The sequence below is a fragment of the Triturus cristatus genome, chromosome 2_1, assembly GCF_964204655.1.
Source record: "Triturus cristatus chromosome 2_1, aTriCri1.1, whole genome shotgun sequence".
In the NCBI taxonomy this organism is placed as follows: Eukaryota; Metazoa; Chordata; class Amphibia; order Caudata; family Salamandridae; genus Triturus; species Triturus cristatus.
The window spans coordinates 56588794-56660882 of NC_140581.1; the positions used below are offsets into that span (position 1 = coordinate 56588794).

General features: G+C 48.5%; 1 pseudogene; it reads right to left on the reverse strand.

Moving 5' to 3' along the window:
* Positions 1-22707: 22707 nt before the first annotated feature.
* On the reverse strand, positions 22708-23185 carry LOC146863720 (cold-inducible RNA-binding protein pseudogene; annotated as a pseudogene).
* Positions 23186-72089: the final 48904 nt, after the last annotated feature.

Sequence of the window (72089 nt, forward strand, 5' to 3'; positions counted from 1 at the left end):
TGCGGTCAGTGCAATTTCGAAATATCTGTCCGAACATTCATCTGTGTGATGCACAAGTACACATGCAAAATGACTCCTGTGCATTCACTGCAACCCCAAAGTTGTTGTGCTAAAGTTCCCCCATGCACTTTATCTACTCCGGAAACATTGCTTCACTATTGCACTAGTGCAACGGATGTAGTACAGAAGTGTCAGTGTGAAAATCACTACTGCCAATATAGCCTATGTAATCAAGAATGCCTTTCCTCATCCGGCTGTCAATAGGAGAGCCCTTCCGACACCAGCATATTTTTTACAACAGAAATTACCGCCCGTGATGCGATTGGGATGCGTGTTTTCCGGGGATGGGGGGAGGTGCAGAACCTTCCACAGCAGGCTCGCTCCGCTACGAGCATCAAGAGCAGGGGGGTCAGAGACTGCCCACACGGTGCTATTACAGCGCACTGAAGTGGAAAATGGACTTCCAGGCTTCTTTGTACTGAGGTGAAGGTACAGCCCTCCCTCCACAGGGTTAAGCAAAAAATCAACTTTTGGACACTGGTCTTTTACCCCAAAATGGAGATGGGGGAGGGAGGTCAAAAAGCAGGACTGGACCCTCCCCCAACCCCAGCACTGGTGCTCTCTCCATCTCACACCAGCCCCATCTGGGCCCCCAGCACTGGCCTCTCACACCAGCCCCCACCGGACTGGCCCCCAAGCACTGGCCTCTCTCACTAGCCCCTTGGGACCGGGCCACCAGCACTGGCCTCTTACACTAGACCCCCCCAGAGCGTGCCCCAGCATTGGCCTCTCACACCAGAACCCCTGGACTAGGCCCCCAGCACTGGCCTCTTACAGCAGCCCCCCCACACCTGGACCGGGCCACCAGCACTGGCATCTCACACCAGCCCCCTCCGGACCAGCCCCCCAGCACTGGCCTCTCTCACTAGCCCCTTCAGACAGGGTTCCCAGCACTGGCCTCTTACACCAGACCCCCCGGACCAGGGCCCAGCACTGGCCTCTCACACCAGCTCCCCCCTGACCCACAGCACTGGACTCTTACACCAGATCCCCCCCAGACTGGATCCTAGCACTGGCCACTTACTGCAGCCCCCGCCTGTGCATTCACTGCAACCCCAAAGTTGTTGTGCTAAAGTTCCCCCATGCACTTTATCTACTCCGGAAACAGTGCTTCACTATTGCACTAGTGCAACGGATGTAGTACAGAAGTGTCAGTGTGAAAATCACTACTGCCAATATAGCCTATGTAATCAAGAATGCCTTTCCTCATCCGGCTGTCAATAGGAGAGCCCTTCCGACACTAGCATATTTTTTACAACAGAAATTACCGCCCGTGATGCGATTGGGATGCGTGTTTTCCGGGGATGGGGGGAGGTGCAGAACCTTCCACAGCAGGCTCGCTCCGCTACGAGCATCAAGAGCAGGGGGGTCAGAGACTGCCCACACGGTGCTATTACAGCGCACTGAAGTGGAAAATGGACTTCCAGGCTTCTTTGTACTGAGGTGAAGGAACAGCCCTCCCTCCACAGGGTTAAGCAAAAAATCAACTTTTGGACACTGGTCTTTTACCCCAAAATGGAGATGGGGGAGGGAGGTCAAAAAGCAGGACTGGACCCTCCCCCAACCCCAGCACTGGTGCTCTCTCCATCTCACACCAGCCCCATCTGGGACCACCATTTGTCTTGGAGGGCACAGGGGTCGACGGGCGACATGACCCAGACCTGCTGGCCCGGCTCGAACTCGATGGAGGAGGCGTTCTGGTCGTACCAGCGTTTCATTTCCTCCTGGCTGGCCTCGAGGTTGGCTTCGGCCAGTTCCCTGAATTTCCGGGTTTGGTTTCGCAGGGTCAGGAGGTATCGGTAGACGTCGGGGGGAGCATCTTGGACGGTGGTCTTCCAGCCTTCTTCGACCAGGCTGAGGGGGCCTCGGACAGGGTGTCCATACAAGACTTCGAAGGGGCTGAACCCCAGAGACTTTTGCGGGACCTCTCGATAGGCAAACAGGAGGCAGGGCAGCAGGACGTCCCATTTGCGTCTCTGGGGCTCCTCCAGGCCTTTGATCATTCCTTTCAATGTCCGGTTGAATCGTTCGACTAGTCCGTTCCCCTGGGGGTGGTACGGGGTGGTGAACTTGTAGGTGACCCCGCATTGTTGCCACAGGGACCGCATATACTTGGAGATAAAGTTTGTGCCTCGGTCGCTCACAACCTCCCGGGGGAAACCCACTCGGGAGAAGATTCCCATCAAGGCCCGGCCCACCACGGTGGCCGTCACTGTTCAGAGAGGGATGGCCTTGGGGTATCGGGTGGCATGATCGACCAGGACGAGGATGAAGCGATGTCCTTGGGAGGTTCGGGGGTCCAGGGGCCCCACGATGTCGATCACCACTCGCTCGAACGGGGTGTTTACTATCGGAAAGGGCTGGAGAGGGGCTTTGACCCGTCCCCCACTCTTCCCGCTGGCTTGGCAGGTAGGGCAGGTTCGGCAATGATTGTCCACGTCCTTCCGCATTCGGGGCCAGTAGAAGTGAGTCACCAGGCGGCTGTATGTTTTGTCTTGCCCCAGTTGCCCGGCGAGGGGCACATCATGCGCCAGATTGAGGAGGAAGTCCCGGAATCGGAGGGGGACCACCAGCACTCGGCTGGCCCCCAATTCTGCGGTCTTCTGCTCGCTGTAGAGGAGGTCATTGTCCCAATAGACCCAGTGGGTCCCCGTCGGATCTCCGGTGGCCTGGGCGGCTGCTTGCTGTTGGGTCCCTTCGAGGGAGGGCAGGTCTTCTGTTCCTGGCGGAACTGCTCCCTTGTGGGGCCACCTTCTTGGCGCCATTGGGCGAGTTCGGGGAGGTCGCCGAGCGCGGTGACCTCGTCCAGGGCGAGTTCTGGCGGCCCGGACTCGGCGTCAGCTTCTTCTTCGGTGGCGGGAGGTGGCGGCTCGGGCCACTCCAGCTCTTCGGGGGGAGCAGCTGCGCTCGGTCGGATGGCCCGGGCGGTCGTGGACCGGGTGGTTGCACAGACCCACTCGGGCAGTCCCAGCATCCCTAGATGCTCTCGGCACTCAACGCGGGCCCAGGGGGAACTTTCCAGGTCGTTCCCAAGGAGGCAGTCTACGGGGGCGTCGTCGCGGATGGTCACCTTCAGCATGCCCGACACTCCCCCCCACTCGAAGGGGATCCGGGCCATCTGGCACAAGCTCTCGGTGTTGTCTGCCGACCGGACGGGGCACAATACATTAGGCATGATCTGTTCGGGGGTCACCAAGTGGCAGTGGACGGCTGTCACGCTGGCTCCGGTGTCGCGGAGGGCTTCGGCCCGGTGTCCATTAATGGTGACCCACTGTTGGTACTTCTGGGTGTTGCTCGGGATGGGAGCCCGGGGCACCATTTCCCGGCTGCCAAGGCATACCAAGGTCATGGCGGCGGGTTCCCACTCGGTTGACCCGGCGTCGTAGTTCTCTTCCTCTTCTCCCCCTTCCCCCAGGGCAGCGGCTGCCAACTGGCGGGCGGGTGATCCGGTGGTTCCAGCTTGTCGGTTCACGGGGCAGGTTGGGTCACTGGCATAGTGCCCTGGCTGTTGGCAGTTGTAGCATGTTACTGTCGGTCGAGGTCCTGGTCGGGCTAGGGGGGCCCCTCTTCGGGCGCGGGACGGGGATGTGCGGTTCGAGGGCAGTCCCCGGGGAGGACTCCGGGGCGGCCCTGCTGGGAAGTCTCTGTTCCTGTTCGATCCTCCTCCTCCGCCACGCTGGCTGGGGGGCCCCGTGGTGTTCCGTTGGTACTCTCCCATCGAGTTCCGAGGGACCCGGGTGTTCACCCATCGATTGGCCTCGGCGGTGAACTTCCGCGGCTCGGTCAGCTTGCTGTCGAGGAGGTGCTGTCTCAGCTCAACGAAGCAGTTGTTGGAGAGGTGCTCCCATACAATGAGGTCGAACAGCTGTTCGTAGGAGGTGACCTTGCTGCCCTTGATCCAACCTTCCAGGGCTCTGCTGAAAAACTCTACGTGTTCCACCCAGGTGGTACCGGGAAGCTTCTTACAGTCCCGGAAGCGTTGGCGGTACATCTCTGAGGTGAGACCATAGCGGGTGAGCAGGGCCTCCTTCATATGGTCATAAGAGGTCATCACCTCGTCTGGGAGCTGTAGCAGGGTGTCTCTTCCTTCGTGAGGAACCGTCCCCATAGGCCGGCACCCCAATCTTTTCGGGGTACCCGATGGGCGGTCATGGCTACCTCGTAGGCCTTGAACCACTGTTGGATGTCGTCGTTCTTGTAGTACTCTTTGACGACATCCTTGGGGATATGTACTTTCGCCTCGGCCGGCGGGGGGGTGTCCCTGTTTCCGGGGGTGCCGGTCTCTCCGTTCTTGGACTTAAGTTCAAGTTCTTTAAGGCCCCGCTCATGCTCGAGGGTTAGCCTCCTCTCTTCCAGTTCTCGGTGCCGCCTTTTCTCCTCTATTTCTTCTTGCAGCCGCAGTTGCTCTAGGGCCAATTTCTTTTCGGCTAGTAGGAGTTCTCCGTCCAGGCGGAGTCGGGCGAGCTCCAACTCGTGGGTCCTGACCCTCTCCCGTTCTCGTATCTCTTCCGGGGAGAGGCCGGTCTCCATGCTGGGTCTTCTCCCATCCGCCGGGGCTGCGGTTGGTTGCCGGTGCCCGTTTGGCACCGGGTTTTCTTCGGTTTGGGGGGAGGCCGTTTCGGACTCTACCCAGGCCTTTAGGGCTTTTTGCAGGTCCTCTTTTGTGTTTAATCCGGTGGTCGCGATGCCTTTGTCTTTACAAAACTGTTTTAGCTCCTTATGGGTATATTCCTCCAACCGTTCTTGTTGGAACTCCGCGGTTGGGGTGGTCTCTTGGTTGCTCATGGTTACTCTGTGTCTGGGTAGGTAGTGGGTGAGTTACTCGCTGTACGATTTGCGTCGGGCTCGGATCGCACCGCTGGCCACCAATGTTAGAAGGGCGCTCTCCGGGGATTCAGATGGTGTCTGACTGGCTGCCCCGAGAGCCACCGTTCTGTAGGAAAGTAGCCGAGCGCCGCTGAGAAGCCTCCTGGGCGAGGTCCTTCTCCTATGATCGTACCAGCCAAGCAAACCCACCCCTACAGAGGGACACAACAAGGGTATCAATTCTCACAAGTCTTTATCGGTATTAAAAGGCAGGTTTCGGTGGCAATATTTACAGGCGGATCCCAAAGAGTCTCAGGGTCTTTCAGGGACGGGGTAGCGGGACAGTCTCAGTACCAGCCTGGTACGGGAATACCCTGCGCCCAGCTCTCAATCCTCGAGCTGGGGGGGTTTCCGGGATCCGGGACGTCGTCCGCAGGGCTCGGAGGGTTGCCTCGGTGAGGTCGAGCCACGACGAAGTCAGCAGGGCTCCGATAGTTACTTCTGCGAGGTCGAGCCGCGACGAGGTCAGCAGGGCTCCGATGGTTACTTCTGCGAGGTCGAGCCGCGACGAGGTCAGCAGGGCTCCGATGTTTCGTGAGGGTCTTCTTCTCAGAAAGGGGGAGCCGCGACGTAGTCAGCAGGGCTCGAGTTCCAAGTTCCAGGCAATGAGTCTCTCTCCGTAGTGTCAGCCGCGATTCGATCAGCAGGGCTCTCGACTCCAGGATACAACTCCCGTCCTGGTTTTGGGCTGCCCCAGATATAGGGCTGGAGCCCTTTGATGTCCAGACCCTCGTGCCTGGGGGAGTCGGAGGGGCCGGGATGAGAGAGTCAGACACCCAGCAGGGGGGGGAGCCAGCGCCTAGGGAGGCCGGAGGGCGATCGGAGCTAGGCGTCGGGGGACGGCTAGAGGCCCCATCGAAACTCTCCTCCTCCGGGATCTGTGGAGTGGCCACTCGACCCCCCTTGGTCGGATCTTGGCGCCTTGATGTCGGGGCTTCGCTGGGACGGAGGCCGGGGCGGGCCGCGTCGCGAAGGCTGGTGCGGGTAGTGGGGTACAATCCGAGGGGACCCCGAAGGGTTGGGGCTGCCCCAGTCGGGTCGGGTAGGAGGGTTCGGGACCATGCCACGAGGCTGGGTCCAACACCAGACCACCCACCAGCCCCCAGCTCTGGCCTCTCACACCAGCCCCCCACCCCCAGACTGGGCCCCCTGCACCGACCTCTCACACCAGCCCCCTCAAGACCCACAGCACTGGCCTCTTATAAAAGCTCCATCCGGACCCCCAGCATTGGCCTCTCACACCAGCCCCCTCCTGACCTGGCAACCAGCACTGATCTCTTACACCAGACCACCCACCAGCCCCCAGCACTGGCCTCTCACACCAGCCCCCCACCCCCAGACTGGGCCCCCTGCACTGACCTCTCACAACAGCTCCCCACCCCAAGGACTGGGCCCCCTGCACTGACCTCTCACACCAGCCCCCTCAAGACCCACAGCACTGGCCTCTTACACAAGCCCCCTCCGAACCACCAGCACTCTCCGGACCCCCAGCACTGGCCTCTTACACAATCCCCCTCCAGACCCCAGCACTGGCCTCTCACACCAGCCCCCCAGCCCCAGACTGGGTCCCCTGCACTGACCTCTCACACCAGCCCCCTCAAGACCCACAGCACTGGCCTCTTACAAAAGCTCCATCCGGACCCCCAGCATTGGCCTCTCACACCAGCCCCCTCCTGACCTGGCAACCAGCACTGATCTCTTACACCAGACCACCCACCAACCCCCAGCACTGGCCTCTCACACCAGCCCCAGACTGGGCCCTCTGCACTGACCTCTCACAACAGCTCCCTCCAGACCCACAGCACTGGCCTCCCACACCAGACCCCATCCCCAGACTGGGCCCCCTGCACTGACCTCTCACAACAGCCCCCTCCAGACCCACAGCACTGGTCTCTTACACAAGCCCCCTCCAGACCCACCGCACTGGCCTCTCACACCAGCTCCCCAGCCCCAGACTGGGCCCCCTGCACTGAACTCTCACAACAGCCCCCTCAAGACCCACAGCACTGGCCTCTTACAAAAGCTCCATCAAGACCCCCAGCATTGGCCTCTCACACCAGCCCACTCCTGACCTGGCAACCAGCACTGATCTCTTACACCAGACCACCCACCAGCCCCCAGCACTGGCCTCTCACACCAGCCCCCCACCCCCAGACTGGGCCCCCTGCACTGACCTCTCACAACAGCCCCCTCCAGACCCACAGCACTGGCCTCTTACAAAAGCTCCATCCAGACCACCAGCACTCTCCGGACCCCCAGCACTGGCCTCTTACTCAATCCCCCTCCAGACCCCCAGCACTGGCCTCTCACACCAGCCCCCCAGCCCCAGACTGGGCCCCCTCCACTGACCTCTCACAACAGCCCCCTCCAGACCCACAGCACTGGCCTCTTACAAAAGCCCCCTCTGGACCACCAGCACTCTCCGGACCCCCAGCACTGGCCTCCTACACAATACCCCTCCAGACCCCCAGCACTGGCCTCTCACACCAGCCCCCCAGCCCCAGACTGGGCCCCCTGCACTGACCTCTCACACAAGCCCCCTCAAGACCCACAGCACTGGCCTCTTACAAAAGCTCCATCCGGACCCCAAGCATTGGCCTCTCACACCAGCCGCCTCCTGACCTGGCAACCAGCACTGATCTCTTACACCAGACCACCCTCCAGCCCCCAGCACTGGCCTCTCACACCAGCCCCCCAGCCCAGACTGGGCCCCCTGCACTGACCTCTCACACCAGCCCCCTCAAGACCCACAGCACTGGCCTCTTACAAAAGCTCCATCCAGACCCCAAGCATTGGCCTCTCATACCAGCCCCCTCCTGACCTGGCAACCAGCACTGATCTCTTACACCAGACCACCCACCAGCCCCCAGCACTGGCCTCTCACACCAGCCCCCCACCCCCAGACTGGGCCCCCTGCACTGACCTCTCACAACTGCCCCCTCCAGATCCACAGCACTGGCCTCTTACACAAGCCCCCTCCGGACCACCAGCACTCTCCGGACCCCCAGCAGTGGCCTCTTACACAATCCCCCTCCAGACCCCCAGCACTGGCCTCTCACACCAGCCCCCCAGCCCCAGACTGGGCCCCCTGCACTGACCTCTCTCACCAGCCCCTCCAGACCCCCAGCACTGGCCTCTTACACAAGCCCTCTCCGGACCACCAGCACTCTCCGGACCCCCAGCACTGGCCTCTTACACAATCCCCCTCCAAACCCCCAGCACTGGCCTCTCACACCAGCCCCCCAGCCCCAGACTGGGCCCCCTGCACTGACCTCTCACACAAGCCCCCTCAAGACCCACAGCACTGGCCTCTTACACAAGCCCCATCTGACCACAATCCCCCTCCAGCCCCCAGCACTGGCCTCTCACACCAGCCCCCAAGCCCCAGACTGGGCCCCCTCCACTGACCTCTCACAACAGCCCCCTCCAGACCCACAGCACTGTCCTCTTACACTAGCCCCCTCTGGACCACCAGCACTCTCCGGACCCCCGGCACTGGCCTCTTACACAATCCCTCTCCAGACCCCCAGCACTGGCCTCTCACACCAGCCCCCCAGCCCCAGACTGGGCCCCCTGCACTGACGTCTCACACCAGCCCCCTCAAGACCCACAGCACTGGCCTCTTACAAAAGCTCCATCCGGACCCCAAGCATTGGCCTCTCACACCAGCCCCCTCCTGACCTGGCAACCAGCACTGATCTCTTACACCAGACCACCCACCAGCCCCCAGCACTGGCCTCTCACACCAGCCCCCCAGCCCCAGACTGGGCCCCCTGCACTGACCTCTCACACCAGCCCCCTCAAGACCCACAGCACTGGCCTCTTACAAAAGCTCCATCCGGACCCCCAGCATTGGCCTCTCATACCAGCCCCCTCCCGACCTAGCAACCAGCACTGATCTCTTACACCAGACCACCCACCAGCCCCCAGCACTGGCCTCCCACACCAGCTCCCCACCCCCAGACTGGGCCCCCTGCACTGACCTCTCACAACAGCCCCCTCCAAATCCACAGCACTGGCCTCTTACACAAGTCCCCTCCGGACCACCAGCACTCTCCGGACCCCCAGCAGTGGCCTCTTACACAATCCCCCTCCAGACCCCCAGCACTAGCCTCTCACACCAGCCCCCCAGCCCCCCAGCCCCAGACTGGGCCCCCTTCACTGACCTCTCTCACCAGCCCCCTCCAGACCCCAGCACTGACCTCTTACACAAGCCCTCTCAGGAACACCAGCACTCACCGGACCCCCAGCACTGGCCTCTTACACAATCCCCCTCCAGACCCCCAGCACTGGCCTCTCACACCAGCCCCCCAGCCCCAGACTGGGCCCCCTGCACTGACCTCTCACACCAGCCCCCCTCAAGACCCACAGCACTGGCCTCTTACACAAGCCCCCTCCGACCACAATCCCCCTCCAGCCCCCAGCACTGGCCTCTCACACCAGCCCCCCAGCCCCAGACTGGGCCCCCTGCACTGACCTCTCACACCAGCCCCCTCAAGACCCACAGCACTGGCCTCTTACACCAGCCCCCTCCAGACCCACAGCACTGGCCTCTTACACAAGCCCCCTCCGGACCACCAGCACTCTCCGGACCCCCAGCACTGGCCTCTTACACAATCCCCCTCCAGACCCCCAGCACTGGCCTCTCACACCAGCCCCCCAGCCCCAGACTGGGCCCCCTGCACTGACCTCTCACACCAGCCCCCTCAAGACCCACAGCACTGGCCTCTTACAAAAGCTCCATCCGGACCGCCAGCATTGGCCTCTCACACCAGCCCCCTCCTGACCTGGCAACCAGCACTGATCACTTACACCAGACCACCCACCAGCCCCCAGCACTGGCCTCTCACACCAGCCCCCCACCCCCAGACTGGGCCCCCTGCACTGACCTCTCACACCAGCGCCCTCAAGACCCACAGCACTGGCCTCTTACAAAAGCTCCATCCGGACCCCCAGCATTGGCCTCTCACAACAGCCCCCTCCTGACCTGGCAACCAGCACTGATCTCTTACAGCAGACCACCCACCAGCCCCAAGCACTGGCCTCTCACACCAGCCCCCCAGCCCCAGACTGGGCCCCCTGCACTGACCTCTCACACCAGCCCCCCACCCCCAGACTGGGCCCCCTGCACTGACCTCTCGCAACAGCCCCCTCCAGACCCACAGCACTGGCCTCTTACACAAGCCCCCTCCGGACCACCAGCACTCTCCGGACCCCCAGCACTGGCCTCTCACACCAGCCCCCCAGCCCCAGACTGGGCCCCCTGCACTGACCTCTCACACCAGCCCCCCACCCCCAGACTGGGCTCCCTGCACTGACCTCTCACACCAGCCCCCTCAAGACCCACAGCACTGGCCTCTTACAAAAGCTCCATCCGGACCCCCAGCATTGGCCTCTCACACCAGCCCCCTCCTGACCTGGCAACCAGCACTGATCTCTTACACCAGACCACCCACCAGCCCCCAGCACTGGCCTCTCACACCAGCCCCCCAGCCCCAGACTGGGCCCCCTGCACTGACCTCTCACACCAGCCCCCTCAAGACCCACAGCACTGGCCTCTTACAAAAGCTCCATCCGGACCCCCAGCATTGGCCTCTCACACCAGCCCCCTCCTGACCTGGCAACCAGCACTGATCTCTTACACCAAACCACCCACCAGCCCCCAGCACTGGCCTCTCACACCAGCCCCCCAGCCCCAGACTGGGCCCCCTGCACTGACCTCTCACAACAGCCCCCTCCAGACCCACAGCACTGGCCTCTTACACAAGCCCCCTCCAGACCCACAGCACTGGCCTCTCACACCAGCCCCCCAGCCCCAGACTGGGCCCCCTGCACTGACCTCTCACAACAGCCCCCTCAAGACCCACAGCACTGGCCTCTTACAAAAGCTCCATCCGGACCCCCAGCATTGGCCTCTCACACCAGCCCCCTCCTGACCTGGCAACCAGCACTGATTTCTTACACCGGACCACCCACCAGCCCCCAGCACTGGCCTCTCACACCAGCCCCCCAGCCCCAGGCTGGGCCCCCTGCACTGACCTCTCACACCAGCCCCCTCAAGACCCACACCACTGGCCTCTTACAAAAGCTCCATCCGGGCCCACAGCACTGGCCTCTTACACCAGCCCCCTCCTGACCTGGCAACCAGCACTGATCTCTTTCACCAGACCACCCACCAGCCCCCAGCACTGGCCTCTCACACAAGCCCCTTCCCACCCCCGTACTGGGCCCCCAGCAGTGACCTCTCAAACCAGTGCCCCTGCCTCAACTCTCCACCGGGGGAGCCCAGAGACACAGCACCCCATCAGAATCGGACCCCGCACAAAGACACACATAGACATAGTTGACTGCCAGCAGCAGCCGCGCCCCCACTGTGCATTGTCTGGGTGTCTTGGGGGTGTTACACTCGATTACGGGGGGTTCCTCTCATGCGATCCATGCATCAACAAGTACCAGAAACAGGCTTCTGGAAGGGGCGGCAGCTGTTTGTTTGCTTTTCATTTTTCTTTCTTTTTGATTTTTTGCTCTGTGAATCGTCGTCCGGGGCTTACTGGGGAGTTAAGAGTGAAAACATGACTACAAGTGCTTCCCGGATCGTTTGAAGGAGTGGTGTGACAACAACAAACCACTTCACACCCTACCCCAGTCCTCGACACTGCATTAAAGGCAGGACTTTGTTGTGCGCTCAGAGCTGTGGCGGGAAGCCTTGTGGGTAACAGCATGCCCTTGTGGGCCTGTGTATACCGCAGCATCACAAGTGTGGCGGTACATATAAACACACACACACCGTGCCAGCATTCTGTTTCAGACTGATGTGTGTGGCACAAAAGTGTGTTGTTTCTGCACCCCGGTGTACACAGGGCTGCCCAGCCCAGGGCCTCGACAGTGGTGCATTGAGGACCTGGGGGGCAGCCCCGAAGTTGGAGGGGCATGGGGGGGCACACACAACCAGGGCTCCAGAGAAACAAGGATGCATCATCTAAACACATTCCTGTTCCATATTGTCTCCGCCATAGGTCTTAGTCAAATTACAAAAAATGTGTTAATCTTCTGTCATAAAGTAAATCCATTTTCCCACGACAATGTCTAATAATAAAAGCCGCGGTGTCTGCAGACACTGCGGTACTTTCGGAATAAATGAGTATTATGCCGAATTATGTAATAAACCTGCAGCTTTGTTACCCAACACCAACTGTCTTGTGTGTGTCATTTGGGTAACCTTTTATGGGAGAGGGGGGACAGCGGGGTGCCCCTGGGGGTACTATGCCGCTGACCGCGGCCCCCGCAGGGTGCCAATCGGCAGTCGGCGCCTTAGTGCCCCCGGGGCACCGGTCACCCCTCCACACCCCCTCCCACTGGGGGGGGCGGGGACGCAGACCGGAGCCCCCTCCTCGGGCTGGCCGGAAGTGACACACAATGCGTGTCACTTCCTGGCCCTGGTGTGAGGGGGAGGCTATTTAGCCTTCCCCCACCCTCCTGGCGACCTCTTTGTCGCCCACCTCGCCATTTCCCTCCCTACCGCTTACCCGGCGTAGGCATTGGGTGGGGGGGGTTTCTGAGCGTTGTAATGTTTTCTTTTTTCGTTGCAGGCGGAGTTACAGGGCGATCTGGAAGCAGGCCGGTACAAAGGGTACCTCTGCGCGGCACCATAGGGGGTGCCTGAGCCAAAACCGAGGAGCCTCAAGGGAGGTCCCGGAAGCCGTGTCAGTGCCTCGCTAGTCCTGCGGGCGGTTGTGGGCCTGAACAACCGGGGGCTTGCTATGCGACGCTCCGCCCCGAGAGGGGGGGCGTGAGTAGAATTACCAATGGCACGTGATCGTAGAAAGAATCACCTGGAGGGCAGCAACAGCGGGCATCGCTCCCGCGCTGCCCGGCTCATCAAGCGGGCAGGCGACCCAGTTGGTTGCCTGCCCTTGGATCGCCCGTAAGATAACCCACCCAGTACATATTCTGGAATTATGTAATAAACCTGCATCATTGTTACCCAACACCAACTGTCTTGTGTGTGTCATTTGGGTAACCTTTTATGGGGGAGGGGGGACAGCGGCTGCCCCTGGGGGTACTATGAAGAAACGGAAGTCTGTCCTTCCTACAAATGAAACATCTCCTTCCCCCACCGCTCTGACCATCACGTTTGTTGACGTGTCCTAGAAAAAAGAGGCCGAAGACACTGTGGAGGCGACGATGCATGCGCTGCACTGGACAGGTCGTCGGTGCATGTATGTCACCCCCTGTTAGTAGCACTTTCCTTGTCTAGGCGCTGCATGCATAAATGAGTGCGCACGATGCGAGTTGTAGCTGCATACACGTAGGGTGTCTGCGCACAATAGCTGCAATAGGCTGACCCTGGAAACGCATATGTGCATGTGGGCAATTAAAATGTGAAAATGTGTGCTAAGCATTAGTAGACATGAACAGTGGGCCAGCAATACATGTTTAATCACACGCAAGGCATTCTGTACAACAGCAGTTTTGTTTGGGGCCCTGGAGGTCCTTGTGGGTACACCTAAGCAGGCAGAGGGGGTCAGGGTGTTTCTACCCTGCCCCCTTTGCATGTTTTTCACGTTTGTTTCACTGCTTTCTTGTGCCTCAGTGCCGGTTGAAGCTCCTGGGGTGAGGTCTGTGAGGTCGGAAGGTTCCTCAGATCAACGCTGGCTACCGCGACACAGGCACACAGCGTTCGGTTTGAGGCCCAGAAGCGTGGAGTGCTCTGTATACTACTAACACAGTAATCAAACAGGTACCAACGTAGGTCATTGCTGCACATGATTACTGGGCTTGGCTGACTGCAGTGGCTGGAGTACACCCCGCTATAGCAGGTCTGAACAGTGAAACGGGGTATTGATCCCACAATGGACGATGTTAGAACTGCATATGAGAGTGGAGATAAAGATACTCCCTTCTGACAGGTGCTACCAACTCTAGGTCCCCACAGTGGAATGGTGTCTTGATCCCACAATGGACGATGTTAGAACTGCATCTCAGAGTGCGGATGACGGTACTCCCTTCCACCAGGTGCAAACAACTGTAGGTCACAACAGTGGAACGGTGTCTTGATCCCAGAATGGACGATGTCCAATATTACTTGCTGGTGGGTTTTCACAGAACTCCCTCCGTTGACGTGCATCAGACTCTGTGCTTCCGTAGCTAACTGCTGCACATGATTATTTGGCTTGGCTGACTGCAGTCAGTGGATTACACTGCGGTACAGCAGGTCCCAACAGTGGAACAGTGTCTTGATCCCACAATGGACGATGTTAGAACTGCATCTGAGTGAGGAGATAAAGGTACTCCCTTTGACCAGGTGCTACCAACTCTAGGTCCCAACAGTGGAACGGTGTCTTGATCCTACAATGGACGGTGTCTGATATTACCTGCTGCTTGCTTTTCACAGAACTGTTTCCGTTGAGGTGCATCAGTGTCTGTGCTTCCGCAGCTAACTGCTGCACATGATTATTGGGCTTGGTTGACTACACCGCGGTACAGAAGATCCGAACAGTGAAACGGGGTCTTGATTATGTGATTGAGTATGTCAGAAGTTAAAGTCTGTGATGATTTCTGTGTACCCCCTCCGACCAGGTGCAACCAACTCCGTGCATCCGAATCCAACGGCACATGGCTGTGAGGTGTTAATGACTACTGAATCTGGCCTACACTGCGGTCAGCAGGGCTCACAATTCAGATCGAGTGGTGATTGTTTAATTACAGAATTCAGTAGGCAACTAACTACAACGTCTTGAAATCTACAGAATATTTGCTTGAAGAATTTATTTAGATGAGTTATATGTTTAGTACAATGGTGAAATTCATCTTGCAAGTTCAAACGAACACTGAATAGTCTACACTGTGGACAGTAGAAATGGCAATTAGAATTCTTTTGATTTATTTATTGCAGAGTTTGCTGTAATTTATGTTGTTGTATTTTGGGAAGAGGAAGTGGGAAAAAGTATTAATGGATGTATGTGTGACTCATGCCTTCAATTTACACTGCAAACAGCAGTGTTCACAATTCAGATCGAGTTGGTATTGTAGTTGACGCAGTGCTGTAGGAAAAGACATTGCTGCAGTGCGCTCTGTCCGCACCATGCATACGGGTCATCGCAGGCTCCGCACACGCTTTTTCTTGCTTCGAGTATGACAAACTGTGTAGCACACGTCAACCTTATGTAGCTGTGGGTCCTTGCTGACTGCACTCTCTGGCCTACACTGCAGGCAGCAGTGTTCACAATTGAGATCGAGTCGCTATTGCAGATGATGCAGTGTTGATGGCAACAGACACTGCTGCTAGTATGGCCCGCTCGCAGCACTCTCCATCGCTGGCTGTGCACATGCTGAATGCTTTTGATGTGGCTATCTGAGTGCACTAGAACTGCTGGACCCTTTATAATACAATCTTTTTGTGTGTTATTTCAGATCTATTACCTGTGTCTTAATTTAGCACAACTAGTGGTTCTTTTACAATAGAACTTGTTCTGTATTATTTTACATCTACTGTCCCTACCTTACTGCAGCACAAATTATTGAATCTCTCTGTGTGATCCAATGATTACTGTTGTAGTTGATGCTAGCAGCAACCATTCCCTGAGGGCTGGTTTACACTCACCCCACACACATCCTGCTCGGACGTCACTGAATATGTGACCCTGGTAATAAAAAGGAGTCGAGAATCGTGCCCGTATCCAGTTCAACTATCTATCTGTGTCTGTGTGTTCATTATCTATGGATGATAGTGCCCCTGGGCTGTACCACATTACATTGTGCTGTGGATAGCATATGCAAGCATGTTACCTCTGGCAGTGGGGAAAACTGCGGTTATATATGTTTTAGGTGTGTGCCTATCACAGGTGGAAGACTACTTTACTGATCATGAATATTGATGAAGATGATGGTTGCATGTTCTGTGTAGTGTAAGATAGGTGTATATAGCAAAACGTTTTCAAAAAAGCTCTCTAAGCAGAAGAGGTGTGTCTCATCAAATGCTGTAGAGAGAATGACTAAAATGAGTGGCGTTTTCCAACTGGTAGAATGGGAAATGTTATGAACCAATCAAATGCTTTTTTTTAAGGTCACATGGCAATCGTGCACTCAGCGAGCAAGGAGACCACACCCGACGCGATTTTGAGAAAATATATTTTCTTTAATATAAGTTTATTACAGTTAGAAATATACAAATGTTTAAAATATTTTAGATTATCGCTTGCTCTCATATACACTTTAAAATAATGTAGATATAGTTTTGAGACATACAAAATAAATGAGGGAAAGGAATATCCGGCATGGCACCATTCGTTTATGGCATAACACAGGGCCTGGCAGCGTTCAGTTGTCACATACCCAAAGCGCAGCAGGCGCCACCCCATACGTACATGACGTAACGCGCAGCTTGGTATTGCGTACCCATCGCATACCAAAGTAGCAGCTGGCGCGACCTCATATGTATATGTTCTTACGTGGGACGTGGTGCCACAAACTTGTTGGATACAAAATGCACATCATTTCAATATGGCGGATAGGATTTGCGTGCTGATGGAGCTTGGTAGACTACCGGTATGGGACTCTCAGAACACCACAGGGCGCATTTGCACACTTGTCACATCAGGCCCCGCCCCCTCTCTGCACCACTGTGCAAACGCACCCCGTGGCCTATTTTAAGTTGGGGCATTAAGTGCCCTTGAATCCTGAGGGTCCCTGGGGGCCAACTAGCCCAACAGGTACCTCTAGTAAGCGCCAGGAAGCTGCCTTGCAGAGAGGTGGTCCAAGGCCACTCCCCTTATACACCACTCTTCAACGCAGCTCTGTGGTGCTTACTGGAGGTAGCTGGTGGGCTAGTTGGCCCCCAGGGACCCTCAGGACTCAAGGGAACTTAATCCCCCAATGTACGATGCACCAGGAGGTGTGTTTGCACAGTGGTATAGGGAGGGGGCGTGGCCTGATGTGACAAGTGTGCAAACGTGCCCTGTAGCGCGTTTTAAGTTGGGGAATTAAGTCCCCTTGAATCTTGAGGTTTCTGGGGGCCAACTAGCCCACCAGGTATGTCCAGTAGGCGCCACAGAGTTGCATTGCAAAGATGTGTAAAAAGGGGTGTGGACTCAGACCACCTCTCGGCAACACAGCTCTGTGGCACTTACTGGAGGTACATGGTGCCTAGTTGGCACCCAGGGACACTCAGGATTAAAGGGGAATTAACTCTCTAAATTAAAACCCACCAGGGGGTGCGTATGCACAGTGGTGAAAGGAGGGGGTGGGGCCTTGTGTGACATGTGTTTACATATGCAATCACTCCACCAAAACCCAAGCACTTATAAATTCACCATGCACTCTCCTTGCTGCACTCTAATCATCCAGTCATTACCCATGCACTGATGCAATGACCCATGCACTAACTCATGCACTACTAAAATACCCTGAGCAGTACCCATGCAGTCCAGCCATTGCCCTGTCACTACCCATAAACTCCTCCAATTACCCAGCGAGCACCCTGTACTTATCCAATCACTCCGCCAAAACCCAGGCACTTATAAATTCACCATGTACTCTCCTTGCAGTACTCTAATCTTCCAGTCAGTAGCCATGTAGTCATGGAGTGACCCAGGCACTAACACATGCACTGCTACAATTCCCTGTGCACTACCAATGCAGACCTCTAACCAACTACACAGTACTGATTCACTCCTCCAATTACTCAGGTTATATCGATGCACTCCAGAAATCCCTCTGTCACTACCCGTGCACTCCTCCAATCACCCATCCATCATCATGTACTTATCCAATCACTCCTCCAAAACCCAATCAGTTATAACATCACTATGCACTGTCCTTGCAGCACTCTAATCATCCAGTCACTACCCATGTACTCATGCAGTGACCCTGGCACTAACTCATGGCAAATACAGAAGAGGTCATGCTCATTTCAGGGGTTACCAATGCATAGTGTTCCCTAGTGTATGTAGGTGTTTTCACTGCATTCTAAGTGCCTTTTAGCATAGCACTGGCTCCGGTCCTGGTTAGTCAGAGTCAGTTACCACCAGTACCCGTCACTAAAAAGTTGGGGGCACAGGAGGACTTTCTGCTCCTCTGTTGGTTCTTTCTGTGCATCTCTTGCTTCTTCCTGTACTTTTCTTCATCTTTCTGGACTTCTGTTACCTCGTTCTGCATTTGTCTTGCTTCTTGCATCACTTTTCTTCCTCTTTCTTCACATGTCCTAACTTTGTAGGCATAGTTAGAAATTAGCATTTAAAAAACCATTGAAATTCAGTGAAAAAAACATAGGTTTCAGGCATGTTATAGTAAGAAATGAGCATTTAAAAACCATTGAAATTCACTGAAAAAAACATAGGTTTCAGGCACGTTATAGTTAGAAATTAGCATTTAAAAAAACCTTAGAAATTCACAGAAAAAACCATAGGTTTCAGGGACGTTATAGTAAGTTGAACATTTCACTCGTAAAAAACCATAGAAATTACCCTGTTATAGTTAGTTCAGCTATCTATAACTCATGCCCCCGCAGTGCACTGCTGATGACGTCACATATTACATTATTCATGACATGGTCAGTGACATCATCCACGTGAAAATCTGATCCACCTCCTCACACTGTAATATAACCTTTGATACACCCACTGAACCAGTTTCTACATACACACTCACTGATTCCTAAGTCTACATACACATCCACTCATTCACCCATAGAATCACTCATAGATGTAGTCACTCATCAATACAACGCTATCATAAGCACTTATACATCTATACAGACACTCACACACCACCACTCAACCAGTTACTCACACACCTAGTCAGTCATGCAAAGAATCAATCACACTTCCATTTACTGACCTATACATTTGTACACACACCACATGAGTTATTCAAACAGAAACAAATGCGTACTTACTCTTTTCTACAATCACTGATACAAGTGCACACTCATCCATGCAGCCACTCTCACAATCACTGACTCTCATGTATAGTCATTTATATACTTCAACTTTCACATACACTGCCTTTTATATATGTAGTTACTTGGACATGTAACATTGAGACATCCATTCTCTCATCAACACAGCATACACACACTCACACAGCTGTTTCCACATACACTCTTGAACCTGTACACTCAGTGAATCAACCACTCAAACATCTATGTGCAGACTCACACACCTCCCGCGCACCCACACACACACCCAGGCACCCATACAGATACTCAGACAACCAATCAATAACCCATATAGATCCTCATTTAGCTACTCACCAACCCATGCAACCACTTACACGCAAACTGACAATCTAAACTGTGTGTATGTCTGTATCAGTCACTAACCCATGCATTCAGTAAGACACATGCAATCACTCACTTAAACAGTCAGTCACACACCTACTAAATCCTCCATCCAGACACGGATACACCCACTCATTCTTCAATACACCTTGGTATATATATAATACATGTTTAAACTTTATAGAAACACACAATCACTGGATGATGTCATCAGTGATGTCATTTAAGATGTCAGCAGTGATGTCATCAGTGATGTCACTGACCATGTCATGAATGATGTAATATGTGACGTCATCAGCAGTGCATTGCGAGGGCGTGAGTTATAGTTATCTGAACTAACTATAACGGGGAATTTCTTTGGATTTGTATGAGTGAAATGTTCAACTAACTATAACGTCCCTGAAACCTATGGGTTTTTTTCTGGAATTTCTAAGGTTTTTTAAATGCTAATTTCTAACTATAATGTGCCTGAAACCTATGTTTTTTTCAGTGTATATATATATATATAGATAATTTTTTTTTTCTCACAAAGTTAGGTAGACACACGCTCAGCCTTCAGCAGAATCCACATAAAAATAAATGCAGGAAACTGTTTATTCACACCTTCTATTTGCATTTTTAAGCTACCATATTGAACTTGAACCATGTTGAACTTGTGACCTGTCAGTACAGGTGAATGTTGCAGAAACTTAGTAGTGTGATGTTAAAAAATAGTATTATTGGAAATAGGTTTTTGAACTCCCGCAAGTGTTTGCGGCTCCATTGCGACGCTACACTGCAGTGCCGTGGTGGAATTGCGACTCCAAAAAATTACAGAACCAGTTTGGACACTTTTATAGGACAGTTAGAAAGGGTTAAGAATGAGAGGGAAAGTTTGTCATTACTGGTTTTACCTTGTTGAGAGTGGTGCATTACATTTATTGTGTGCAAAGAAAATCTTTTATGAGTTTCATATTTTGCAATTCTTTTGAAAGGTGAGTTAGAAATGTGTGAAGTCTACTATGTATTATGTAGTAGTGCTTTACTCTTTGTAGTGATATTCTTAGATTTGAAAAGCTTTATTTTCAAACTTGAAATTATTTGAGAACTGTGATGTTTGAATCATGTTGCGAAACGTAGAGTTGTGTATTGTTGTTTGTTTTATTGTAGTGAAATGATGATTGAAATAGTTGCTGCATATTAATATTTGAACATTAATAGATGGATTAGTGACTATGGTAGTTTGCATAAGACTATGGAAATGTACAGTTAAATTACACCCACCTACAGCCCCACTCTGTCAAGTTTTAAGGTCTTTATGGTCTTGTGACTGAGGTATGTCTCTTCTTGCACATGTTTTCATATGTGTTATGCATCTGAAGATGCGAGACATATAAAACACATGTATAAATCTATTTATATGTTTCTTTTATATATGATGCTACTATCAAAAGGCACAGACATATGCATGCATGCTTTCAGGAATATGGTGAGACTTACAGCAGAGACATGCAAGGGGTTGCTGCTTTATATTTGGCTAGGCTCAACACCCTAAGTAGTCATAGAATGGTGAACCTGCAGAACAAAAGTGAGGTTTAAGACATGTTGGCAGAGGGATTAGTGATAAGAGAGCTTTGTATGAGTCGGTGGAAATGCACACTCGAAATATACTGCATATTTTCAGTGTCTGCTTGAAATGTGAAGTGCAGTCTGTCAAGTTTTAAGATCTGCATGGTCTTCTGATTGAGGTATGTCCCTACTTGCAGATGTATTCGCATACCTCTTATGTATCTGAAGATGCTTGATGTATAAAACACAGGTATACATCTAGTTGTATGTTTAATTTATATATGATGCCACTAGGAAAAGGTATAGACACGTAGATGGATGCTTTCAGGAATATGGTGAGACTTACAACAGAGACATGTGAAGGGTTGCTGCTTTGTATTTGGCTAGGCCCAACACCCTGAGTAGTAGTAGAATGGTGACGTGGCAGCATAAAAGTGATGTTTAAGATATGTGTGCAGAGGGATTAGTGATAAGGCTACTGTGTATGAGTCTGAGAAAAGGTAGACTTGAAGTGTGCTGCATAAATCTAGGTGTCTGTTTGAAATGTGAAGTGCTGTCTGTCGAGTTTTAAGATCTTCATAGTCTTGTGACTGAGGGATGTCACTACTTGCACATGTGTTCTCACATGTGTTATGCATCTGAAGATGCTCGACGCATAAAACACAAGTATACATCTATTTGTATGCTTATGTTATACATGATGCTACTAGAAAAAGGTGGAGACATATGCATGCATGCCTTCAGGAATGTGGTGAGACTTACAGAAGAGACATGCAAAGGGTTGCTGCTTTACATTTGACTAGGCCCAACACCCTAAGTAGTCATAAAATGGTGAAGGTACAGCAGAAAAGGCAGGTTTAAGAGATGTTGGCAGAGGGATTAGTGACTAGGCTACTATGTATGAGTCTGTAGAAAGGTACATTTGAATTACATCTCTGAAGTTTCATGGTCAGTATGGTCTTGTGACTGAAGTATATCTCTACCTACTCATGTACTCTGACATGTGCTATCCATCTGAAGATGCTAGATTTGTAAAACACAGGTATACAACTATTTGTATGTGTATTTTACCAGTGATGCCAGTAGCGAAAGGTTATCACACATGCATGCATTCTTCAGGAATATGCTGAGACTTCCAACAGAGATTTGCAAAGGGTTGCAGTGTTATAGGCCCAACCCTGAGTAGTGGTAGAATGGTGAAGCTGCAGCACACAAATAAGGCTTAAGAAGTGTTGGCAGAGGGATTAGTGATTAGGCTACTTTGTGTAAGTCTGTGGAAAGGTACCCTTGAAATACACCACATAATTGTCAGTGTCTGCTTAAAATAGGAAGTGCTGTCTTAAGGTCTGCATAGTCCTGTGACTGAAGTATGTTTCTACTTACTTATGTATTCTTATATGTGTTATCCACCTGAAGATGCTAGATGTGTAAAACACATGCATTCATCTATTTGTAGATTTTTCAGATTTTTAACTGGGTTTCGTGAAGCGACGAAATTCAGATACAAGAAATCTGTAGTCACTTCAATTCAGCATTAAAGGAAAATATTTTCAGTACAAAATAAAAAAGGACGTCGAACATTGAACCTTAATAAAGGTTGTATGCTGGCCGCCGGGCCCTAGTGAAGCCAGCTATGAATATGCCAAGGAGGTGTGCCCTTTTGTTTACAAGCACCAAACTGTGCCCAACCTTGTCACTTAAGTCCATAAAACTGATAAATAAAACCCAGTCGAACAGTAACAACTCATTGCTCTTTGATCTAGAAAAATAAAGTACCCCCAATGTAAAGTAACTGGCTCATGAACGAGGATGCTAGGATGAACTTTGAACAGGATTAGCTAAAGATACTATTGCAGGTGGACTATGAGAATGAATCAGCGAGGCTCCATAATTCTTTCTAAATACCGTCATTGGAAGGTCGATCTTGAGTCTGGAACGGTTACATCGTTGTGAGCTTAGCTGTCATAGCTGTCACTGTAGGAGCCTCCGGAGCATTCGTAGCCGCCTTGACTCCTGCCGCTGCTTTAGTAGTCCCTGGAGCCCCGGTATCCGCCGTCACCATAGCCTCCGCTGCGGGAGTCAAAGCGGCTGCTGCTGTAGATGTCTCCGCCATGGCCTCGGCCTCCACGGAAGCCCAATCTGGACGAGCTGCCCCGGTAGCCTCCTCGGCCACCATGCTCAGACTTGCCGGCCTGGTCCACATGGATCTTCTGCCTGTCCAGAGTCCTGCCATTATGGCCTGCAGCGCATCCTTCACATCTTCCTGGTTCTCAAAGGTGGCAAAGCCGAAGCCCTGGAACGCTGCATCTCCCGGTCCTTAACCACAACAACTTCCACGATCTGCCTGTACTTAGTGAAGTGCTGCTTCAGGTTCTGCTCGTCCGTGTAGAAGCTCAGGCCACCCATGAACAGCTTTCCATCATCGGATGACATGATTCTAGATCGAGCTGCAGACTTCACAGATGTTCAAAGTTTCCGAGAAAATACATCTATTTGTATGCTTCTTTTATATATGAGGCTACTAGGAAAAGGTGCAGACACATGCATGTATGCTTTCAGGAATATGGTGAGAGGTACAACAGAGACATGTGAAGGGTTACTGTTATGTATTTGGCTTAGCTCATCACTCTGAGTAGTAGTACAATGGTGAAGCTGCAGCACAAAAGTGAGGTTTCAGACATGTTAGAATAGGGATTAGTGATTAGGCTTCTTTGCATGAGTCTGTGGAAAAACACAGGCATACAACGATTTGTATGTTTCTTTTATATATGGTGTCACTAGCAAAATGTGCAGACACATGCATGCATGCTTTCTGGAATATGGTGAGACTTACAACCGAGACATGTTAAGGGTTGCCGCTTTATATTTGTGTAAGCTTAACACTCTAGGTGTTATTTTGAATTGGGAAAACCAGTTTGTGAAGTTTAAGTTACTTTATGGTGTTGTGAATGATGTATATTTCTACTTCTGAATCTATTGTCAGATGTATTATACATCTGAACCTGATTAGTTCAGGTAGTAGTAAAGATATCCTTTAGTTCTGCTCTGTCATTCTGTTGCAGAAGTTGTAATGTCTTCTGAATGAAGCAATTGTGCAGTGTCTGACATAGCTTGTTCAATACACAGGTGCCATATTTTATGAGTAGAAATGAATACATACTTTTTTTTACTCAAATGTAGATAGTATGTGCTCTAAGATGTTATTGTTTAAATGTTTGGTTGTTATTATAGGTTTGATAATATGTAAAGTATAATATTCTAAATAGTTATGTCTTATTGAGACATTTGCAATGCAATTGAAAGTATTTGTTTATTTAATAGATAAGAATATTTGTAAATATTTATTTAAAAGAAAAGACAAGAAAAAAACAGGACTTTTTAAAGGAAACAAAAGCAGAAATTAGATGAAGTTCAAAATGTTACATTGAAAAAAATACTTCTGGTAAGAGAACTAAAGAGTTTGTTAAAAGACTTTTAAAAAATAAAAAGACTTTTCAAAATGTGGAAAAGAGGAAAGAAAGTTCTACAAACCCATCGGAAGGAAATGAAAAATGGACATATTAATAGAAAATCATGTTTTGGGAAAACAATCCATGTTGGAAGAAGGCTGAAAGAATATAACGACATCAGGAAGAGAATGTATAAAAGTAGAGTACTAAAAATGTATTGAAACATTGTAAAAAATATAAACGATCAGCAGCTTATAAGAAAAAGCAACAGATTGAACGTGTAGTAGAAAAAGCTTTTATATTGAACCAAAAATTATTTATATTGGTATTGCAGAGAATGAAAACATTGAAGAAAACTATACAGTTTCTAAAGGAGAAAAGCAAAAGAAAACGACTGGTTACTAGAATTAACTTTTGCAAAATGTTTACTGGTGATTGAAAGCACACTTCTAGTACTGAGCCTTTCTTTAATGAAGAAAGCTATTCTCAACAAAATACATTAGTTCATGCAGTTGATACTAGTGGTTGTTGCTATGAGATGAAAGATGGTTGTCCAATTAAAAAAGAAAATATGGTTCCATGGAATGTAGAAGAAGTAATAGCTGAAGAAATTCAATGAAGGTGTACACAAGCTCCATTATATAAGTGGGGTTGTAGCAGTATTCCTAGTATTCAACAGGAAACTATTGACATATTATGAGTATTTTTAGAAGACTATGCCAAACAAAGTCTTAAATAGAAGATTAAGATGTTACGAGAACTAGATTAATGCAAAGGAAGAAAATATACTAACTTGCAGGGTCATTCTATGGCTTGTCTTTCATCACTTAAGAATGTTAGCAGTACACCACTCAGAAATGGGTAAGTTAGTAAGGAAACTCTACTATGTAAAAAGTCCTGCATTATGTTTAAGTGAAATGAACAAAGCTCTTTTGCATAGTTCAGTGTCAGATATAGAGAAAGTTTGTGATGATATACAGTTTTGTTTATTTGGTTTACAAGAGGAGAGTAGAGAAAGTGAGAGCTCGATACGTTTAGATGTTAAAGAACAGGTAGAAGAAATTAGTACTGATAAGTTTGCAGAAGAAATTACAACGTTTAAGATAGTCCCATCTGAAAAACCAAACTATGTTTGTATTTGTTGTCAACATACTCACTATAGAAGAATGTATGACGTTACAACGCATACATTTAGAATGCATGCCTTTACAATGCATTCTTTTACATCGCACTCCATTACATTGCATTTTTAGAAACCATCTTTACAACGCATTCCATTACATTGCATTATAACATTACAACGCATACCATTACAATGCATACCATTACATCGCATTTAAAGGTAAGTGTTGGATAGTGTAGGGGTAATAATTACTATTTTAACTCCAGTGAGAGCAACAGTAGGGTAAGTGTTGGATAGTGTAGGGGTACAAACTACTATTCTAACTCCAGGGAGTGCAACAGTAGGATAAGTGTTGGATAGTGTAGGTGTAAAAATTACTATTCTAACTCCAGTGAGTGCAACAGTAGGGTAAGTGTCAGATAGTGTAAAGGTACTATGAGTTGTAATGGTATGCATTGTAATGACTTGCGATGTAATGCCTGCATTGTAGTGACATGCATTATAATAACATGTATTATAGTGACATGCAATGTAATGGCTGCGTTGAAATGATATGCGATGTAAAGGATGTTGAGATGTAATGATTGCGTTGTAAAAGTAGTGCGATGTAGTGATTGCGTTGTAAAGGTTATTTCCATGAAAGAAGTCAAAATAGGAATGTTGATCTATATTTAAAAAATGAAAAGGAAAACAATGATAAGTGGGAGCAATTAGGTGCTTGTTTGTGTAAGGTCTTTTTGAGTTGACTACTGATCAACGTATTTGTAAATATTGTTACAACAAATTAGAAGACAACAAAATGCCAGCTAGAGCTGTACATTGCAACTTAGAGTTGGTAGGGATTCCTCTGAAACTGGCAGATTTAAATACATATGAATCCATTCTTGTTCAATCTTTGCACCCGTTTCTGGCTATAGTTCTAATGGAGCCTAAAACAGGTGTACTGCCTTCAACACATGTACAAAGAGGTCTTAAAGGAAGAGTTATGTACTTACCTTTACATTTTAAGAATGTTTTTCAAACTGCTGGTATAGACAGGGAGGAATTTGACCCTGTAGTTATTCTAGTCATGGTGTGCCAATTTAAGGGCCAATTAGGATGGCGGGCGGTTTGCCCCCGCCGGCCCGGCAGTAGCCACCACCGGCCCGGCAGGGGCGAACCGCCCACCATCCACACCAGAAAGACCCCCCGCTATATTAGCATGGCTGGGGGGTCTGGTGCAGACGGAAAGACCGTTTGCCGCTTTTCCACTGGTCGACTCATCGACCGGGCAGAAAACATGTTTAATATGGTGGCGGTGTCTGCAAGACACCGCCATCCATATTAGGATATTGGCGGAGATCAGCCTTTCCATGGCGGTGTTGCCACCATGGAAAGTCATGCAGTCTTTGCTATTGGAGAAGGTTGGGGGTTTGGGGGTACACATGGGGGGTTCCTATGGTACCCCCTTACATTGGCAAGGACAAGGTGGCAGGCACTGCGCGGTGCCTGTCACCTTGTGCATACCAATGCACAATGTGAATTCCCAGCATTGTGGCGGGGGTGCTGTGAGCTCCGCCCACCACAATGATTGAAATGGGGGATGCCACCACCACGGTCGCATCATAATTTCACTTGCGGGACCACTGCACCCCTGGCGGATGGTCCCACATTCCGTTATGGTGGATAGACCCCTAAGAGTCGAAAAATATGGCAAGAGTTTGTAGATGTTAATAAACTTCAAAAGACTATATTGTTATCTGGTGCAGAATAATATGTGTTATAAGAATGTAAGCGTTGATGAACAGGAAATATGTTTAAAAAATAAAACAGAAATTTCAAGTGGCCAAGTAGAAAAAGGGGACAAGTCTGAGAGTGAAGAGATTTAGGAACATTACAGTATACATCCTCTACATTTAAAATATTTAGTAGGAAACAATATTGAATTATCTCAAATGAAGAAAGCCAAGGCAATTCCCATGAGTCTATGGTAAAATGTTTAGAAGCACAGTGTTTTTCACAGCTCTTCCCCACTGGAGAAGGTGAACAAAATGATGATCGAGCAGTACAGATTCCAGCTTCAGAATACCGCTCAACAAGATTGTACTCAGAAGATCCAAGATTTCGACAGTGTATATATATTTCATCTTCTCTTTGAAAGTAATTTGTCTGCACATTCATATGCAATGAACCATACATTAAAAAAAGGAGTTCATCTACCACATGTTTTTGCAAAAGAAACTCATGGACAAAGTTCAACAAACAGACAAACAGTTAGAATCTAAGTTAATAAATGTGATGGCGTGTTGTGGGACCATTGAGTATTGGTATCGTCGTAATGGAGAAATTATTAGGGGTGGGCGGAATTTGCGAAATCCACTTTTGCAAATTATCGCGAAAATGTTTAAAATTATCGCAAACAAGCGGAAATATCGCGAAGATGCGGAATTTTTTTTCCAGCATGTTCGCGAGATTTTCTGCATGGTTGCGGGTCGCCAACTTACCCATGTGGTTGCTCGCGGGCGCGGCAATCTTGTTTTGAGTTGTCTCGCGGTGCATGATCGCGAGAAGAAAGACGTGATCGCGCGACGCATGACGTCACTGCGGGCGCGAACTGTCGCGAGACAGCGCAAATGGCTAAAAACAATCCAACATCTTAAGGAGAACGCGACCGGATTAAGAAAACTTGTCGGCGAACGCAGGGATTCAGGTAAGGCGATCGCGCGCGCGCGAGAATGTATTATTTTACAGCGCGAGCAAGAAACAAATTATCGCCAAGCTGCGGAAAGCAGAAATTTTGACATTTTCGTGCTCTCCGCGGAACGCGAAATGTTCAAACTATCGCAATTTCCGCGAACGGAACGAAATGTTTGCCCAGGCCTAGAAATTATATGTATGTTAAGAAACGTAGATACCCCTACATGGTTTGTGACGCTTAACTTTGCTGAATATGCATGAGACAATTTACTTAAATTTCTACGAGAAGCAAATTTAAATGTAAAAAAGATTGAATATTGAACTGAAGACACCTGGGGAACTATGTTGCTTGGATCCCGTAATTGTCTGCTGATACATTAGCCATAGGCTTCTAAGTATGATGTCATTTATCTGCAATAAAAGTATTCCTATTCTTGGAGAAGAAACTGATTTCTTTTGGCGAAAAGAGTACCAAGCCAGAGGTGATCCTCATATTCACATGTTAATATGGATCAAGAATGCTCCAAAATATTGAACTGATACTGATGAAAGTGTTTATTCTTTTATTGAACAGTATGTTACCTTTTCCATTCCAAGAGAAGCAGGAGAAAAATACCTTGAGACACAATTCTCTGAAGAATACTTACAACTTAAAAAGAACCGAAGATTCAAAGTATATTAATGACTACAATACAGGTATTTTGACAATGTGGAATGCAAAAATGGAATTCAATATATTGCAGATAATTCAATTGCTGTTGCTCACTATGCTACATCATATATAACTAAATCTGAAAAGACAAACATGAAAGAAATATGGGAAGAAATTTCACAGGAAAAGAGTCTTAGCAAGAAATTGTACAGCTTTAGCTTGAAAATGCTTTCCCACCAAGAGATTGGATCCTATGAATGTTCGGATCGGTTAAGATCTGCAAGTTTATATTCAAATTCAAGTGGAATCATTTGGAAAAGTTTAGGTCTAACCTGCACACGAATACGAGTATTGAAAACATTACAAGAAATTGAATACTTAGCACTGAATAAACTAGAAAGTACAGATATTGTTAAAACTAATATGTTGGATACATACTATCCCAAAAGGAGTCCATATCTAAAAAAATGTATATGTCTCTATGAAATACTTCAACATTATAGGTTTAAAAGAAACATTACTGAAAATATAAATGAAGAAAGATATGCAGTATTTGGATGTGACTGATGTTTGGTTAAACTTGTGAAAGGAAATCTTAATAACCACCAATAACTCAGTTGTGAAAGTCCAGACAAGAGGGAATTTTTCTATTTAGGATTTTGCGTTTGGTTAAACCTTGGCGTAGTGAAGCAGAATTAGTTGGAGATTTCGACTGCTATGAAGATTCTTTCGATGCATATAAAGATAGCATTCAATGCACAATCTTTCCAACCTTTCTACAAATGCTAATTGATATGATTGAACAAGAAACAACTAGTGCAGCTGAAAGAGCTAGAGAGAGTTATCCAAATATTCAAAGTTCAGGTCCACTAAGTCAAGATCCACTAGGATAACCAATTATTGAAAATGAAGCAGCAATAGCCATGAATGAAGTAGAAACTGCAATGCAACAAGCAAAACGGGATATTATTCAGTTGGAATAGTTAAAAGAACAGCTAAACATTGAACAAAAATAAATATTTCTACAAGTGACATAACAGATACAACATGGTTTGCAACATGAAAAAAAGAATGACAATGCTCATCATTTAAACCAATTCTAATGTACATCTGTGGTCAAGCTGGAAGAGAAAAACATTTCTTAATTAAGTTTTTGACTAGTTATCTGCACATAACTACAGAATCACATTTATCTTGTGTTGAAACAGCTCCTACTGGATTAGCAGCACACAACATTAAAGGGATTACTTTACACTGATTACTTATCCTACCAGATGAACATGAAAATAAATTGTAATATCACAAGCTATCTGGAGAAGCTTGTTATGAAGTGTCAAATGTACTGAAGAAAATGGAAATTCTAATCATTGATGAGGTGAGCATGGTCTCAAACTTAATGCTTGCCTTTGTACACTTGAGAATGCAACAGATTTTAAAAACAGATTACGATGTTCTGTTTGGGGAAAAACATGTAATTGTATTCAGAGATCTACTGCAACTTATTAATGGAAAAGAGCAACCTGTTTTTAAAACACTTGTCCATGAAGATACTAGAAAATCTTTGGGAAGTATTGGAAATGCGAACATTTTGTCACATTTTGAATATAAAGAATTTACTAAGAATATGCGACAAGCAAGTGATGAACATTATGGAAATATTCTTGGGGATATAAGAATGTATGCATTGATAAAACATGGTAAACAAGCTTTAGAAAGTCAGCTAATAAGGAACTTGTTTACAACTGGAAATACAGCGGCTTAAATTATGTACAATATCCTTGAAGAAAAGAAATCTATAATTTGCCTAATGCCTACACTGCAAGAGTGTTCTACATTTAATGAAGAACTTTTAAACTGGAAAAACAACAAATAGTGGAAATTGAGGATATTGATACAATTGAACATCAAGGAGTGACTATTCTTCTCACAGAAAAACTACAGTCAAAATTAGATTCTTTGGAAAAGTCTGAATCTAAGACTGCAGGCTTAGAAAAGACTTGTATAAACTGTTGGGTAATGTTTTGATGTAATTTGAATGTAGAAGAAGGTTTAGTAAATGGAGCAATGGGAAAAGTTGTTGTTTTTATAAATTTTCAGAACAGAGATGGAATAGTCTTTTTGAAGATGAAATTTGATCAGATTAAAGTGTTAAGACAGATTGGGTGTTGTGCTGTACACTTTTTGCTTATAAAAGAGTTGTATGTTTGCAGACAACAGTTTCCTTTGTCTTTAGCCTATGCAGTAACTATTCATAAATCTCAAGGTTTAAGTGTAGATAGTGCTTTGGTAAATATTGGAAGTACAGTGTTCAAAGAGGGAATGGCGTAGTTGCATTGTCTCAAGTAAGAACATTATCTGGTTTGTATTTAATTGCTTTTGATGAGAAACAGGTTAGTGCTGATACAAATTGTGTAAGAGAGTACAACCGTTTAAGAAAACGCTATACTCCTCATTTAGGTGAATATCCCATATATGCGAAACGTGTAGTGTGTTCAAAATGGAAATATGTCAACCCTTTAATTGAGGTTCAAAAAAAGAATACAACTGAAGAGAATCATGAAGGTGTAAAGAAATGAAAATGGCAATTGATGAAATTAATGAGATAATAGGATACCAGTAGGAAAATAGTTTCAGGTATCAACTGCTATGCTTAAGTGATTTTGAATGTTGTGTTTTATCATTAAGATCGTCATTGTGAAATTATGGGAAATCATGAAAAAACATTTTGTTCTTTATTATGTCATGTATTTCAAAAGTTGGTAACTGACAGAAGTAAAATCCATACATGCTTCTGGTGTTCGACATCTTTGGCTAGATGTACTGGTTCTTTGACATTTACACCTAATGCTTATGCTTGGAGTATTAGATCATGAAGGAATCAGAACGATTCATATACTTGATGATACCAGAGTGCAAATAAGTAACTTTTAACAAATTAGTAAAAACAGCCAATCAGGATATGAAATATTTGCATTGTAAATCTACAATACATATAGAAAGACGTGGAACATATCTCATTTTAATGATTCAACGTTGCAGAGCAAATGGTAGAAAATTGGAGACCAAAATAAGAACACATTTTTGCAAGTCTGGATACTATACTGTGTATTTAAAGTGTAATAAAGGATGGACTCATGGCAGGAATGCCCACTTGCAATTCGATTCAAATCTAGGTTGCCTTTCAATTTACCGAATTCATATTTTATATTTTTGAAGCCAATGTTTTGAATACATTATTCAGCCTTTGGGAAGATGTGAACACAGACTAACACATTTATGTTGGACTTTTTCTAAGTTAAAGTTTTGAATACATACATTATTCAGCCTATTGAGAAGATGTGAACTGAGACAATTACCAATTATAATTAGTGTTTGGGTTATTATTTGTGCTAATTGATATTGCATTTGGAAAATTGTATTTAAAAGCAATAGTTTATATATTTGTATCTATTTTGTACCAGATGAAAATAAGAGTGTACATTTTAGCAAATGTTCTTCAGAGTAATAAAAGACTTAGGTGCCGATTCCGATCCTGTAAAACCCAGGTATGAATGGTCGTACGGAGCGTATTCTCCGTCTGACTCGTACCCGGGAAAACCACCTTACAAACCAGCAAGTACGATTCGTACAGAAATACCATTTCTGTACGATTCGTCCAAAAAACGACCGGTAAAAAAATACCTAGTATTCTGATCCTGGACAGCGCGTACGCGACGTCCGCACGGAGTCAGGCAGCGTTTTACGGACCAGCAAGTACGATTCGTCCCTACGTCATTCCGCACAGCTATTTTTTTTACGCCACATAAAAAAAGCCGGAAACATGAGTCCGACGCGAAAAAGGAGCCCTGGTACGCGACGGACAGACATGGACCCCATCCTACGTGTCATCCCGGCCCTCTTAGCCTACGACCTGGTGCACAGAAACCGACGCATACGCTGCAGAAGGTGAGAACAACACCCAAGGGGTCAAGGGGGGGTGAGGGACAGGAAACATACCCCCTAACCAAAGTAAAACCTACAAAATTGAGGACATACATTACCTCCAGTGTCTGGTCACTTTGGGGGGCGTGTCCACCAATCCCTGTGTACCGCAACAACGGAAGTGGACGTGTACGCGTACCCCTATGGCAACACTACAATAGTGCTATGCACCGTACTCACTCATACATAGCGTGGGTACGGTCCGTTGCACTATATAAGTGGTGCCGTGGGGGTACGCGTGGTACGGACCGTACCCACGCTCTGAGGGCATGGGTACGGTCCGTACCACCATTGTAGTGGTAACTAGGGGTACGCGTGGTACGGACCGTACCCACACTCTCAGAGCGTGGGTACGGTCCGTACCACGCGTACCCCTACGTCACCACTACAATGGTGGTACGGACCGTACCCACGCACTCAGAACGTGGGTACGGTCCGTACCACCATTGGAGTGGTGACGTAGGGGTATGCATGGGGTACGGTCCATACCACCATGGTAGTGGTGATGTTGGGGTACTCGTGGTATGGACTGTACCCACGCTCTGAGAGCGTGGGTACGGCCCATACCACGCGTACCCCTAGGGGTCACCACTACAATGGTGGTACTGACTGTACCCACGCACTCAGAGCGTGGGTACGGTCCGTACCACCATTGGAGTGGTGACGTAGGGGTACGCGTGGGGTACGGTCCCTACCACCATGGTAGTGGTGATGTAGGAGTACGCGTGGTACGGGCCATACCCACGCTCTGAGGGCGTGGGTACGGTCCGTACCACCATTGTAGTGGTGACGTAGGGGTATGCGTGGTATGGACCGTACCCACGCCCTCAGAGCGTGAGTACAGTCCGTACCATGCATACCCCTACGTCACCACTACAATGGTGGTATGGACCGTACACACCCTATGAATGCGGGGGTACGGTCTGTATCACCCGTACCCCTACGGCACCAGTACATTATTGATACAAGGCGTACACACGCCATGAATGTTGGCTTACGGCCTGGTGCAGCATATAACCAGTATATTGGGGTGTGTGTATGCCCAGGACAGCAGTGTACTGCACCAAGGGTGCGGGTGGGTGGCTGCCTATGATTCCCAGCATTGGATAGACATGTGAGGGGTTGGTGCAGAGGAATACCAGCAGTGGACAGAGACATGTGGGTGGGTGCCTATCACTCCCAGCAGTGGACAGAGACATGGGGGTGGGTGCCCATCACTCCCAGCAGTGGACAGAGACATAGGGGTGGGTGCAGAGGAATACCAGCACTGGACAGAGACATGGGGGTGGGTGCCTATCACTCCCAGCAGTGGACAGAAACATGGGGGTGGGTGCAGAGGAATACCAGCAGTTGACAGAGACATGGGGGTGGGTGCAGAGGAATACCAGCAGTGGACAGAGACATGTGGGTGGGTGCCTATCACTCCCAGCAGTGGACGGAGACATGGGGGTGTGCACATCATCATCAGATGACCACAACTCCATGGGTGCATGTACGCATCCTATTTTTCGTCTATGTTGATAGTGCCATAACAACACATCACTGACAGCAGTGTCCCACTCCCATGGGGATGGATGTCTTTCCCCCACTGCATGACACACCACATGTGGATGTGAGGACAAATGACACATGCATACCCACCCCTGGCGGACGCAGCAAAATACACACACTGAGATCATGCCACAAGACTGTATAGTCATTTCAATGCCTAGTAAACTAAGAGAGCCAAAGGGAACACACACTGTCACGCACATCCCAGGACTGATAGGAATGTACAGGTGCTGGGACAGCCACCAAGACGTTGTCTCACATGGAAGGAATAGGGTGGATTACCCACAGATACTATGCCCACAATTGTGAGTCAGGTGCCCAAATACCCTGCAGAACAAGTACCATATGTGTGCTAGGCTGGGATTACACACATGCATAGTGCTGAAAAGGGAGAATTTCGCCATTAAGGCATTACAATATACTCAATACACAAGTACAGTGACTAGCAAGGATGGCACAGACGATGCAGCCGGAGACATTGCTGAGCAGGCATGGCCATAGTTGAAGGGATCCATCACCAACAAAGGAAATGTAGACACAGGTCAGCACAACAATTGTGCAACTCTCTGCAGGGAAGATGTCAGGTGCCACAGAGGAAGATACACTCCTTGGGACAATGTCTCCTAACACAAATCACAAATAACACACACGACCAAAGATTCTTTGCAGAGACCTTGTGATGGCATGCAGATACCATGGTCCACCCCATACCCATCAGACTACAACATTTCCCTGAAACATAACACATTACCACAACCCCAACTCCTGGAGCATCAGCACCAACATCAATACCTGAAATGCAATAGTGTTCAAAGTAAAAAGAAAATGCTTTATTCAGCATAAAGAAAATAGGGGTAAAACACTATATACAAAGGCCAACGGCCAGTCCAGAATAGAAGTCCTTGGGGGTACACATGGCCACGCGTTTCCCCTAGCTTGCCTGCACACTGGAACCCTCAGGTTCATCGACCGGGGGGGTATCATGTGGGGAAGGACCAGGCACCGCAGGGACAGGAGGTGTAAGGGTAGTTGTGGTGGGTGCAGGGCCGGACAACTATACCACAGGGGGGGAGCAATGCCAAAGGTGGAGGTTAGCACTGCGCTGCACACTACTGCCAGGTCGCCAGAGTATCCCCTGCACCCGAAGAAGCCACAGCCACAAATGAGGGGGGGTCCGAGGGATGTGGTGCAGCGCTTCTGGGGGAGGGGGTTGACATGGGGGGGACTCAACTCCCCTGCCCGTGGAGTCCCTTGCCCGCTTGTGTGGTGGTGAGTCAGTGGGGCTGAGGGCCAGCACAGACTTGGAGCTCTCCTTGTCTGACTGTGTGGCAGGGGAGCCAAGGGGAGTGGTTTTGGAGGTCCTGGGTTGTGAGACATGTGGACTCACACTGTGGCTGCGTGCATGTCTGTGTGCCCCAGACCTAGTGGGTATGCCTTTCTCCCCCTGAGTGTGCGTGCCAGGAGGTGTGTGCTTGCCCTTAGGTGGTGGTGTGCTGCCTGTGTCTGGTGGGGTGCGTGCTTGGGAATGTCTGGGTGTGCATGGGACAGGTATGGGAGTGGGAAGTGTGGATGGGGCTGGGGTAAGGGGGGATGAAGCACTGCAGGAGACCCACTGCTGCCGTCAGTGAAGAGTCCATGGACCGCAGCAACCTCCTTTGGTCAGACATTGTTGCTGACATGCCCTCCATGAACGACACCATCTGGGTTAGCAGTCTGGTGTGGCCATGGAGGGCATTCAGCATCGATGTCTGGCCAACCTGCAACTGCCACTGAATGTCCACAGACTCTGCAGTGAGGGCAGCAGGGGCGACAGGGGCAGGGGGAGCGGTGCCTGGCACGAAGGAGACATGGTGTTGCCCTGCACGGACAGAAGGGACTGGAGCAACTGGGAGGGCTGTGATGGGAATGGAGGAGGTGGGGACAGATGTTGTGCTGCTGCCAGGTGTTGTAGCAGCCTCCGCCTCCTCGATGGGGTCAGCCTCGGACCCGTCTGCGTCGTAGTTGGTGTCGCCACCAGACAGGTCTTATGAGCTTCCAGACTAATTCTAAGAAGCCACTGTTAGAAAGAAATGGTGTTTCAGAAAGTACATATACATGGGATCACGGCGGCATGGATGACTTGACACTCGTAAGTTGGTATCACCAACAGCCCAGGACTTACCCAAATTCCAACACACTGTGGGAACATGGATATGTATAATTCCAACTGTGCCTTTGTTAGACCTGTCCGCCCTAGGGTGATCTTTCCTGGGGTTTTTTTTTTCGCCCTTGCCTCATTTTTTCCACCCTCTTTTTGGTTGGCTCTAGGTCTCCGGGCACCTTACCATTGCTAGTCAATGCTAAGGTGCAGGTGCTCTCTACCACCAAGATGGCTGCCACAGACCCCTGCTACTGCGGAGCGGTCTTTCATGTAGCGCCCTAGTTGTCAGGAGCTGTCTAGAACCCTTAGGTATTGTGACATCACTAGCCTGGGTCCCCTGACCATCCCTAGAATGTAGAAGGCCCTGGAACCTTCCGGAATAGAGAGAGGTCACCTGACCTGGGGGTATAAATAGAAAGGGCGGGAAACTTTCTAGTCAGTTGTTGAGGTACCACTGACCTGGGGGGGACCCTGTGCTGGAGTTTAGGCGGAAGGGGGAGGGGGCACCTATACCACTAGGGGTGACTAGGTCTAGGCCTTGCCCGCTAAGCTGCGTGAGGATTCCTGACCAAACCCACTGACCTGGCCCAGTGTGAGGGAATCCCCTAGGGACCATCAGGAGAGGCCTAACTGGCAGCAGCCTCCAACTCAAACCCCCATCCCCCGAACTGTCTAACTAACCCCTTGTCAGGAGGAAGGGCCGCGTACCATCAGCGCCACAAGGGATCACCATCTGAGTGAAGAACTGCTAAAGACTCAGTCGAGTATCCTCCCCAGAGCCCCCACTGGTTCTGTCAGCACTAATCTGGTAGTGCGCTATCCTGGCCCTGAAGCGCTGTGGTGGCGAAGCGCTATCTAATCCCAAAATCACCGCCGCTATCCTGGCCCTGAAGCGCTGTGGTGGCGAAGCGCTATTTGACACCAAACTCACCGCCGCTGCCCGAGTCCTGAAGCGCTGTAGTGGCGAAGCGCTATTTGATCCTAAACTCACCGCCGCTGCCCGAGTCCTGAAGCGCTGTGGTAGGCGGCTTCTGCCGATCCCAAGAGGCTCTCCCACATCACGTGACGAGGTGACGGCCGTGTTTTAGGCCTCGCCCCCGCCCCCGCCCTCGCCCTCGACCAGCCTCCAGAGAACTCCGTCATCGCCTCAAGCCAGCGACGCTGCTCCCAGCAGGAGTGGGCGCGTCTTTCCCGGAGTCGACGGCCTGGAGAGACCAGCGCAAGGGCCCCGTAGGGCTGAAGACTGCAGGTAACTTTCCCGGGGGAGGGGCGCGGAGACCCGAGGAAAGCAAGGGGGGCTGCCCAGTAGTATTCACCCTTCAGGAAGGCAGCCCCGCATCCGCTCCTCCCCGGGAGAGACTAGGACTGGGTCTTGTGAGCCTGGTGGGTCCTTGGGAGGCTCGGGACATTAAAGACGATATCGTAGCATGAGCGTGTGAGGCGGAAGAAAGCCACGTGGCCAGCGCCAAAGCCCCCGTTAATGTACCCCTTTTGATTGTGGTGACTGGAAGTCCTACTCGCTTGCTCCCACTACCAGGGGTAAAGTTCCCAAGCTACCGTGACACCGTTAGAGCGGGTGGGAGTACTGGTAGTTTGATGGGGATATGCCTTTACAATGCTTTTGTTATACAGTCATTGATGAGTATAGGCTTTTACCCTGCTTATGTCATACAGTCATTGATGAGTATAGGCTTTTACCATGCTTATGTCATACAGTCATTGATGAGTATATGCTATTATACTGCTGATGTCATACAGTCATTGATGAGTATATGCTATTATACTGCTGATGTCATACAGTCATTGATGAGTATATGCTATTATACTACTATGTCATACAGTCATTGATGAGTATAAGCTATTATACTGTGTAAGTCATACAGTCGTTGATGAATTTACGCTAAATACTGCCAAGATTATTCAGTTGTTAATGAATACATACTAATGCACTGCATATGTTATTCCCAGTTATTAATGAACACGACATAAAAAGTCCTGTTTTTAAACACAAGTGGTGTGGCGTCGTATTATTGTGTGCGTTACTCTGCTAAGTTGGATGCGTGTGCTGCACGGCTACTTTATACAGAATTCCTTTGGCAGCCTTCCTGCCATGAGCCAGGCTACCCTTGTGAATTGGCAACCCCAGTTCCAACATAATTTGGTGCTCAGCGGTGGGATCCGATCCTGTAGTTGTGCAGCACCCTTCAGTGAAGCAGAGTACGCCGCAATTGGACACCTAGTGTTTAAGCAAGCATAGCCAGGTGGCCTCTACTGTCTAACGGTGTGCCCAGAGGATTGCCCTAGTTGTTACCTACGTCCTGATATTCACTCATATTGTCTGGGTCCCCACCTGTCAGAATGGAGTTCCAGCTAGCCAACATAGAGGAATACTCGGTGGTTCAGCTGAGGAGTTTCTGTCAGGGGATGGGGGTGGCAGTTGGGAAGAGAGCCAAAGGAGAAGAGCTCCGTAAAGCCTTACAAGCATGGGTATTAGCCCACCCAGAGAGGAAAGGGGACGAGGAGCCAGAGGAGCAAGGGGCATTAGGGGAGGCGGGCACGTCAGGAGAACTAGACCTGCTGCACGTTGATGTCAGTGAAAACTTGTCACCAGGGAGACGTTCTGGGGCAGGCAGTAGTGTGTCTAGAAGGAGTGCCTCGCCGGAGGAGTATGAGGACAGGAGGGAGGAGAGGTTACTGAGATGGGAGCTTGCAAAATTGGAAAAAGAAAAGGAAGATAAGAGGCTAGCAATGGAAGAAAGGAAGCTTGCGCATGAGCTCCAGCTCAAAGAATTGGAGTTGAGAGCATTACAGATCAGTGCGCAAGGGAATGTAAATGGTGGCAGCGTACCAGAGGTTCCACGGGAACCTAAATTCTACCTCCCAAAAGATGTGATTGCTAGTTACGGGGTGGGGGATGACATCAACCGGTGGTTGGAGGCGTACGAAGTATCCCTGAAGGTCCATGGGGTGCCCACAAGCTACTGGGGGGGTGGCCTGTACCGATATATACCTCCGGTAGTGAGGGACACCCTCCTGTATTTAGAGAAGGTAGACCAAACCAACTATCCGGTGATGAAGGAGGCCCTGCTTAAAAAGTTTGGCCTCACCCCTGAGAGATACCGTCAGAGATTCCGTAGCAGTCACAAACTGACCACGCAGAACTGGGTGGATTTCTATGATTATGCCCGGAAGGCTTTAGATGGATGGGTGCGTGGCAGCGAGGTGCAGGATTTTGAGGGTCTGTACAACTTATTTCTGAGAGAGCACCTCTTGGATAGATGTTTTCCGGAGCTGCGCCAACACTTGGTGGACCGCAAGTTGACCGACCCCCGGACACTTGCGGAAGAGGCGGACACTTGGGTTAGCACCCGAGTGACCCTCAAGGGACCCGGGGGAGATGGCCCGAAGGGTGGACAGAGCGCCCCCCAGAGGAAAGAGGGGGGAGATAAAAAGAAGGAGCTCTTCCGAGGCCCACCAAACAGGCAGTTTGGGAAAAGTGTAGGGACTCCCTCTCAGTCCAGTTTCCCAAGGTCCACTCACCCTGACAAGGGTCAACCGCCAACAACAGTCAAGTGTTATGAATGTGGGGAGGTGGGACACTATAAAGGGGATGTCCAGTGCCGCAAAAGAACTCCTGCCCCCGCAGGAGGTAAGCCCCCCGGGGTGGCTAGTATAGCGCTTGGGGTGGAGTTGCCCCTAGATCGGGAGGGGGAGTGGACAGGCCTGACCCTCGTCTCACTGGGAGATAGGGAAGAGGTTCCAGTGATTTCCTTACCATCGAATACTGCCAAATACCGGCAGAGGGTGCAGGTGAATGGACAGGAGGTGGAGGCTTTGAGGGGCACAGGTGCCAGCATGACCACCGTAGTAAGGCGGCTGGTGTCCCCGGAGCAGTTGATCCCTGACGTGTTCCATCCGGCCGTATTGGCTGATGGTAGCCTGAGTCATTACCCAGTGGCTCGGGTTCCATTTGAGTGGGAAGGAGTTAAAGGCCCCTTGAAAGTTGCCGTGAGCCCCGCCTTGCCAGTGGACTGTCTGCTCGGGAACGATTTGGAGACCAACATCTGGAAGGAAGTGGAGCTACGAGCCCACACCGAAATGCTGGGGTTACCAGGATGGGCCTGTGTGGTTACAAGGTCCATGGCTGCCTGGCCAAGAACTCACACCGAGTTGGAGCCGGAAATAACAGCCCAACCCGAAGTTGGACCAGTAGAGGAGGTGGATACCCCCCGTGGGATGGAAGAGGAGTCGGTGGTTGTGGCTCCAGAATCCGCGGCGGTGGATGTTGTTCCTGTGGGGGACCTGCCTATCCCGGCCGGTTGGTGCGTGGAAGGAGGGCCTACCCGGGAGGAATTTCGCCGGGGCCAGAGAGAGTGCCCCACGCTTGAAGGCATGCGGCGACAGGCCACAGCTCAAGCGACTAATAAGGAATCCGGTAATTACCACGTTTACTGGGAGGATGGCCTCCTGTATAGCGAGCCGAAGGTTCCGGTGCATGGATCTTCAAGGGCCTTAGTCGTGCCCCTATGCTACCGGACCTTTTTGCTGGAGTTAGCCCATGAGATACCTCTAGCTGGACACCTGGGCCAGGACAAGACTTTCGCGCGGTTAGTCCCGCATTTTTATTGGCCCAGGATGAGAGTTGCCTCTGACACCTATTGCAAGACCTGCAAGACATGCCAGGCAAGTGGCAAGACAGGAACCAAGGTGAAGGTCCCCTTGGAACCGCTTCCGGTGGTCGGGACCCCTTTTGAGCGGGTCGGGATCGACATTGTGGGACCATTGGACCCTCCGACCTCTTCGGGACACCGGTTCATCCTGGTGTTAGTGGACCACGCCACCCGGTACCCTGAGGCCATTCCTCTGAGGACCATCACTGCACCCGTGGTGGCGCGGGCCCTAATGGGAATTTTTACCCGAGTGGGATTCCCCAAGGTCGTGGTGTCGGATAGGGGCACAAATTTTATGTCAGCCTATATGCAGGCCATGTGGAAGGAGTGCGGGGTGACCTATCGGTTCTCCACTCCTTATCACCCCCAGACTAACGGACTCGTAGAGCGTTTTAACAAGACCTTAAAGGGGATGATCCGGAGCCTGCCAGAGGACTTGAGGCGGAAATGGGACATCCTCCTCCCTTGCTTGCTATTTTCGTACCGCGAGGTACCGCAGAAGGGAGTCGGGTTCAGCCCTTTTGAGTTGCTCTACGGCCATCCCGTTAGGGGGCCCCTCAGCCTTGTCAAAGAGGGATGGGAGAAGACTTCAATGAAGCTTCCCCGGGATGTTGTCAGCTATATGCTGGCATTCCGCAGCCAGATGGCCAAGCTGTGGAAGGAGGCCTCAGCCAATTTGGAGGCCAGTCAAGCCGTCATGAAGGAGTGGTATGACCGCAACGCTCGGACGGTGGAGTTGGATGCTGGACAGAAGGTGTGGGTCATGGAGCCTGGGGAGCTTAGCGCCCTCCAGGACCGGTGGACTGGTCCGTTCGAGATTGTGGAGCGACGAGGCCAGAACACCTATATAGTAGACTTGAAGACCCCCCGGCAGCCCCATCGGGTGTTCCACGCCAACCGCCTGAAGCCGCACCATGAGAGATCGGAGATGACCCTCCTTATGGTGACGGATGGGAGCGAGGAGGAAGAGAGCGAGTCTCTTCCTGACCTTCTGGCGGCTCAAGAGAAGGATGGTTCGGTAGAGGGAGTGGTCCTCTCCCCAACCTTGACCCCGGAACAACGGAGGGACTGCCGCCAGGTACTGGAGCAGTATGCCTCATTGTTCTCCCTCACGCCTGGACTCACGCAACTGTGTACCCATGATGTGGACACAGGGGACAGCCCACCGGTTAAAGCCAAGTCTTATCGGCTGTCCGACAAAGTGAAGAATAGTATCCAGGGTGAGGTGACCAAGATGCTGGAGCTAGGAGTTATTGAGCCCTCCAGCAGCCCTTGGGCAAGTCCGGTAGTGTTGGTGCCGAAAGCGGCCCCACCGGGCACCACACCAGAACTTCGGTTCTGTGTGGATTATCGGGGTTTGAATTCCGTCACCAAGACGGACGCTCATCCGATCCCTCGGGCGGATGAGCTGATTGACCGGCTGGGAGCAGCCCGGTACCTTAGTACCATTGACTTGACGTCAGGGTACTGGCAGATTGCCATGGCAGACGGAGCACGGGAGAAAACGGCGTTCTCCACCCCCGAGGGCCACTTTCAATTTAAAGTGATGCCCTTTGGGCTCAAGAATGCTCCGGCCACGTTCCAGCGGTTGGTGAACCAGGTGCTATCTGGCATGGAGTCTTTCTCAGCGGCCTACCTGGATGACATAGCTGTCTTCAGTAGCGGCTGGGAGGACCATCTGCAGCATCTCCAGGAGGTGCTGCGGGCTCTGCAACGGGCTGGTCTAACCATCAAGGCCAGCAAGTGCCAGATTGGACAGGGATCTGTCGTTTACCTGGGACACCTGGTGGGCGGGGGTAAGGTGCAGCCCCTCCAGGCCAAGATTGAGGCCATATTGGCCTGGGAGCCCCCCAAGACTCAGACTGAGGTCCGGGCCTTTCTCGGCCTCACTGGATATTACCGCCGGTTTGTCAGGGGGTATGGAACCATCGTTGCCCCCCTGACTGAATTGACATCTAAAAAGCAACCACGGAAAGTCAACTGGACAGCTGCTTGCCAGGAGGCATTTGACACCTTGAAGCATGCGATGTGCACCGCCCCGGTGCTTAGGACTCCTGATTACACCAAGGAATTCATCGTGCAGACAGACGCCTCTGAGCATGGCATAGGCGCTGTGCTCTCGCAACTGAACCAGGATGGCCAAGACCAACCGGTGGCCTTTATATCTAGAAGGCTCCTTCCCAGGGAACAACGGTGGAGCACCATTGAACGTGAAGCCTTTGCGGTGGTCTGGGCTCTGAAAAAGTTGAGACCATATCTCTTTGGTTCTCACTTCCTCATACAGACCGACCACCGCCCCCTTCGCTGGCTCATGCAAATGAGAGGCGAGAACCCAAAGTTACTAAGGTGGTCCATTTCCCTACAGGGGATGGACTTTCGGGTGGAACATCGGCCCGGGGTTGACCACGCCAACGCGGACGGTCTCTCCCGGTTTTTCCGCCTTAGCGAGGAGAGCTCCCTAGAGGTTGGGTAGGTCTCCCCACTTTCGGCTGGGGGGGACGCCTGTTAGACCTGTCCGCCCTAGGGTGATCTTTCCTGGGTTTTTTTTTTTCGCCCTTGCCTCATTTTTTCCACCCTCTTTTTGGTTTGCTCTAGGTCTCCGGGCACCTTACCATTGCTAGTCAATGCTAAGGTGCAGGTGCTCTCTACCACCAAGATGGCTGCCACAGACCCCTGCTACTGCGGAGCGGTCTTTCATGTAGCGCCCTAGTTGTCAGGAGCTGTCTAGAACCCTTAGGTATTGTGACATCACTAGCCTGGGTCCCCTGACCATCCCTAGAATGTAGAAGGCCCTGGAACCTTCCGGAATAGAGAGAGGTCACCTGACCTGGGGGTATAAATAGAAAGGGCGGGAAACTTTCTAGTCAGTTGTTGAGGTACCACTGACCTGGGGGGGACCCTGTGCTGGAGTTTAGGCGGAAGGGGGAGGGGGCACCTATACCACTAGGGGTGACTAGGTCTAGGCCTTGCCCGCTAAGCTGCGTGAGGATTCCTGACCAAACCCACTGACCTGGCCCAGTGTGAGGGAATCCCCTAGGGACCATCAGGAGAGGCCTAACTGGCAGCAGCCTCCAACTCAAACCCCCATCCCCCGAACTGTCTAACTAACCCCTTGTCAGGAGGAAGGGCCGCGTACCATCAGCGCCACAAGGGATCACCATCTGAGTGAAGAACTGCTAAAGACTCAGTCGAGTATCCTCCCCAGAGCCCCCACTGGTTCTGTCAGCACTAATCTGGTAGTGCGCTATCCTGGCCCTGAAGCGCTGTGGTGGCGAAGCGCTATCTAATCCCAAAATCACCGCCGCTATCCTGGCCCTGAAGCGCTGTGGTGGCGAAGCGCTATTTGACACCAAACTCACCGCCGCTGCCCGAGTCCTGAAGCGCTGTAGTGGCGAAGCGCTATTTGATCCTAAACTCACCGCCGCTGCCCGAGTCCTGAAGCGCTGTGGTAGGCGAAGCGCTAGATGACACCGAAATCACCGCCGCTGCCTGGGGTGGTTGCCGCTGCAAGCGTCGGGGCCCGGCTGACCCATTCGTGACCCTGCGCAGCAGCTGAGGAGATCCAACGTTGCGGAGACACCGGCGGCTTCTGCCGATCCCAAGAGGCTCTCCCACATCACGTGACGAGGTGACGGCCGTGTTTTAGGCCTCGCCCCCGCCCTCGACCAGCCTCCAGAGAACTCCGTCATCGCCTCAAGCCAGCGACGCTGCTCCCAGCAGGAGTGGGCGCGTCTTTCCCGGAGTCGACGGCCTGGAGAGACCAGCGCAAGGGCCCCGTAGGGCTGAAGACTGCAGGTAACTTTCCCGGGGGAGGGGCGCGGAGACCCGAGGAAAGCAAGGGGGGCTGCCCAGTAGTATTCACCCTTCAGGAAGGCAGCCCCGCATCCGCTCCTCCCCGGGAGAGACTAGGACTGGGTCTTGTGAGCCTGGTGGGTCCTTGGGAGGCTCGGGACATTAAAGACGATATCGTAGCATGAGCGTGTGAGGCGGAAGAAAGCCACGTGGCCAGCGCCAAAGCCCCCGTTAATGTACCCCTTTTGATTGTGGTGACTGGAAGTCCTACTCGCTTGCTCCCACTACCAGGGGTAAAGTTCCCAAGCTACCGTGACACCGTTAGAGCGGGTGGGAGTACTGGTAGTTTGATGGGGATATGCCTTTACAATGCTTTTGTTATACAGTCATTGATGAGTGTAGGCTTTTACCCTGCTTATGTCATACAGTCATTGATGAGTATAGGCTTTTACCATGCTTATGTCATACAGTCATTGATGAGTATATGCTATTATACTGCTGATGTCATACAGTCATTGATGAGTATATGCTATTATACTGCTGATGTCATACAGTCATTGATGAGTATATGCTATTATACTACTATGTCATACAGTCATTGATGAGTATAAGCTATTATACTGTGTAAGTCATACAGTCGTTGATGAATTTACGCTAAATACTGCCAAGATTATTCAGTTGTTAATGAATACATACTAATGCACTGCATATGTTATTCCCAGTTATTAATGAACACAACATAAAAAGTCCTGTTTTTAAACACAAGTGGTGTGGCGTCGTATTATTGTGTGCGTTACTCTGCTAAGTTGGATGCGTGTGCTGCACGGCTACTTTATACAGAATGCCTTTGGGAGCCTTCCTGCCACGAGCCAGGCTACCCTTGTGAATTGGCAACCCCAGTTCCAACAGCCTTACTTGAAAATGTGCTAGCGTGTTCCCTGAAAGTGTAAAGGTGGTTTCTTGTGCACTTCCTTGGGAGACATCTGTCATGCAGGCACATTATTGTCCTGCACAACAAAACATCAAAATCAAGCATTGAAAACATGAAGACATTTTGACAAGTGTAGTGAGTGCCAACGTACCAGACTTTTTGACTAACAACTTGAATTATGCCACTTGTCACATGGCCATCCGTACCATGTTGACACAGTTGCCAACACATATGACCCACTGCCTGTCATGTGGAGTGGCACACATGTCCAAACACAGGCCAATGCATGAGCTAATGTGTCTGCAATTGTGTTGGAAAAAGGGCATACCTGCACTGAGGAGACACCCTCATGGCAAGACTTAATGTCCACACAGATCTCAGCACACAAAGACAAAACTACATAGCATCTGGACCACACACTGGTGCCAAAAATGTATGAGCAGGAATTGTGTATTTAAACTATTGACACATGCTGAAAAGCACAAACATTAAACCCTGCACAACATGACTGGGTCACTGCATGTTGAGTCTCTGTCCAGCCAATTATCACACACAGGTCAGACCTGGCAAGGAGACATAAGGTTTGGCCATGTAGGCCTCGCTCGCACAAACCCTCCATACCTGAGACAATGTGATTGAGACAGATCAAGAAGTGACACCTCTTAATCAGTGTTTAACAAAATGTGCAGCAAGAATTCCAACATGTACTCCACATCACCTCGTGAGGCTGACAACACATATTTTTGACAAACAACCATCAACAGATTGTTGTGAATAGACATACAGGCACTGCCTAGTGTGAGTATGCACAAGCCAAACGGGGTCTCCCTATCCAGTGGACACATGTAGTACACTTTAGATAAATACAAATGAGGCCAGGGAACAATGCCACATAGACCAACCTATGATGAAGACACAGAGAATGGGCACAGTGTTGGATGACACACATGATTAGGAGGCAAGGGTGTCTCAGGGGACTGTAGTGGGCACACTGCTCCATGGTCCTGGAATTAGCTGACTGTAACATGAGCAACCTTCCTGGCACTATGCATATCTCCCACTCATGCACATCATGTCTGAGGCCACAACATCGGTCATGCATGCTGCAAGTGTGTTCTTTAGAAACCTCACACTCCTATGTTGAGGCTCAGCATCAGTGCCAACAAATATGGACCCCAAAATGAATGAACAGGACAGGGCTCAGGCAAGGTAACAACACATGTCTCAGAACGCCCCCCACATGGTGCAGAAAGCAATGTGCACTTGGATTAACTGGCAGCCTAGATGACCATGTGCAATAGTGATTACACATAGACCAGGGAACACATGTCACGGAGGAGAAGGGAGGGATAAGAGCACCGGTTGACTTTGGGGGACAGGATATGCACTGCACATATGAACCCTGGCAGTGTATCCAGGCCACAGAGCACCTCCAAAAGCTGGGGACACACAACAAACACACATTTACCTACCCCCTTCTTGCTGCTGTCTCTCCTGGAACTGCCTATCCATGTAAGGGAAGACCACCGCCAGGACACGCCTCATCTGGTGGGTCAGGCGTCGGCGTCCGCCATGTGGGAGTAGAGGTGAGAGCCCCAGCTGGACCAGGGCAATCCTCCGGGTCCAGCGCCGGATGTCCTGCCAGTGTTTCCTTACTTGGGCTAGGCGCCGACTGCGACCCTCCACCGATATCACGGCCCTGACGGCCTGCTTCCATATCTTCCCCTTCTCGTAGGCAGTTACCTGTGAGTATGACAAAGTGAGACAACATCACTACACCTGCTCCATGTCACAGAGACACACATTTGAACATCTTTGATATGTTGAACAGGGCATAGTATGCTGACAACGATTAGCATCTTTGTCATATGGACATTGGCCTATGTGGAAGCCCCAATGCACTACATGGCATTGAAAGTACACAGGTGGAATGAGGGGTGCGACACACTCCATGATCATGGCACACACTGTGCATCACAAGCAACACCAGGCTGATGGACATCACCTCAAAGCAGTCACATGTCCCAGGCCACTGACGCAACCTCAGCAGAGTACACAGACACACACAGGCACACATCAATCACCTGCCATTGGCAACAGCGGATACAAACCTCACTCTGCACATGTGCCACTTGCCTGTGGGGTGTCACAGGTGTGGGGCTAGCTCAGCAAGTCAGACACACAGCATGGCTTACTTCTCACATCAGATGGGTAGAGCTGTTGCCTCCTCCATGCAGCTGTGGTGCTACACTCCACATAGACACTCACCCACATGACAAGGAACATTCACACACATCAATGTCCAGGGGGCGTACACATCACTTGGACACTCTCACCACAGCTCCACTCAACTCACACACATCTGTGGGTACAGTCACCTGTCACACCAGGGGGACCACTGAATCACCTCAGGACCATAGAACAAAAATGCCACAAAGGATTAGCCAGGCTGAATGTGTCATGCACTATGCAGTGAATGTCACAGTAAGCACAATGCAAGTGAGGAGTGCACACATGAACGACATCATGCTCTGCATGAGAGACATAAGCCATTCCCCCCCCTGGGACAAGCTCTAAACAACATTGCATGTCTGTCACACCTGGACACAATGCCAGAAGTGACAGTCACAAAAAAGGTGCACAGTCAAAGGTAGTGGAGTCAGCACTCACCTGCTCCCCTGGTCTCCCATACAGACTGGGGTACTGTGGGAGGATGACATCCAGCAATGCCTCATTCTCCTCCTGGGTGAATGGCTGGGCCCTCTCCACAGACCTTGACATGGTGCCAGAGGAAGCACAGACAGCAGCAGTGGTGTCGACAGAAAGGTTGTGCAGGCAAGTGCCCTCTCATGGGTTCTGGCTGACTTATATGTGCCTTGCTGGGGTATTTCAATTACAGGAGTACAGAGTGATTGGTCAGACTCATTTGTATCCTACGTTTCCTCCAATCCCTTTAAACATACACCAGTGACAGCATTTGCATTGGTTCAAATTTTGAGCATCATGGCAAGTCAACAACCACTTTGCAACATTGTATTTTGTGGCCAACTGACTTTTCCAGGCCACCTGATGGAAATATTTTAACTGAAAACTCGGTATCCATGACAACCAGCATGCATTTAGGGCTTAATACTTGTCCCTTATGTGTCCCCTATGTAATTTTCAAATCCCCACACAGGTACATACCCCTACGGCACCAGTTGCACATTGCGTTTGACACATATGTGTACGCACTGGTAGTACACGTACATGTACTACCAGTGTGTACACGTACTTGTACACGTACGTGTACTACCAGTGCCTACACGTACGCATACACGTACGTGTACTACCAGTACCTACACGTACTTGTACATGTACGTGTACTACCAGTGCCTACACGTACGCGTACACGTACGTGTACTACCAGTGCCTACACGTACACGTACACGTATGTGTACTACCAGTGCCTACACGTATGCATACACGTATGTGTACTACCAGTGCCTACACGTACTTGTACACGTACGTGTAGGCACTAGTAGTACACATACGTGTACTACCAGTGCCTACACGTACTTGTACATGTATGTGTACTACCAGTGCCTACACGTATGTGTACACGTACGTGTACAAGTATGTGTAGGCACTGGTAGTACACAGTGCCTACACGTACTTGTACACGTACGTGTACTACCAGTGCCTACACGTACGCGTACACGTACATGTACTACCAGTGCCTACACATACTTGTACACGTACATGTACGCTTACGTGTAGGCACTGGTAGTACACATACGTGTACTACCAGTGACTACACGTATGCGTACACTTACATGTACTACCAGTGCCTACACGTACGCGTACACATACATGTACAAGTACGTGTAGGCACTGGTAGTTCACGTACATGTACGCGTACGTGTAGGCACTGGTAGTACACGTATGTGTACAAGTACTTGTACGCACTGGTAGTACACGTACGTGCACTAAGAAAGTACACACACGTGTGTACGGTCCGTACCACGCTGCACCTACGGCACCAAACTATAGTGATAGGGACCGTACACACGCCCTCAGAGCGTGTGTATGGTCCTTATCACTATAATAGTGGTGCTGTAGGTGTACGCGTGAGTGTACGGACCGTACAAACGTGTGTACGGTCCGTACACACACGCGTACTCCTACGGCACCACAACTATAGTGATAGAGGCTGTACACATGCCCTCAGAGCGTGTGTACAGGGCGTTTCAAAGCTTACACTGGTGATAGTAGGCGCACTCAAAAGGAATGGAGGTCTCAGACTCGCACAAGGCTGTACACCAAGTCATTGTCATTGCAGTCCTTCATGTGCAGGGCCTAGATGTGTCAGGCAGTGATATGGCACATGTCTCCTCATGTTTAAGCACTATAGATGTGTGATGACCTGTGTACACATGTCATGTGTGATGGGGCACTATGTGGCACACTTCCCCTTCACACTTTGCACATGTGTGCATGTAGTACAAATGTGTCAAGCACAGCATCACTGGTGTGGCACAGTCACCAACGCCCGCAACTGTCCCCTGATGCCAGGGACAGGGACACTAACACCTGACATCTAAGTACCAGCGTGCCCCTAGGTGACTATGTCATGTGTGTGTCATGTGTGCCCATGAGCTTGCTGTTGGTGTTCCGTCAACTGCATCTGCTGTTGCTGCATCCAACATGTGTCTGTGTGTAGATGCGCATGGCGCACATCTACGCACACCATGCCACATGGGGATTCACATGTAACGTGTGTCTGGATGCATCGAACATGATATTTTGACATGAGGACATATCTGCGTCGTCTCAATGTCTCTGTTTACTGTTTTCACGTGTACCCCTTCATCGCAATGTGTGTGATCTGTACATTTGAGATTCCATGTGACCTGTGCATCTAGCTTGCCATCAGCTGTCTGTATGAGATGCCATCCTTTAAAAGCATATATGTGGATGTATGTCACTCCTGTGATGTCTCTGTCTGTTGACTTACACTGGCCCACAGCTCGTTTCAGGGCATGTCATCTAGACTTGACAATCAACGGGTGTAGCTGGCTTTTGGTAGGAGTATCACCTGGCTGGCATACGTGTCCTGGATGTATTGCACAGACCAGACTCTGTATTTAGCAGATGTGTATTAGCAGTTGAGCATGTGCTCAGTACATTGACATTGATGTTGTTATGTTCTCACTCTTCGTTATTCATTCCAATTTTCTGCAGGGCACCGCCTCTCCCCCGACCAATGCCAGACTTGGGTGCCATGAGGGAACGTGACTGCATAAGACGTTACAGATTCCCGCAACAGTTGATTGAGGACTTGACCGCGAAGCTGGAACCACACCTCCAACCGCGACACAGGTATCCTACTGCGTTGACCCCCAAGATGAAGGTGATGGCAGCCCTACATTTTTTTGCCACAGGTACGTTTCAATTCACCATGGCTGATGTTGGTGGCATGTCACAGACTATGTTCAGCTGTGTCCTGATGTTTTAGAAGCCATGTTGGAGCACCTGGATGAATTCATCCATTTTCCGACTCCTGAGCAGTTGACAGGTGTCAAGGGTGATTTCAATGCCCTGGGAGTGATGCCCCATGTAATTGGGTCCACTGATGGGACACATGTGGCTTTGGTACCACCACAGGCACAGGAGGTAGCCTATCGCAACCGTAAACATTATCACTCTATTTATGCCCTTGTGGTTTGTCTTGCTAACATGCTGATTTCCCATGTCTGTGCACGTTTTCCAGGGTCAGCACACGATGCCTACATCATGAGGCGTAGCAGGGTGCCACAAATGATGCTGCGGCTGCACAATGAACGAGCATGTCTTGTTGGTGGGTATACTCTGTTTGTCATGTGTTTTGCGGTATCTTTGTATCTTACGCCATCTCCTGACCCACTTCTTTACACGATGTTTCCATGTGGGGGACTCTGGCTATCCCAACATACCATGGCTGATGACGCCGCTCCGCAACCCAAGATCAGCTGCAGATCACCGTTATAACAATGCCCGAGGGCAGACCAGGCGAGTGATTGAGAGGACGTTTCGCCTCCTGAAGAGCCGATTCCGGTGCCTTCACAAGATAGGCGGGTCCCTCCCATATGCACCGGCAAAGGTCTGCAAAATCTTCCTCGTGTGCTGCATGCTGCACAACATGGCAGTGGAGAAGGCAGTGCCACTCATCCTGGATCCGGATGAGCAGGAACATCCACCCGTGGAGGATGAAGGGCTTGGTCATGAGTCAAGTGAGGAGGAGGAGGAGGAGAAGGACATCCGGAGTCAGCTCATACGCAACTTCTTCTCATAATGGTGAGTCCCTGGGTCTGAGTGTGCACACTTGGAGCCTTGTGTGGCATGTGTTGCAATGTGTGTGTCCAGCTGACTGTATGCTAAGTGACTTAGAGGTGTGTTCTGATGTGTCACTCGAGTGATGATGTCATTCCACACATTTTAGCTGAAACACTAAATTTTAAATTAGCATGGCGACAAAATTATTCCTGTAGAGTAAATGTCCATGTATGTGGATAACAATCTTTTACTTGACTTCTTGTGTGTCTGTCATCCCCAGGTTCTTGCGCATGTTGTCTGCTCGTGTCATCGTTGGCCTCCTGCTATTCCTCATGAGTATTGCAACGTGTGCTGAATCAGCATTCCATGCACGGACATGGTGAAAAGTCATTTTGGGTAAGGATTGCAGCAAGGCATTTTGGGGGTGGTACGTGTTTGGAATGTGTGGGGACTGCTCCTGTGCATGTTGTGTTACCATGCATACATGTAGACTCACCATGGGGCACATGACATGTAGCATGACTCCCATGAATTGATAGTCACCCTTCGTGACAGTCATCTGTAATGGTTTGTGGATTCTGATGAAGACATCAATGTGTGTGAAACTTCACTCTGAAACATACGGGATGCTACGGGTGGACATAGTGTGGGACATCCCCATAAGAGGCTCAATGGGGAATTGCAGCCTCTCCGTGTGCAGCAGGGGGTGTTTGGCTCACCCCCTTTACTTGTATGCCAGTTCAATAGGATTTACAACATCTGTGTTGTGAAGGGCATGTCCAGTGTAGGTCCCACATGTTCAGCCAAATGACCTGTGAGGCTGTTCATATTGATGCATTTCCCTTAGTGTGAGCCTGAGTAATAAAGGTGTTCCTCACATGCCAAGGTGCCTCATCTCTGTCAATGCAGGTCTCTTGCCACTTTGCATGCAGCATCTCTGGCATAGTTGTCAAAGATTGTGCATATTAGTCTATGTGTAGTTTAGCAACATGCATGCAGTTCTTCATGGATTTGATTCTCGATTGTGCATGAAGTCCCTGGTTGTGTATGTATTTGTGCATGTTGGTCCCCACAACGGGCCGTCAACGCCTGCTGAGGGTGTGTCTCCTGTGCGCAGCTCGGCCTTCAGTTTCCTGATCCTGTGTCAGTCATCTTTGGTGATTGTGCATCCATTTTAGCTGGGTGTGCCATGGGTAACCGGACACTCCTTCCTTTACATACGCCTGTTGCAGTTGTCCTTTCTGACATCCTTGTGTTTGTGTGCAACTTTTGGCATAGTTTCCAGGACATGCTGCCTGCTGCTGCGGGCCCTGCAGCAAGGGCCCACATCGTTGCCGGATTCTGCAACACACACGCCTCAAAGATGCTCCTCCCTTCCTTCCTCCATCCTCCTGGGATGTTGCAGGAATAGGGGTGGTGGTTGGCACAGATGTACCTGAAGCAGTTGCTGCAGGGGCTTGGGCACCAGAGGGTCCAGGTTGGTTGGGGTCATCCACGGAGTGTTGAGAGTCGTCGCTGCCGGTGGGATCATCTTCCTGCCGAGCCTGGGACTGTGATTCTTCCCCCCCAGTGTTGGGGGGAGATCCATGACATTGCCCTGTGTGTGAGACAGAGACAATGTTAATGCTGTTTCATGCGACATCCATGTTTCATACATATTCAAGTTGTAACAGTTCCTCCAGGTAGTTGGATGTGCCTAGCATTCCTCTCAATGTTCACTTGTGGATGGGTATGTTGCGGGGGACAGATTGATATGTTCTCCTGAGTGTTTGACCTGTCGATTTTTGGCTAGGATGCTTATTTGGCTATGGATTGATCATGTTGTGTCACATGTCCATTGTGAGAGTGTGTAAATCCGTTGCCTGCCCCGGGGGTGTGTGCTTGTGTAAGGGGTGTGTGTAACAGGGCCTGCTGTTGTGTGTAGTGTGATTTGGCATTGGGTCTCCCAGGTGATGTGTCTGTCCCCTCATGGAGCATGCTGGCATGACAGTGAGTTCCTGTGCTAGATATCTGAGCTTGTGGTGTTGGTGTTTGAGTGTACAGTGGTCACAGGAGGGCCTTGTGCTGCATACAGCAGGGTCAAGTGTCAGCTACCTTATCAGTACTTAGGCCGTCCCTGTGCATTGAGCATGGTGCATGTGTATGTACCTGGGCCATATGGGCTGAGGGCAATGGTGTCTGCTTCTGAGTTGAACAATGTGTTTTGTGAGCCCCACCCTCCCAGCATCCCGGACATCCCGTCTTGGGTTTGTGGTTCGTGTAGCCTGGGACATGGCATGGCCTTGCTTTGTGAATGGGGCATGGACATGTTAGTGGCATGAGCATTGTTTTTGAGTGTGGTTGTGTCCAGTGAGGGCTTGGGGGTAGTTGCGTGCATTTGGTGTAGTTGGGGTGTGGATGCCATTACCCCCATGTTACGTAAGTTGTTTGTGTACTCACCAGGCTCAGCGACTCCTTCGACTCCGTGTACTCCCACCAGCGGAAGCAGGGCCATCACCTTCTCCTCCCAGGGCTGGTAATGTACCGGTCTGCGGGGCAGTCCACCTCCAGTGATGTTACTCTGGGCGTAGTCCTCGTTCATTTTCCGCTTGACTGCCCTCGGCAGATCGTACCACCTGGCTTGGCATTCATGCCTGGTCCTTCTGGTGGGCGCAACAGCATTCACCCTATCGATGATCCTCTGCCACATGCATGATTTTTCGGCTATGCTGGTCTGTCTGACCAATGTTCCAAACAGCTGTGGCTCGACTCTGATGACTTCGTTGACAAGGATGTCCAGCTCCTCTCTTGTGAACATTCTTGTCTGTGGGCATGGTGTGGGGTGTGGGTGTGGATACTTGTGGGTGTGTGGGTGTGAATGTGACGGTGTGCGTCTGAATGTGAAGAGGGGGTCTTTGTGAAGGATGTTGTGTGAAGGTGTGTAAGTTAAGGTGTAGTTAAGGTGTAAGTAAGGTGCAGTTGTTTGAGTGTGGTGTCTGTCAGCAGTGGGTCTGTTGCAAAGGCTCATGGTTTGTTTGTGTGGGCCCTTTTTATTGGTCCATTTGTGGGTGTGGCTGGGTTTGAAATTTTGGTGGGTGTGTTATAAGAGGTGGCTGTAGTGCGCTTGAGATCAAGATTACGGAACCAATGTCACCAACCACAAACGAATTCCAAGATAACAATGTTTTGAATATGTAAAGGTGTTCCATTGGTTTCTGTCTTAGGAATATTATCTTAACGTCTTGTTCAGAATCACATACCAAACTTTTTTGATGAAATTAAAAATATCTATACTTTCGCATAAAAACCTCTCTGTGTTGAATTAGTACGAGATGAGAATGAAATTCTGTGCATCATACTGTTTTCTCACTATTTAAGAATATCACATATGAGTGCCGGGGTACGTGTATTGTTCATAGTATCACAGGGCCACGTTTACGAGGCCCAGGTGTATATGCACCCAAGGTAGTAGGGTGCATTTGTAACCCCTAGTGGCACCATCACTATAAATGCTGTTACAAAAATAAGAAAGTTTGTTACATTACCTTGTCTGATGATGTACTGATTACTGAAGTGCGACACAATCAAACACTACTACCGCTTTTACAATTGTGTTATAAGAGGTGGTTGTGAGTTTGGGCCTCTGTTTGCCTGTTTGGATGTGCCAGGTCAGTCATTTAGATGTATTTTCTACTGTAGAGGCGTTTTGTGGTGGTGTGCGAGTCGAATTGACCCTCCTTGTGCTGTTTTACAGTGTCCTGGTTCAGTACGAGTCGTTTTGGCATATGTAAGGTGCGTACATATGCGGTGTTGTTGTACCGTGCTCTATATGCAATGTTGTTGTAAGGTACGTACATACGCGATGCTGCGGGACGGGGCTGGGGTACGGTCTTGAGGTACGGTGCATACATGTATGGGTACAGTGTTGGGGTACAGTGCGTACATGTACGGGTCTGGGGTACGGTGTTGGGGTACGGTGCTGGGGTATGGCGCTGGGGTATTGTGTGTACAAGTACGGGGCTGGGGTACGGTGTGGGGGTACGGTGCGTACATGTACGGGGCTGGGGTACGGTGTTGGGGTATGGTGCTGGGGTCTAGTGCGTACATGTACAGGGCTGGGTTACGGTGTTGGGGTATGGTGCTGGGGTACGGTGCGTACATGTACGGGACTGGGGTACGGCGCGTACAAGTATGGGGCAGGGGTACGGTGTGGGGGTACGGTGCGTACATGTACAGGGCTATGGTACGGTGTTGGGGTACGGTGCTGGGGTACGGTGCATACATGTACGGGGCTGGGGTACGGGGCTGGGGTACTGTGTGTACAAGTACGGTGCTAGGGTACGGTGCGGGGTTATAGTGCGTACATGTACGGGGCTGGGGTATGGTGTTGGGGTACAGTGCTGGGGTACGGTGCATACATGTACGGGGCTGGGGTATATGGCTGGGGTACTTTGCGTACAAGTGCGGTGCTGGGGTACAGTGTGGGGGTATGGTGCGTACATATACGGGTCTGGGGTACGGTGTTGGGGTACGGTGCTGGGGTACGGTGCATACATGTACGGGGCTGGGGTACAGCGCGTACACGTACGGGGCTGGGGTACAGTGCGGACATGGGGGGGTACGGTGCTGACATACGGGGGTACGGTGCAGACATATGCGGGGCAGAGGCGGGCTGTACGATTCGTATCCCGTGCACAAGTTTACCCGGGTACGAGTGGTACTGCGTTCGCTCCGTACGGGGCCTTTTCCATGCGCTTGTGTATTCGGACGGGCGGTACGGATCGTATTTGCTCGCTCGGACTTCAGTTTTACGATTTGTACGTAAAACTGTCCGGCTCCCTCTCGTACCCTTTTCCCGAGGCGATTCGTATGTATTTTTCACGCACGAATCGTACTTCACCGGTTGTAGGTGACTTGTACGATTCGTTTGTGAAAATATACGGATACGAGTCGTACGCAATTTTTTTTCAACGGATCGGAATCGGCACCTTAATGTACAATTTGGACATAATTAAGAAACTGTAGATAGGTAAACATATAGCTTCACATATTGGAAATTATGCTTTGCAGTAATTTTATTTTTTCACAATCTCATTGATAGTTTTTTCCTCACTGTTTAATGATGATTCTAAATTAAAATCACTGTGTATGGTGAAATTAAGTAGAATCTGAGAACAGCAAAATAGGAGAACTGTAAATGGTATGTAATTCTAAAATTATCTTTTGTTCTTAAAAGTGTAATATTTTAATTTCTGTAATACATTACATGATATAACATTTCTTTCTTCTTCTTTCCAGTAGGTAATGGGGAAGTTTGAAAAGTGTTTTAATTCAGTTTATGACAATACTATTCTAAAATATTTATTTTGTTATGTATCTAAATTACTAAAAAACACATAACATAATATGCATGATAATGTTCATTTGTGTGTTATTTATTTCTAATAAAAATATTGTTGAATCTTTACACTATTTAAAAACTTTCAGATATCATCAGACAGGTGCTACCCCTGCACTCATGCAATCAGCGAGGCACAACCCATGCACTCATCCAATCTTTCAGGCAGTTCTATTGCACACATCTATTCCCTCAAACAATTCCCATGCACTCAGGCACTACCTAAGCACTCCTCCAATCAACCAGGCACTATCCCTGCACTCATCCATCAGCCAGGCACTACTCATGCACTCATCCAATCACTCAGGCACTTCTATGCAGAAAGCTTGAGTTTTCATCCTTTTCTCTGTATACACACATGTGTGCAGTGAAACAGATGAAAACATTGCTCCAACAAGCAAGGACCTGCTATTTCAAGCAGCTCCATGGGTGCAGGAGCAATGCATACCTCTGCAGGACAGCCGGGACAGCAGGGGTCCTGAGGCTCCTCCGGTGGTCCTGGGGAAAAATAAAGGTCAGAAAGGAGCAGAAAGAGGCAGAATAAAGATCAGAAAATGAGCAGAAAGAGGTAGAAGAAAGTTCAGCAACAAGCAGAAAGAGATAGATGAAAGTGAGAAACTAACAGAAAGAGGAAGAATAATGGTCAGAAACAAGCAGAAAGAGGCAGAATAAAGAACATCAGTGTACAGAAAGAGACAAAAGTAAGGTCAGCAACAAGCAAAAAGAGGCAAGATAAAGGAGAGAAACTAGCAGAAGCAGGCAGAAGTGAGAACAAAGAGGCAAAGTAGAGGTCAGAAACAAGCAGCAAGAGGACAAAGTAAGTTTAGAAACAAGAAGATATAGGCAGAATAAAGTTCAGCAACATGCAGAAAGAGGTAAGATAAAGGTCAGAAATGAGAAGAACGAGGCAGAGTAAATGCCAGCAACAAGAAGAAAGAGAAAATAAAGGTGAAAAAAGAACTAAAAGAGGCAGAATATAGGTCAGCAGAACAAGCTGAAAGAGCTAAGATGAAGTTCAAAATGAGTAAAAAGAGGAAGAATAAAGGGCAGAAATGAGCAGAAAAAAGGCAAAAATAAAAGTGAGCAATGGGCAAAAAGAGGCAAAATAGAAGGCAGCGAGGAGCACAAGGAGGCAAAATAGACACCAGCAACAAGCACAAAGGCAAAATAGAGATCAGCAGCAAGCAGAAACAGACAAAATAACGGTCAGAGATGAGCAGCAAGAGGGGGTATAAAGGTCAGCAACATGTGGTAAGACTGTAAAATAACGGTAAGCAATGAGTATAAAGAGTCATTTATAAAAGTGAAAAACAAGCAGAAAGAGGCAGAATAAAGGTCAACAGTGAGTAGCCAGAGGCAAAATAAAGATGAAAATGAGCTGAAAGAGGCAGAATAAAAGTTGGCATTGAGCAGAAATAGGCAGAATAAAGGTCAGCATTGAGGAGAAAGAGGCAAAGTAGCGGTCAGAAGCAATTAGCAAGAGCTCAGAATTGAACTTGCTGAAAATTGTGACATCTCGTTAGAGGTCCTGTACCCTTTCCCAACCACTCTGCACAGGGTCCTCCTGGGGTACTACTGGCTGGGAGAGAACCTTCTCTTGGCTGCTGATGGTTGTTGGGGGACAAGAAACCCCTATTGTTTTGATAACTAAGTACCCCACATCCGGATTGCTGAGATTTCATCAGAAGACCTGCCCTCCTTTGGAACCACTCTGCATAGGGGCCACTTGGTGCACTGCTAGTTGAGGGATGACTTCCTCTTGGCTGCTGAGGGTCGTTGAGTGTCAAGAACTCCTATTGTTGTGATAACAAAGTTACCCACAGCCTAATTGATTATATTATTGGATATGCTTCCTCCTTTCACAACCACTCAGCAAGGGGGTCTCATGGCCCTTTACTGATTGGGGGAGGAAGTTAATTTGACTGCTGATGGTCATTGAGGGCCAATAACCCCTACAGTTGTGATAACTAAGTGCCCCACAGCTGGAGTGATGGAATGTTGTTAGAGACTCTGACCCCTTTCTGAATTACTTTCACAGTGTCCTCTCACCACATTACTGGTTGGGGGCTGAAGTCCCCTTGTCCAAGGACCCTATTGTTGTGACAAGTAATCCCCTGCTGTCAGATTGCTGAGTCGTTCAAAATATAAAGATCCACACACACACTTACCACATTAATATAGACATATGCATATCTACTCAGTCTCTCATGCACCCACTCATAGACCCACTCACACACATACTCACAGACCTATTCAGACATTCATACAACCACTCATAGACCCACTCAGGCACCAACTTACAGACCCACCTAAACACTCATGCACTTACTCACAGACCCACTCAGACTCCCACATACCCGTTTAGAGATCCACTTAGACTCTCACGCACCCACTCAAGCTTCCACTCAAACACCCATGAGACACTTATGCAGCCACTTCCAGACCCATTTAGACACTCACACACCTACTCACACAGACAATCAAGCACTCACTCACATACCCCTGAGACGATCATACACTCAGTCACATGCTTTCTCTTCAAGGTTACAGGTTACAGTTAGGAAATAACATTATAAAACTGTAGAAATTCACTAAAAATCAAAGGTTACAGGTATGCAATAGTAAGGAAATAGAATTTAAAAAACATCTACAGAAATTCACTGAAAAGACAAAGGTGGCAGAAACACTATAGTTAAGAAATAGATTTTTTTTTAAACTTACAAATTCACTGAAAAAAATAGAGGTTACAGGGATGTTGTTGTTAGGCTCAAATTTCACTTGTACCAAACCATAAAAATTCAGCAGTTGTAGTTACCTGAGCTGACAATAATTTACACCCCTGCAACGCACTGCTTATGACCTCACCTATTACATCACTCATCACATGGTCAGTGACATCACTGATGACATCACCAATGACATCTGAAATTACATCACTCATGACAATGCCCAATCACATCATCCACATACCCCCTCACAACCACATATAACCTCTTGTATACCCACTCACACACCCATACATCCACTGCCATACCCATTCCCAGACCCACACAAGTACTCACACAACCACACACATCTCCTTGGAGCTATTCATGCAGAGTGAGTAGAGTATCTACATCTTCTTTAAACATTGGCTACCCAATCTCCAGCAAGAAAAATAAATGGGTATTCCATCATATTGTCCAAGCCCCCTTTCTGATGATTAGGACATTAATTTGACCCTGACTGAGTCCTGGGCCCGCCAGGAGAGACAAGAGAAAAAATAATTTCCTGAAAGCCTTACAATTATGAAAGAGGATCAGGAGGACGAGAGAGAATGTCTTTATGATTAGCAAGCAAGAGGATAGCATTACAATATGCTCCATTTGCCACGCAAGTGTTCGCGAGGTATGCCTAGTTCATGCTATAGTCGTGGATGCCAAACGAGCCATGTGAATAAACATCACACAAACCGGTAATAGACACACTGTCCCCAGCAGTAAAACACTCAATTGCATGTTTGTACTATGGGAAGCTTCGAGGTTCCCAACCAGACATAATTTGTCAAGGTTGCCGTACCAGAGCTCCATAACGATCTGCTGCAATTGGTTAGACAGCAGAGTGATAATAATAATATGAAATTTGTAATGCGCTCAGCTTACCCAGGGGCGTCCCGGCGCAACAGACCAGAAGGGGAGAGCCACTGAATAAATATGTCTCCATGCAAACTGGATCTCTTTTGTGGGGGTTAGGCAATAGCTATTGGCAAGTCTCAGTGCTTCTGAAACTTTCATCCAATAACATGCAAGCAGTAGCCATATTTGCCATAGAGAAATCTAATACAGCTGCAAACATCTTAGAAGACTTTAACTGCATTGTGTTTGATTGGATGTGACCCAGAGGTTTTATAATTGTATTTGTTGACACAGACAATGGCAGTATATACTTAAGGCCATGACAAATGGTGGGGACCACATGAAAAAGAATCTGCACTCATGTCAGCCATTCTTTAAAAGCCCAGAACCAGTTGAGGATAATTAAGCGTGCTATAGAGTACCAATTAAAGCCCTCATACAGGAGGCACCAACATGCTGGAACTCGATCTATTACTTGTTGCAAAGTCTGCTTGAGCAATTACAGTGTCCTTCAAAGAGGAGGGGGATATAAAAGGGAAGAACATGACCATGGCAGTACACAAATGAGGCCTAGTCAAATGCTTGACACAGATGCCACTTTCTTTTGAGGGTTTCACACAGGAAGTCAGCAAAGAGGACAGAACTGCTGTGCTGCATTAAGGAATGTTTCTCTGCTACACTGCTGATGTGGAATGTCTGTGTTTCTGCTGTGTTTCCCTGCTGCCTGCTGCTCTCTGACCCTGCTGAGGAGAACTGGAGTCTGCCTTGCTACCAAAGTAATCTCCAAGGGCTTGTTGGCTTGTCTCCTGTTGCTTGTGACTTAGGGATGTCAAAGTCTCTACCCCTACTCCTATGCCTAGTTCACTGTTAGGGGACCCAAATACTTGCACCATAGAAATCTGAAATCTCCAGTATGCAGGTAGCAGAACTAGCGCATCGACTCTGTTGAGCGAGTAGAATTGGTGCATCACTCTTCGAACCAATGCATCACCTTGAGAGCTCTGACACATATGAACCTAACATCCCCAATGCAGCAGTGTGGAGGGATCGACACGTCCCCTCGACTGCACAGAGAAACCCAGCGCATTGCACTTCATAACCAACGCATCTCAGTTTGATGCTTCCCCAATGGATCCAACACATCGGCAACACTGCATTGCTCGACTCCACCCCACATTTCACTGTTGTGACCAAGATAAGATACCTATTTCACAGAGCCTTGCATGGGTCCTGTAGCTGGCCTGCGCTCCATTGCCGTCAGCCCAAACTATTGACGTTGCCCCTGTTCCGCGTAACCAGGTAACCACCGTTGGCACTTTTTGTTTCTAAGGACTATAGCTCTTTTTATTCTTCAACATTCATAACTCAACTTCTATACATTGCATTTTCTCATTTTGGGCTTGATGTACTTGTAAAATTATTGTCTTTTTGAGTTTTTTTCATTTTGTTAATTTGTGTTGTGCTGTAAAAATGCTTTATACATTGCCCCTTAATTTAGCCTGACTGATCTGTGTTGATGTACCAAAAGGTGAGCACAGGTAGACTTGTAGCGTGTATCTTACTTACCCTGACTAGCAATGTGGTACCTGCTTGGACAGTTTCCATAACTCTAGCAGCCAGAAACCCAATTTCCTACATTGTTAATCAAAGGCAAGGATACGACTTGTGTTTGTCCAATACCATATTGTAAGTCAGTATTCAATACTACTCTCTAATAAAGACCAATTAGAACCTTTTTCAAATCTCCCTAAATTGGCTTTTTGATTTTATGCTGGAAGCATGTCTCTGGAGAATCAGCAGCTGCATCTGCTGTAATTGATACTTGCACTGTGGTCCAGCTTACTGATTTATGCAAGATATTTCAAGTGTCCGTGAAAGGCTTCACCTGGAAGGTGTATCTGCAGAAGGCTTGAGAGCCTGGGAATTGGCTTGAGATGCAGGGGCTGAGATCCCAAATAAGGAGGAGCAGGACATAGAGGGAAAAGAATCATGAGCTGATCCTGGTATCTGCTGTGTATCTAGGACTTTCTGTGGAGGGGCAAGCAATTTGCTGTAAGCAATGGGGGCTCCCAGAGCATGGAGCAGCACATCATCAAAGAACCTGTCCCCTGGAGATCTGGCAGACAGGGTCAGACTTTTGATTTGGCTAAGAAAAAGCAGGCCTTAGAAGATAGGAGACTAGTCATGGAGGAGAGGAAGATGTCCCATGAACTGAGTCTCAGAGAGCTGAACATAAGAGCCCTACAAGTGGGTTCCAGCTGTAATAGTGCCAACATACCTGCAGCGTCTACTACAGAGGTAAGAGTACGGATACTCAATGATTTGGTACCCAATTATGTGGTGGGGGATGACGTAGACTAGTATTTTGCAGCCTCTGAAGTGACTCTAGGAGTATACAAGGTCCCTGAGGTCCCAGAGGCGTCTTTAAGTGGTAGTTTATTGAGGTACATGCCTAGAGTAGGGAGGAGCACACTTCTCACACATGCTTCACTGCAATGAAAGCAATTTTGGTCAGTAAGTTTGGGCTGACCATTGAAAAGTATAGGCAAAGTTTCAGGGCCAGCCACAAGATCTCATCTCAGATGTGGGTGGATGAATGCCAGCAAGGGTAATGATTATCCACAGCTTTACAATTTAATTTAAAGAAGCACATGATTGATAATTGTTTTCCAGAACTTGGTAAAAATAAGCTTACTGACCCAAGAAAGCTTGCTGATGAGACGGATTTCTGGGTCAGTACCAGAGCGTCCATGAAGGTATCTGGGGGGCTCCAAAAGTATGGTCAGGCTTCCCATCAGAAGAAAGAGGTGGAAAATAAAAATAAGGAGTACTCAAAAGCAATGTTCCCTCTAATGTTTTTTCCTGTGTGTGTGGCAGTGTACAGTCTCTGTTTACTGCAGCCAAGGTTATGTATGCTGAGAACCAGACCGCATGTGTGGGTGCAGCACCAAATATCACTCCAAACCTCTGCTTAAAAAAGTTAAAAGATGGTACATTTACACACATGCAGCTCCACATGAAGGGTCTTCAGTCAGGTTTTCAGTTTAGATACTCACGTCATGGCATGAACTGGTTACACAGGTAAGTACGTTTCGGGTTTACAAAAGCACTGGACTCCAACGGTGGTACCATAATAAGATTTTAACTAAAGATCATCAACTCGAGCACTGTTCATATGGTGGGGAAATGTTGGGACCCTATACAAGATCACATATATACAATAAGTCACATAATTACGTAACATATTTAAAATTTCATGTGCAAGCTACAGAGTAATGTCTGGATATCAGAGATAGTTTGTGAAATGGGTGACTTACAGGCAAACATGGACTATGGGAGAGGGACATTCACACAAGTCAAGTGCCATCTCTAGATGGGTGATATGGTTGCTTCTCATGTCAATCCTTGCCGTTTTTCCAGTGCTGATAAACTCAATTGGGATCAACTTTCCCATTCAGGAGGTAGGCCTTGTTCCACATCAGCATATCCAAATGCTTTTGCTCTAGTCTATTTCTCAATTTACTCTTTATAATGTTCAGGAGGCTGAATTCTTGTTCACAATTTGCACTTGATGCTTGAAATGTTGCACAGACATCAACAAGCTGAGACACTACACTATACTGAGCAGCACTGCATACAGTGAAACTTCTCATGTCTTGAAATATCATAAATAATCCACCATTCCCATGTCTTCCACCACATATTTATTTTCTCTGTATTGTCGAACAACATCTTCTGGTGTTTCACAATCGTCCAAGACATTTTCATACTTTTTAACAAGTCTTTGTGCCTTTTCAGTCCCAAAATCAAAATGTGATTGTGTTGCAATTGCCTGGAATTCCAAACTTGCCCATTCTTTCAGTTCTACTTCAGGGAACCTTTTTTGCATGTGCTCGCAAAGAAGGGAAACAAAAGACAAAAAAGGCCCACTATCAAACACTTGTACTTCCATGTACAACAGAATCATATACCTTACCATGCTTCTCCAAACGTCAGTGTCTCCCAAGTACTGTTGCTTAATTTGCCCAATCTTTGCTATTGCATACTGTACAGCTTCAACAGTAGTCAAAGAACTTTTTGGGAATAGTTTGCACAAAGATGCAAATTCACCCAGAATGGCATTTTTTTACTAGAAGGGAAATATGGTATTTTGAGTCCAATAGCTTTTCATAACAATATTTAGCAACTGGATCATTCTCTTCAACTTTCTCATGCTCAAAGTACTTAAGAACAGCACAGCCTCATAATTACAAATAAGTGCATCAACTGCAAAATGCTTTGAAAGCCATCGGACTCCATTCAATGGTTGAAAGGAGACCACTTCACATTCAGTGACAGATAATGTCTCCATCTCTTTAATCTTTGGAACCCTCTTCCAGGCATCATCAACTCACTAACCTTCCTGATGAATGACACAATGCTGCTCAACTAGATGTGGAACGGATTGTTTAAGATGAGTAGCAACAGCATTATTCTTGCCCATCATAACAAAGTCACCATCGGATGTCAATATCACTATTTTCATACGGTCCAGTTAATTGGCAGTGTAGAATTATTTCACAGCAGTAGTTATAGCCTCAGCATTACAACTAGTCATCTTCATTGTTCCCCCAAAAAGTGTTTTGTTCACTGTTGATCTTATAGGTCAAAACTTGAAGTACAGAATGAAACTTTTTCTAATAGAAATATCTATGCTCTCATTAATTATCAAAGTGTGATACAGAGCGTTGCGAAGTTCTACCATAGCTTCACAGTGTATTACGCTACTGATAGCCTCAAGGAACTCAAAGACATAGTTATTTCTTTTCGGCTGTCTGGTATCTTCACATACAAAGCTACGTGGTCATGGATGTCGTGGACAGACAACATCGTAGTATTCATCTTGACCCCTAATAACAAGAGAATCTTTATCACCTCAGGCAGGGATCTTTGTTGTTCAACCACTTCTATTCTGTATGCTTTGTCATTGGCAGTTTCTGTCAGTATTGCCCGCACTCCATAACCAAACCTGACAGAACCACTTTTGTTTCTCAGTATCACCAAAGCAGACTTGTGAACTTTGCTAAATAGGTGGCATTTCATGTAATCCATTTTCCAGCCATCACTTCATTTTTTCCCTTTAGAAAAGTCTCCAACAGTCTTGGCTTCGGCACATGCTTTGCAGATCAAGCCCGTGTCTGGACTGTATTGAAATAGTTTCTCAAGCTGCATGTAAACCTTGTTTCGTGATTTCTGTATCTCAGCCGCCAAGATGTCTTTCTTCCACTCTTCCTTGAATTCAAGGTAACATTTCTTCCTTTGTGGTGAGGCACCACACTCTGCAGAAGTTACAGCTTTGTGCTTGAACATTTTTGTGCTAACCGATTTTAGCTTGCTATGCCACAAAGCCTACAAAATAAAGGAAGATGATTAAAGTTGGTGCCCATGCCCATGAATGCAATCAGTTTCTCAGTATTGAGGCATTGCTGGCAAAATGTAGAGTATAATCACTGGATTTTTCTGTTCTCTGCCCTGCCCTTCCAAACTTTTATGTAGCACTGTCCGCATAGCCTGCAATCGAAGTAAAGATTATTATGACACATTGTGGGTAAGGTATGTTGTTATATGACAATGTATAAGATACATCACAGTTTAACTTTACTACACAATTACCTGTTTGGCAACATAAACAAGCCACCCTGGGTCAGAATTGCAACAGTGAAGTGCTGGGAAGTCCCTTTTTAAAGGACAAATTCCCTCACCCACCCCCTTCGTGACTTGCTTCATTATCAGGAAACTTCTCGCACTGCGAACCTTGTGGCAGTGTGGGCTAAAACCTCCTCGCTGTGAGGGAGGAGCTCAGGGATGGTTTTTTTAAATAGTCGGGAGGTATGCTAAAATCCTTTAAATGAGCCGGGCGTGGAGGGAGTGTGTAAGGATAGTGAGGGTACAGTTAAAACTAACTACCTGGTATTGCTAAAGATACATTTTAATGGGACATCCAGGTGTCAGGATCAATAAAGTGTGTGGGCCATGGCAGGAAGATTCAAGCGATCATGGTCAAATGGTCAACATGTTTCAGCCAAGTGCCCTCCACAGAGGTGATGTGGCTTTCTTCAGGACCAGGTGAAGTGTGAAAAAAATGTGAAGTAGTAAATGTTGCCACAATACCATATCTGGTGGGTGGAGTAAAAGGATAAAGCCAGCTAGTAGGTTGATGAACCGATTATAAGGATCTGCTGGTCAGCGTCATCCCCATGTTGTCGGGTGTGCTAATGGCAGCTCATCCTCAGCTGTTTGGAAGCAACCTCGAGTGTTTGAGCTACTCCCTACCATTTACAATCAAATGGGATTCTGGAAAGCTTCAAGAAAACCCTAAAGGGAATTATTAGAGGCCTGCCTGAGGCCCGGAGGAGTAAGTGAAACATCCTTTTGGCATGTCTTCTGTTTGCATACAGGGAAGTGACTCAGAAGGTAGTGGGCTTCAGTCCCTTCGAGCTTCTGTGTTGGCAACTTGGCACCCAGTCAGAGGACATCTGAGTTTGGTGAAAGAAAGATGGGAGCAAACTCCCAAGAAGACTCCCTCGGATGTAGTGAGCTACCTGGTGGCCTTCAGAAGAATGTTAAGTTGTGGAAGCAAGCTTCAGACAACTTGGAAGTCAGAATGTATTGAAACAATGGTATGACCAAAATTCTACCACTGTGGACTTGCAACCTGGGTAGAAGGGTGTGTTATGGAACCTGTAGAGTCCAGGCCCCTTCAGGAATGCTGGATTGGGCCCTATGAAGTGATTGAGAGGAAGGATGAGACCATCTACCTGGTGTACCTTAAGACCCCTAGGTAACCCCCCAGGGTGCTCCATGTAAATTGCCTTCGGTCCCCATTTTGAGAGGTCTGAACTCGCCATGTTGTTGGTTACAGGTGGAGATGAAGAGGAGGAGAGTGAACCTCTCACTGACCTATTTGACTCCAAGGAGAAAGATGGGTCAGTGGAATAAGTAATCCTCTACCCCAGTCTGGCAACTGAACAGAAGGGGGACAACCACCAAGTGTTGTGACAGTTACCTCTGTATTTTCCTTCATTTCTGGTAATATCTACCTGTGTACCCATGATGTTGACACGGGTGACAATCTTCCTATCACACACAGATCTTAAAGGTTGTCTGATAAGATGGAGGAAAAAATTAAGAGATGAGCCTCCAAAATGTTTTAATTAGGGGTACTAGAACCCTCCATTAGCCCCTGGTCCAGACCAGTGGTTCTGGTACCAAAAGCTGCCCAATGGACTCCACACCTGAACTGAGGTTCCGTGTGATTTATAGGACACAACTCAGTAACACAGACAGAGGCTCATCCCCCAGGCTGATGAGCTAATTCACCTTTTCAAGGTTGCCTAGTCCTTAAGTGTCTTCGATCTCACATCAGGGTGCTGACAGATTGCTGAATAGGAGGAGCACAGGAGAGGTCAGCCATCTCCACTCCAGAGGGCCACTCTCAGTGTAGAGTGATGGACTTAGTAATGCCCCTGACACCTTCCAGAGTTTGGTGTACCAGTTTCTTGCTAGAACGGAGTTCTTCATTTATGCCTATCTGGATGACATAACTATCTTCAAAAGCAGATGGAAGAACCACATTCTTCACCTCCAGGAAGTGATTCAGTCTCTGCGACAGGCAGGCCTGATTTTCAAGGCCAAAAAAGTGCCAAATAGGGCAGGGGTCTATGGTATACTTGGGACACCTGGTGGGCAGGGGTAAGATGTAGTCACGCCAGGCTAAGATAGAAACTATCATGGCCTGGGAGATCCTAAAACCCAGATTGAGGTCAGAGCATTCTTGGTCCTCACTGGGTGCTATAGGAGGTTTGTCAAGGGATATGGCACCATTTTTGCCCCCTTGGCAGAGCTGACTTCAAAGAAGCAGCCCAGAAATGTGATTTGGACAGAGGCATGCAAAACTGCATTTGACTCCCTTAAGCAGGCCATATGCATCCCCCTGACTCATCCAAGGTGTTTTCATTCCGAAAGGTGCCTCAGAGCATGCCACAGGGGCAGTAATATCTCTGATTAATAAAGAGAGCCTAAACTAACTTGTACAATACATATCCAGGAAAATACTCCGAAAAGAACAAAGGTACAGTGCTATAGAAAGAGAAGCTTTTACTGTGGCTTGGGCAATGAAAAGGTTGAGACTATACCTGTTTGGTACTCACTTCCTCATTCAGACTGACCATAGGCCCCTTATTCGACTCATGCACATGAGGGGTGAGAATACACAACTTTTGAGGTTGTCCATTTCAGTACAGGGTATGGTATTCTGGGTGAAACAAAGGGCAGGGGTAACCCAGATCAATGCTAATGGCCTATCAAGTTTACTCTGCCTAAGTGATGAGAACTTGTTGGTATTCTGAAAGAAATGTTATCCACTGTAGGTAAGTTCCAATGTGAAGCTTTATTATATACTGAGCTGCCCGCAACATCAGGCAATACCACTACGACTTCAACCTCAAGCATAGAAACCCACACACCAAGTTGATTTTCCAAGACCAGGTTCTAGGACAGCACATTTTACTTTTCCTCTTAACAGAAAGATTTAAACAGTCCAAAATAGAACACTAGCACAAATACCCATATAACCAAATACTACTTTAAAAGAAATGTAGGCGGAAATTACAATGATAAAAAAAACTAAAATTATGCACATGTAACAGTTCATTACATACTTACAACATATTTACCAAACAGATCATGAACCCAGGTTTATTTCTTGAACCTCAAATGAATCTGTACTAAATGGTTACTTCTACGCACATCATGTTCCACAACTGCCACCTCCAACTCATGCATCTCAGGTGCATTGGTGACCTTCCGCTTCTCCATCAAATTCCCTGATCCCAAACATTGTGGGAATTTGTCCACCCTCGCCACATTCCATCAATTGGTACCAGAAACTCTAACCTCACTCCCACAAACCTTATCAGCCACAAAACGCCCATGAAACTTCCTGCCACCCTTCTTAACATAACCTCCATTTTAGGTCAAGCATTCGAGACCTCTTCTATATACTTTAGTATATACAATCTTGTATTTTCAGTGATATGACCACCGAAGGCCCTGCTTTCATCTTAAAAACAGAGCTTTGGACTATACCATTTCCAGCTGCAAGGCAATATTTCTCTCCATAAGTTCCCATACTTGGTGTGTCACTCAGCTTGGTGCTTACTTTCCCTCCATGTTAAAGAACAGTAGATGTTTCAACACCCAGGCTAATGTGCTGCAAAGCTAAATACATATAAGATCCCAAAGGCGAGACCGATTGCATTGCAAATGCTTGTTTAATTAATACTCTATCACCAACACACACCTTGACCATTTTGACCCAATTACAACTGTCAAAACTCTCTTTATTTTCTTAACTTAGCTACTTCTACCTTCGCCCAAGCACTTTTGTCCTGCAGACCAACATCCATGCTGAAATTTACCCACTTGCTGATCCAACTGTGGCATACCTTGGTAGCAGGCTTCCTGCCCCTCAGCATTTTAAAAGTGACGGGTAGTAGAATGATCAGTGGTCTGGTAAAACCATAACATAGACCTAACTGCATTAACCACTACACAACTGTTGTCAACTGGCCACTGAACACAATGGACTAATACATGGTTCATATGTTTTACCTGGCCATTGGTTTGAGGATGATATTAAGACATCATTGAATGCTTGGCATCTCCTGCCTTAGAAATCCTCACAAATTCCTGAAATCAAGAACCAATTATAACCTTCCCTTAGGAAAATTTCCCTGCGGAAGTCAATGACAGCACTGGCATTGGGTTCAGGCTAACCTCTGGCCACTTTGAGTATAAATCAACTGCAACCAATGCAAAATGATACTGTCCCAGTAAATTATTAAACAGACAAACCAAGTCAACGGCAATTTTTTCGAAGGCCCTTGCATGATTATCAATTGGCTGCAGAGGAGGTTTCCTTACATTCAACCCCTTCCCTGAAGAAAGACATATTGCACACTATCCCACAAATGACTCCTACTCTCTATCCATAGGAGGCTACGATAAAGTTTGCCTCAACCTTTTTTTGTGAACATGGCTCCTATGTGTCTACCATGAGCATCTTTATGAACCTCAACCTCAACCCCACAGGCGGTACTAACTCATCACCTCTGAGAAGGAGGCCACCCTCCACAGAAAGATTATCAGCAACTTTCCAGAAAGGCTGACATGAATCAGAAAGTGGCCTTTCTCTAGGCCACCCCCCAGCAACACACCCCAACACAACTTTCATAACTTCATCGGAAGCCATCCTTTCTTGCCATTCATGCTCCATAGCTACACACACACCTCCTCCAGATCCAAAGAAGCAAAAAAGCAACTTTCCTCCATGGCTTCTACATCTTCCACACCATCTTCCTGAATAGCAAAAAAATCTGCCCACATATTCTTGCCCCCTTTATAATTACAATATCAAAGTGAAATTGTAACAGTTTGGATGACAATACCGAGATTCTTGATGTTTGCTCTTTAATTCTCCACTCGGACAAAATGGGAACCAAGGGTTTATGATCTGTTCTTACAATAAATTTAATACCCCAAACTTATGGTTTGATTTTTTGAACCACCTACAAACAAACCAGCAATTCCTTTTCAATATGGTTGAATAATGATTTTCTGCATCCCTCAACGCCCTGGATGTAAAACTTATGGTGTTCTCTATTGACTATTCTCCTGGGTCAAAATGGCACCCCAACCATAATTAGAGGCATCTACAGTGATGGAACATGCTAGCTTACGATCAAATGGTTCCAAAAGTTTACAACTTGCCAAATGTTTCTTTATCTATTCAAATGATTCTTGACATGAACTATCCCAACTAAACTTGGATTCTTTCTTTAAAGGTTTAGTTAGCTGTAAAATGTGAGAAGCATGATTAGGAATAAAACAGAAATACAATTTGCACCTCCCCATGAGAGATTTTAGAGCTGTTTCATCACTAGGAGCCTGTACTTCAATAATCGCATTAACCAAACCTGCCTTGGAATCGATGCCATCCCCCAAGACCAAAAGACCTAAGTATTTGATTCTATTTTTGCAGAATTCTC